The 72,089-nt window shown below is 43.3% G+C and overlaps 1 protein-coding gene across 4 annotated transcripts; it reads left to right on the forward strand.

Moving 5' to 3' along the window:
• The first annotated feature begins 4,097 nt into the window (after positions 1-4,097).
• TRM10 (tRNA (guanine(9)-N1)-methyltransferase-like protein) lies at positions 4,098-44,910 on the forward strand. 4 transcript variants are annotated; one of them, XM_087372524.1, is made up of 4 exons: positions 4,099-5,014; positions 5,101-5,460; positions 37,517-37,685; positions 44,697-44,910. In XM_087372524.1, the coding sequence occupies exons 1-3, from the start codon at positions 4,322-4,324 to the stop codon at positions 37,667-37,669; spliced, it is 1,206 nt and encodes a 401-aa protein (XP_087228650.1). In that variant the 5' UTR covers positions 4,099-4,321; the 3' UTR covers positions 37,670-37,685; positions 44,697-44,910. The 4 variants fall into 4 exon arrangements, with proteins under 4 accessions (XP_087228652.1, XP_087228650.1, XP_087228651.1 ...); XM_087372525.1 differs by lacking the exon at positions 44,697-44,910 and adding an exon at positions 37,954-37,972; XM_087372526.1 differs by lacking the exon at positions 37,517-37,685 and having other exon boundaries at positions 4,098-5,014.
• Positions 44,911-72,089: the final 27,179 nt, after the last annotated feature.

The following is a 72,089-nucleotide window of genomic DNA, read 5'->3' on the forward strand; positions in this document are numbered from 1 at the left end:
CTTTGGCTTTGCTTTAGATATAGACACAATGGCTTGTTTATTGAGATATACAATGAGAGTTCCAACACGAATGCATAAACTTCCTCTTACGTCTGCCTCCCCGATTTTCACAAAGCCAATCAATTGTGGTTTTATATGCTAGCTATCATTGAAGTATGATAGCTTATGATTGGTTATTTGATGGAGATATCCACTTCACACCATTCCAATGATGCACACATTTGCTTTGCTACAAGTTGTCTGATAAGATGTGTTGATGTCATAAAGTAGATTAGCTTACCAATTTTTGTCATGGAGTGTGCAACTTGAGAAAGAGATCTTCCATTTTTTGCATATTGTAACCAGTCCAATTAGGTGTACTTATTGGTAGGGCATCCAAGATCCTAAATTTCTCCAACATAAAGTCTATGGACCTTATCTAATTCAAGGATATGCCGTCCTTGGTGTACTCAGTCTCAATACCCAAGAAGTATGCAAGAATCTAAGATTTTAAATTATCTTCAAAGATTGGATTTAACCGTCTTAAACATGTTATTTTTAGCAACTTGCTCTGATGAACTCATCCAAATAGAGTGACATGATAACGATAACATTTTCATCCATCTTAGCATACACCCCATGATCACCGTTCACTCCTTGCAAACCCTCACTATTTCAATCTTGATGTAGCATGCCCATAGGGCTAGCTTATGACCATGCGATTTCTTATTCAATCAACATACCAAATATACACATCCCTTCTCAAGAAAGCCTCATGAATATATATATATCCCTCTTCTTGTAGTTCTCCATTCAAGAATATGGTCTCAAGATCCATTCAATGGAATTTTAATACCATATTTCATGAAAGAGAGAGAATAATGTGGATGGTATCTTTCCTTGTGATTAGTATTAAGGTCTCCTTAAAGTCATCGCCTTCATGTTGTCACCATGTTTTTGTGCATAGCCTTTTGCAATCAAATTTGCCTTGTACTTGTCTATATTCTTGTCGGGCACAAATAATTTTAAAGTTTATTAACCTAACAACATCAAAGAGTGAATAGGATAAATAAAAATCTTGCCCAACAAGTAAAGAGATTTGGAGAAGTGTGGAATGTGGCATTAGAGCACATGGACAAAACCACCAAATACCACTTATGCATCATCTTGTATTCTCATCTCTTATGTACATTGCTTTGTTGTCCCTTCCTAAATTAGGCCGGTTCAATTTTTGGGCATTATCTACCTCCTCCCTTCCCTATGGAATCACCCAGTTGTTGGTTGTTATTTTGGTTCTCATCAAGGTTTTGACTAGGGATTGGCATTGTATGTGCATGCACAGGATGTGTGTGGAGATTAGGAGCATGTGTGGAAATTAGAACCAACAAGGGCTTGTTTTGTGGTCTTACTCCCATCAAATGCAAGTATTTAACTTCGGAGGACATAGCATCATACTCCTTTCCACTACTAGGCTATGCCTAGTTCTAGGTTTGTTTGCATGTTCACTTTATTCCAAATTGTCTTTTACCTTGTGATAGTTTCACATATAAGAGATCCAATGAGTTGTCAACAATACTTGTCATTGACTATAAACTTTTTAGGATATTTTGAAAATTTTGATTCTACTCCACGGGAGTGGCTACGATCTTGCAATTTGCCATACCAAACTTCTTTAGGAGACTATCCACATATTTTTGTTGCCTCATAAAGGTGTTGTTTGAGTTTCTCAAGAACTAATTGCCAAGACAACAATGCATAAGTCCAAGATCTTTCATGTCAAACTCTGTAAGCTTGATGATGTAGCTATTCCTCTCATAAAATCAGATAATCTACATACAAAGGTGCAATGGTAAGGTCTTCCCCTTGAACTTTGTAGTAGAGAGTGTGATTTGCATTTGACTTGTTGTATCCTAGATAATAAAATACTTGCCAATTCTAACGTACCAACTTTTTGGTGTGTTTTCAATTGGCAAACTTGATTCTCTTTGCCTTGTTCAACATACCCTAGTAGTTGTTGCATGTATACTTCTTCTAAGTATCAGTTGAGGAAAGCATTTTGGCTAGAGATATCAAAATCTTATGGAGTCCAATCTTGGCCACTGATAAATAAGTCTCATCATAATATTGTTCATATTGTTGCACAAAACCTTTTGGTACTAGTCATCTAGTGATGGGAGAATACTTGTAAGCTTTTCTCTCATCACTATAGCCAACCATGATGTGTTTGCATTACTTTATGTCTAACTTTTTATGTGATGATCATCATGTATGTGACCATATGCTATGCATCTAAGTATATAGAGATGCCTAGTGTGTGGCTTGTATCTTGTGAACAACTCATAAGGTGTCACACCTTGAACGGGTTCATTCAAAATCCTATTAAGAAAGTAGCTGGCAATGTAGATTGCTTCTATGCAATACTGATTTGGAAGATGTTTCTCACTAAGCATTGCTCTAGCACTGTCTTCTAAACTCTTATTCTTCCTTTTAACTACTATATTATATTGACAATTTAGTGTGCTATCTACACTGTACATAGGATTCTTGGATCATTATAATGGTTTGCTTCTATGCAATACTGATTTGGAAGATGTTTCTCAGTAAGCATTGCTCTAGCACTGTCTTCTAAAGTCCTATTCTCCCTTTTAACTACTACATTTTATTGAGGTTTTAGTGTGTTATCTACACTGTAGATAGGATTCTTGAATCAGTATAATGGTTTGATATCTTTAGACCATTTAAAATAACCTATCATATGAGACAATCAATGTACCATGGATTCTGATCTGCATGGTCACTATAATAATTGCATCTAGATTTGGAAGAAGAATAGATTAGTCTCTCTCTCTCTCTCTCTCTCTCTCTCTCTCTCTCTCTCTCTCTCTAAACACACAAAGGATAGGACAACTTAGAGGGAAATTGGGTGAAACTCGAATGGTAATCTCTCTCTCTCTCTAAAAATAGAAAAGATAATAAATACTCGACAACTCATGAGCTCTGAATCTCACACAAGGAAGCTTCAAGCTCTCTTACTTTGATAAGAGAAAAAGACGTCAATGGACCACTCAATCTCCCCACAAGAAGAAAGGATCACAATGTCTCAATGAAAGGCAAGGATGGTATGATACACTGAACAATATAAAGAGGGTGAGGAGAAGAGTGGAGCTGAGGAAGAAGGCATAGCTAGAGTGCACACCACAAATTACTAACTAAACAATGTTTTGGTTACAAAATAATGAATATATACGAACCCCTTTAGGTTTAGCATTAGGGCTTCCAATCCTTTTGCCCTTTTAGCACTCTCTTGGCGTTAGTAATATGCAACAATATGAAACATGATGTTGAGATGGATCCTCAAACAAATCTTCTTAATGAATTTTTTTAATGTGTCATGCTAAAGAGTATAGAGGTGGTAGGATGAAGGATGTCCTCTGTGTCATGTATGGGTTGGCTAGATGCATCATGACGTGTGTTTGGATATGCTTTACAAAGACTAGGATTTAGGACATGGTGACGATGTTTCCAAAAGCTTCATCCTGAATTATTTGGAATTACTATTGTACAAGACACTTAAGATCTTCTGTTCATGGTGGACTAGAAATTGTTATTTCGTTCGTTGCACCAAACCTTGATACTTTTTTTTGGTTTGCTCATGGTTCGAGTATCCTCATTTGGTCTCAGAATGCCAATGTTGCCCAATCCCTTTGTGCTCATCATCATACCAATTATTTGCTGGTACAGATCTGTTGGGCAACTTTCCTATGTTTCTAATCATGTAATGGAAGTAGTTTTGTACTATGACGTGGATGGAATTATAGAGGGAGTCCTAATTTTCTAACATTTGCCTAAAAAAAGAACACGGGCACATAGGGTGCCTACTAGGTTTATAATGAAGAGCGAGCTAGAGGAGGTTTAAAAGAAAATTGTGGATGCTAATCCTAGTTCTTCTTCACCCTGGATTTGATGCAAGAGATGTTTAATCATGCTTTGAAAGATGAGCAGGCTTCTCACTTTAGAAAACTAGGCACATGAGAGAGAGAGAGAGAGAGAGAGAGAGAGAGACTTGGAAGAACCAAGAAAAGGACATATGGACATAGAAGCCCAAGGGGGGTGACGAGCAAGGAGAGATGGTGATCATAAGTCCAAGGTTGAGGAGCGTGATGAGAACTTGAGCCTAAGAGTAACCTAGCAAGGAACAAGATCACAAGACTGATCTCAAACTCAAAAGCCCAAAAGGCAAAACAAATGGCCATATGAAGTCACTACCTCGTCATCTCTACCTGATTAGAAAGATTAAAGAGAGAAGAACTCCATCAAGTTTCGGCATTCATTTGAAAATGGAATGGGAACTGTGGCTGCTGGTACAGGGCTGAAATTTTCGTATATCTTCTATACCAGGTCTACACATTCCTTGCAATGCTGCTGTTCCACAGCCCGCCCTTGCACCAACAGTAAACGAAAGAATAGCTCCTGCCTTTGGTACACACCAAACCGTGCTGATTGCTTCTTAAGCTCGAAGGTCCTGGAAGAAGAGATGGATGATAGAAAGCGTCAGTCCCTCAACGTCCTCGAGAGGGACACTAGTCCAAGCGGAGAAAAAGGTGAAAGCTCAGATGATGTCGAAGGAAACAACGATACTATCGATTCAGTCGGTGTAGACAGAAACGGAAACGCGTGTTTGACGGGACTACCAGAGCAGGTGATGCCTCGCTCCAAAAATGCGCAGAAAAAGCTCAAGAAGATGGAAAGATACAAGGCTCAGAAGTTGGAAAGGAAAGCTTATGAGAAGACTAAAAGGCATCAGGAGACAGAGAGAAAGAGAAAAGAGTGGGAAGTTAAACGTGCCTCTTTATCAGCGGAAGAGCAGGAGAAGGCATTGCAAGAAAGGTTGGAGAAGAGGTTGGCTCGAAAGGAGAAATCGTACAGCAAGAAGGATAGGCTACGGCAAGCGATGGAAAATGGTCAAAACTTGGTGCTCGATTTAGAGTTTTGTGATCGCATGAAGTCGAATGAAATAGTTAGCTTGGTGCAACAGGTGCGTCAAACACATCTGAAATCCAGCTTCGATTGACGAGGGTGGTTTATGTCCTATGTTTGATTATAACAGCTGATTTTTTGCAGGTTATGTACTCTTATGCGGCAAACGCAAAAGCGGTTGTACCCGTGCGCTTCTTGCTCACTGGATGTACTGGGGAGATCCTTACTCAATTCGCAAGAATTTCGGGGTTTAAGAATTGGCTTCTTCACAAGGAGGAACACTCCTACCTGGAAGTTTTCGAAGACAGAAAGGGTGATTTGGTCTACCTGACGGCCGACTCAGACTGTCTTATAGAGCAGTTGGAGGTCTCTAAGATATACATCATAGGTGGCCTAGTGGATCGCAATAGATGGAAAGGTCTAACTCTTGAGAAAGCGAGGAGTCAAGGAATCGCAACAGCAAAGCTTCCCATAACCGAGCATCTGAAGATGATTAGCTCGCCGGTAGGCATTTAATCTTCAGGGGACATTAATGAAGGGGGGAATGAAAGGGGAAATAGCCTGAGATGGTGGGTTGGATATGATTCTTTCTTGCTTAATTATAAGGTTTGGTCCCTTTTAGGTACAACATAGTGCTCTATGCAGTAGTGGTAGGGCTTATGTGTGTAGAAGAGAGATTGCTTTAATTGAGGTAACTCCCTTTTGGGAGGATTGATGTGTACCCTCTCCCATCCCCCCTCCTCCTCACGTAATGTAAATATCAAATCAAAAAACAAATGCCTTTTAGATATAGGTCTAAACACTTGGAAGAGGGGACCGTGGTTTCTGCAAGGTACTGTTGTTTATAGTTTCCGCTTGTCTTGTGAAGTATCTAGTTCTTTCTACAGCTATCTATCTCTTGCCATGGCGGGTTGACTACCCATCCCAAGTTGGACAAGTTGGATGGCACCAGCCCCTCTAGGAGATGAAGTTGGAAAGTCACTTCGGGCTTTGAATGATCTAGGAGATAATGGAAGGCGTGGAGCTAAAACCTGAAGACCAAAAGTATAGCAGTTGTGACACCTATGCATCCAATAGCAATAAGGATTGGGTACTATAAGATGGAGCACGGCCATATTTTTTGTAATCTAGTGTCTTCAGCTTGTGGTGATGGCGCATGAGGCTTGAACTATCTTAAGGGACAAAAACCTAGACCTTGAGACGGAACTATTCAACATGAGGATGGAAGGGAATTCAGTTCAAGATCACATCACCAAGGTGAAGGTGGTAAGGGACCAGCTCTTAGCAGTTGAACAAAGATTGGATTGCGCATGCACGGCGTCCAATTTCCAAAGTATAGGGCTTTTTAGCATTTTATTGCAAGCGTGTCTAGAAGTGTCTTAAGGGAGAGTAAACGTGTTTGAACGTTAGACACATGAATCTCAACAACCACATTGGACATCCCAGCTAAACGGGGTGGTGCACCTTGTGAGTGGGAGAATTGTACTATAGTGGAGATTTAGGGATCCAAGGTCATTTTGGGTGGAGAGAGTCAATACGGCTGTCCACATCTTGAATACGATGTTGACTATATTAGTAGCAGGGAAGACACCTTTTCAGACATACTCAGGTGAAATGCTTGTCATTAAGCCTTTTAAGAGTTTTTGGTTCTGACGCCATAGGTGCATGCTCACAAAGACACTAGGAACAAATTGGATCCAAGATGCAAGTAGCAGCTAAAGAGGAAGGTGATTGGGACCAAGTGGATTTACAAAGCAAAGCACAAGTCAGATGGTACCAGGTTCGTGGCCAAGGGATATGCATAGGTAGAGGGTCTTGACTATGATAAAACATTTCTCTCGAATTTGGACAGTGATTGCATTGGCCACCATACATGGCCCATCTATCGGATGGATATGAATTATGCCTTTTTGAATGGAGACTTGGAGGAGGAAGTTTACGTGTAGCAGCCCCAAGCGAATGTGTAGATTGAGGAAGGCTTTCTACAGGCTGAAACAGGCCCCAAGGGCATGGTACCGATGCATCAACGGCTAATTCACTGAGATTGGCCTTTTTCATAATTGCCAACCCCTACCTCCATTCAAGGGGGACATGAGAATGATAATTGTCCTTTATGTGGATGATTTGATCATGATCCACCACTTAATGAGAAGATAAGGAAAGTAAAAGCTTTTTTGAAGGGGGCGTTTTTGTAGGCCATTCTATGGGCTATCCATAGTGCCACTTATTCCTTGGTATGTGCCTTGTAGGCCTAGTTATAGTCAGTTAGGTCAGTTAGGACTATTGGTACTGTTAGTACATGTACCACCTAGGTCAGTTAGGACACTTAGTCCAGTTAGGCAATTAACCCTAGGGTTTTGTTATGTTGGCTCTCTTGAGCCTCCATTCTCAGTTTTGCAGCAATTCATCACAGCATCTCGTTTTTCTCCTTCTTATCTCCGTTTTTGAGCTTCCATTGCTTGCCCTAGCCAATAGTGGTATTAGAGCAGGTTGGGAATCCATTCACTCAGCCATTGACAGCTTTCCGAAGCTGCTTGGCAGCCTCCTGAGCCCTCATTCCTGCTGGTCTTGCTGGTTTCTACACACGTCTGAGCATTTAGGGCTTCTCCAGGTCTTTTCATCGCGGGAAAGCACATTTTGGGAGCACCTGCTGCAAAGGAGGCTGTTTTTTCTGCATTTTCTTCAACATTTGGTGGATTTTCAGCCTGCTGCGGTTCATCTCTCTCACACGTGTGCTGTACGGACAGTCGTACAGCCTGTACGGACTGTACGGACATCAGTCGAAAGCATTTATTGCTTTGTATGGGCGGGTTTTCTCACACGTGCGAGCCATACGACCTGTACGGGAGCATTTATTGCTGGCACCGAATTGTACGGACCTGTCAGGCCTGCGTTATTGTAGTACGGACTGTACGGAACATCTTGTTAGAAGGTCACTGCCCCACCTGTAGGCTGTGAGCCCCCGATTTGAGGGGACAAGGGGGCAGGAGACCATAGGGGGTAGGGAAGAAGAAAAGGAAAGAAGATGGACCTGTCTGGCAGCCCATGCAACAGCAAGAAGATGGTGCGCTGTTCAAGGCACCCCTGGACCTGCGCATGGGCAGACTAGGCAGCTGCAACAGCAGCCCATAAGCCCTGGTTATGGGCCCTTTATAGGGCAGACCTGAGCCGGCCTGACCAGCCAGCAAAGGCTGACCAGTCAGGTCGGTTGGTGGGCTGGCAGGTCGGTTTCTAGGACAAGGAGCGGACTCCCTGGTTGGCCAAATCAAGGGGCCTAGCCCCTCCTATAAATAGCTCCCCCTTCCCCCCTCATTCCTCATCACCTGCACTTGCAAGCCTTGCAACACAGGCAAGCGCATAGGGAGAGGAAGAGACTCAGCATCTTTTGGACAGCACTCGGGCTGTTTGTACATGCTCTCTCTTGAGCTTTTGTTGCCCACCATTGTGGGGGAATATATCTGAGTTTTGGCCTATCTCTCTTTCAGTTTTCTGAGTGTTGTATGAGCTAGAGAGGAAGTGAGGTGTGAGTGATTCTATCCTCTATTTCAAGCAATACAAATATTCCTTGTTCTCTGCTATTTCAGTCTCCTTTCTGTTCCTTAGCACATTTCTAAATATAGTAAATCTAGGATTTCTTACAGTGGTATCAGAGCAAATTTCGCTCCTGCCTGTAGGAAATGCCCTCCACCTTCTAGCGCCTATCTGATACATCTCTTTCCGCTAGAAGGATATCCGTGCACATTGTGCATGGAAGAGATGGAGAGAATGAGCGTAAAAATTTTTAGGGCCAACCCTGCCTAAAGTCATCAATGGCCTCTCCATCTCCCAAATATCACGAGTTGATGTGAATGGACACGACAAAAATCGTGTCTTTTCATGTGCTTGGGCTGTCCCAAAACCAAGGGACGCACCTTTTCCACCATCGGACACACCTTTTGACGAAGAGTCTTGACTCCTCACTCAAGGGACACACCCCATCGTGGCAAAAAGGACACACCTATTCATGTGGGGACACCCCTTTTACAAATAGGGACACACCCCTTCATGAAAAGGTGCACCTATTCCAAGGGTCACACCCCTTCGAATAGGCACACCTTTTGGAACCAAGCACCTTATATAAAAGGGTACCTAGAGGGGTTAAAAAGGAAAACCCAGCCCCAAACCTTAGGTCTACCCTAGATTACCCAAGGGTCAAATAAACCCACCCTTTACATTTTTTGGGCAACCACCCAACGTAGGCAGCACAAACGAAAAGACAAAAGGGACGATCCATTTCAACGCCCGTACAAATTTTCGTCAAACAGGTTGGCCTACCTACGCAGCCCCTGCCCTCGCCATTCGCTGCCCTGCGCCCCTTCCATATGCAGCCCCTAGCCTCGCCAGTTTTCGGCCCTGGTTCCCTGTCAGCCTGCAGCGCTAGATCAGCGTCAGCCTGCCATATCTGCCGCAAATCAGCCTTGGAAGCTGCAGCCTGGTTTTGCCAGCCTCCATTCCCCCCCCCCCCCCCCTTGTTTCGCCACCTTACCTGCCAGTTCAGCAGCGGTTCAGCCCCTCAATCGCGATGAAGACAGCCTGTTAAATGCGCCCTGTTCCTGTTTTCCAATCCGGACCAGCCAGGCCCAGATTTGTTGCAACCCACTGCAACAAGGACCTCCGGACAGAAATCTGCAGGCCTTTTCTACGCAACAAATTGGCAGATTACATCAATGCCAGGTGGATTCTTTCCATTCTACTTCTAAGGATTCTCTTGTCATTATCAAATTTCAGCAAATGAAAGACGCTTCCTTAAAGCATGGAAACCCTTGGTAATTCACCCGACATTTCAAGGACACCTCAGGCATCATCTACCACACAATATCGTGTTCAGATTGCACAACCAGCCCATTTCGGAGCTTTGGCATCGTGGGTCTTTTGTGTCACGTGCCCTCCTAGTGATTTGGACCACATACTATACCTTCTGCGTGAGGCACCTCAGTTACATTACTTCCTCAGCACCGTCCAGGTTGTGTTCCACGAGACATGAAGATACCCAGAACCCGATATTCCTCACGAGTTTGCTGTCCATCTTTGGAGAGATTTTTACCCCTCAGCTTCAGCATCTCCAGGGTACTCTCCACCTCCTTCAGCTCCCAGATATCCTCCTTTACATATTGTACCTTCCCCACGACAGTATTTACACTCTGAAGGCACTCCTTCTCCTGGATATCCTCCACTCCCGACAACAGCTCGTTATCCCTTCTTAGATCCGTGGACTTTGCAACCTACTGTACTCTCACGAGCAGTAACACCCATTTCGGCATCACCAGTGTTACCTCATACAGGACCTCCTTTACCAAATTTCCACGGCTGGTTCCATCCTGCTTCTCCTGCCCCCTCCAACATGAGCATTCTCAGGGAGCAGCCCGAATCTTCTTCCAGGAATGGTACAAACTAGAGCGTAGGTTCGTGCTTTTCTCACGAGGACCTCAGTTATGTCGCAACGCTCGCGTGCAACCTCTCTAGAGATCAGCGACTCAAGTCCAAAAAAGACCCTTGAAGTCAACATAAAAGCGAAACATTACTGCAACTTCAAATTTCCCAGCTTCAAGACAGCATCTCCGACTTGGTCCAGAAAGTCCAACAACTCCAAGATTCTCGCAGTACCACACTTACAGAGGATGACGTGACGCAACCAGACGACTATGCGGATTCATTCCCACCAGAGGTAGAAAACACTGAACTCCGTGCCCTCTACCGTTTACTCCAAGCTTCCAAAACTAAAAGACTTGACATTAAACTTCCGGAAGCCTACACTGGTCAACGCAATCGCTGAACAGTTGACCAATGGCTCGCAAAAATGCACATGTATTTTGATACTGTTGACCTCATTGAAGGCAAAAAGATCGCCTTGGCAGCCTCCCTCCTCAAGGATACAGCTTTTCTATGGTGGCAAAGACGCTTAAAGGACGGCAAAAGTGTGTTAACATGGGAATGTTTTGAACACGTGCTCCGTAAGCAGTTCATACCTGCCAATGCGGACTTCCAAGCACGATAAAAACTCCGACAGTTGAAGCAAACAGGCTCCCTGTCTTCCTACATCTCTCAGTTCACCACATTGGTGCTGGAGATTGATGGTTTAATTGAGGATGATCGCCTTTATGCTTTCATCTCATGCCTAAATCCCTCATTACACATTGATGTCCTTAAAGCTAACATCACTACCACAGCTGGCGCTATTGCTTACGCAAAGCTTGGCCAGACCAGCTGGTCGGCCTGATTCTAGCCGACAGCATGGCCCTGCTGGCTGCTGGTTTGTTTGCCCCTGAATTGGGGATTGTAGTTGCTTGGGGATTGTAGTTGCTTAACAAAGACAAGATGATCATTTCTCAAGAAAAATATTGGGGCTAGACCGAGCAGGGAAGATAGGACTCACCTGGTGGATATACAAAAATATTGCCAGTTCTTTTGGAACAGCCTTGTTCCTAAGCTATCGGTCCCTCATGGGACAATAAGTGGTTAAGTCCTCGAGTGGTACAAGTTCGTTCTTAGGGACTAAATTATCTCCGGCACCCAATTTCTCTTTTAGTCTACGGACATGAAAGAATGGGTGTACTTGAACACAATTTGTAGGCCACTTCATTGATTTTTTTAAGAATCAAGAAAGGACCACAAAAGCATGAAGGTAGCTTATAGACTTGACCAGTACACATATACTTGAGAATATTTAGGGTCATAAAATAAACCCATTGGCACCCTAAGAGAACTTGAGGTGACCACTTCTGATTAGCGTAAAACTGCGCTCTATCCTGACGATTCCTGTTCACTTTTTATGCTTTCCCTTTATCTTTTGCTGTTGTCAACCTTGACATTCTGCAAGCCAACTACCCATGTGGCTCTATTGGAAATTCAGGGTTAATGCCCCACCTGTGAGGCCCCAAATGAGAAGAGCAATGAGACTTGACACCTATGGGATGTTTAGTGTAGATTGTGCCACGTGCAGAATTAGGGGGGAGGAGAGAGTGAGAGAATGCCACATGGGCAGGGAACAGGCTGCCATGTGGCCAGCAATCAATGTCTTTCTGGGCAGCCACATGGGGCAATCAAACCCACTAGAGCTGGTTGTCCTACTGTCCGCTTGGAGGGCTGTGCATTTGCCTATCTTTAGTGTTTGCTATGGCACTGAAAGATGCCCAGCCATGGGCCCATTTGAAGGCGGAACAGGTGGTACAGGGCTAGCAAGACACCTAGCCTTTTACGCAGACGTGAATTTCTAAGCTTTAGGAATTTATGGTGATTGCCCTATCCTCCAACCAATTAAAATAGTTCAAAGGACACTTCAGTTCAGTTAATTCCATGGGCCAACGTAAGGGATTGAAGGGGGTAAAAAGACCTTTAGCTAAAAATAGCTCCAGGAGCCACGTTTGGCACACTAGCTTTCGGGACAAGGCAAAAAGTTGAAATTGGCTTTGAGGCATGTTTTTGGACTAGAGGAAGGCAGGGAGAGGCATTGGTTGCCTGAAAGCTGCCAAAAGAGAAGTCGCCTGGTTGTCTGAAGTTGTTTCAGGGTTTTTAGAGCCTCTTGAGAAGTCACCTTCTTCCTAGAAGCCCAACAGAGGCGTAGAACATTCGGAAACTTTTGCCTTGTTGCAGATAACCTTTCAGTATGCCAGGAACAGCCAGGGTTGGTCGTTTCCTGGTGCCACAGGTTAGATTTGAATAGCGAGATACTTGATAAGGGTTGCCATGGAATTTTGCATCGGACTGGGATGCCTATCTACTGATTGCAGAGCAGGAATGTATATCTTGTTTATCTTGTAATCTTGAATATACGGGTACATGTAAGAAAATGGCAGAGCTTGCCAAATCCGTCGAGATGGTTTTGTGTTTGGATATGGTTTGCTATCTCATATAAATATGCAACAGTAATTGTGTAGTGCAAGTTGAAGCAGTGTTATTTGTATTTCTGAGAAAGGATAACATATTGCGGTCATTGCTATCGGCGAGAAGCAGGATGACCTACCTGCCAGAACAAAAACAGAGTGGTAAACTGCGGTCATTGCCACATGATTCTGATGGCACTTGGGTTCACTTTCGGTGAATCCCTGTGTTTTCGATTGTGTACTTTTCTGTGTTTTGTTCCTTGTGTACCGGATTATGGACCTTCGGGACATGCCATAAGAGGATCTGAGTAAATCATCATTCGAGAGGAACATGTCTGGAAAGAATGGATGGGATGTATGTCTGCATGCATGGATTGATCTTGTATACTCATGATGTACCAAAAGTTGTGGGTCTAGATGGATGGCCATAACGTGGGTAAATGATCTTGAGAAGTGCTTCTTTACATGCATTGAGTGCTTGCATATGCTCTTGATGTACCTCGTGCTCTGGGTCCTACAGGATGTCCATGAGAGGATAAATTATCTGTGGGTCCTGCGGGATGGCCATACAGAGCATCTTGTCTATTTGAGCATGTATGTCTGCTGCAGTGTCACAAGAAACGTTTCTAGATTTTGCCAGGCGTTTCGTCTAGAAACGGGTAAAAAAATTATATTTTATATAAATTATATATCAAACAGAAATAACTCTCTCTCTCTCTCTCTCTCTCTCTCTCTCTCAAAAGAGCTCTTAGATACACATATGCACACTGAGCACTCTCAAAAGAGTAAAAAACAATAACAGTCTGGCACCAGGCATTTCACCCAATGCACTGGCGTTTTGCCCGTTTCGGCGAAATGTTTCTACACGTTTCGCCTGGGCGAAATGTGTTTTTTGGTTACACTGGTCTGCTGTTTTTGGAAGGATGATTGGTTGTGTTTTTTAACTAATTGAGGCTTTGAGCTTCTACGTGCTTTGAGACTTATGCTAAGGTTCTGATGGAACAAGGCAAAAAGCTCGATGCAAACGGGGACATTTGCAATGTTTCAAGAGGGGGGTCTGTCACGGGGATGTGAATTTCTAAGTTTGAGGAATTTACAGTGATTGCCCTAGCCTCCAACTGATTAAAACAGTTCAATGGACAACTTATAGTGCAATTAATTCCACGGGCCAAGGCAAGGGACTGAAGGTTAGAGAGGGGTGGAAATCTATCAGAGTCATGCTCACGGTCGATTTACTTAATAAATTTAGAATTTTAGAACTTTTATTAATTCTACATAAAAATACCACAACTTTAAATGCATTCACACCACATAACAATAGGAAAATAAAAGAGATAGAGACAAGTACACCGGCACCCGACTGGGTGAGAATGAGGCCGCTCCCCCCAACTTGATAAACCAAGTTGTATTTTTTTAAATATTCAATGTCACTACAATGGTAGTACAGATCTTTGGACAAAACCCCCTCTGGGATATCCAGAGTTCTAGACCAAGACTCAAATATAGGACTATTACAATGATCTTCCTTTTCAAACTGGGACTTAGATGTACATATGACTGAGAATCATCCAAGAAAGTAAGCACTGGAAGTCCTTGGCCCGGTACTAGGTTGAGAAAGCCGCATAAAGGGTTTGGTCCCACTTATCCTTGAAACACAGGAAACTCAGATTCGGCCGGTTAGGGTCAATATAGAAACCTTAGACTCTGTAACACAAAGGCCACAAAAGAAGCGGTTAGCGTTTTCAACTTTGGAACATGTTCAGTTTTAGAAAGCCTTATGAGTGAAAAACGAAATCTAAAAATCACTTTCTAGTAGCCTGAAAGACAAAAAACGAAACTGAATGCAAGAAAAAAGCGCATAAAAGAAAGTGTAGTGATTGATATAAGTGAAATACGCAAAGAATACTTGCCCCATAACTCGTCTTGGGGCTGGAAAGGAAGAAAGATAGGCTGAATCAGTCATCACGTTGGACAACAGGAGGATGGCTAGGAACATGGCGAATTTGCAAAGAGAGCAGCAGGGTGAGGGTGCAAATTTGCAAAGAGAGCAATTGTACTGAGCCCAAACTTTATATAGACCTTTGGAGAAAGCAGAAAGCTAATAAAGGCTGAGAAAGCACTAAAAGCAGGCTGAAAAAGATGTGAAAAGATGAAAAAACGATATCTAAGACTTTATATTCTGACTATAGTATTTGATTTGTTATTCTATGTTAGCATAGCTTTTAGGAGTTATTTGAATACTATAATTAGGTCTCTTAAAAGTTTTGCCCTTTGACGCCTCTACCCATGCACACAATTAATTAATTTGGGGCCTAGGACTCAATTAACCCAAGAACTTAAACAGCTTGTATCTAGTTCTAAACAACTCAGAATTTTACTAAACTGGAACCATCTTTAGCTCTCGAAAAGCCCTAGAAACCTGATACTCATGGACTGGGTTTTGAGATCACTTCCAACTCACAATCTAGACCTATCCTCATTGACTAAACATCATAGCCTAACACACCAAGGCTCATTCCCATAGCCATTGAAGGTGTTAGGGGTAGAACAATCGGGTATGGAGAACCCTTGTGGATGTGCGAAGCGTCATGAGTCTCGTACGGCATGTTGGTAATTTAATACTAGGTGGAGGGTGATCCGGTAATATAGTCATTCGACTCGTAACTTCACTCGCGTGAAGTCCACCCGATGCACTAACTTCCGACATCCTGCACTGGATGTGACTATGATGGATATTGAAGATCCATGGCCATGCTGAAGATGGTGAAGAGAGAGACCGTGCTGAAGACGGTAACAAAAGACCATACTGAAGATGGCAAACATAGGCCATGCTGGAGATGGCAAACCAAGACCGTACTGAAGACGGTGGATCACACTGAAGGTGATAGAGCCACGTTGAAGGTGACTGGTTGCGTTGAAAGCGACCTATCACACTAAAGGCAATGGATCGCACTGAAGGCGATAAGAGCTTTGATGTCCTAAAAGGGTCACAATAAAGGTGACAAGTACTATATTGGAAATAGCAATGCACGGTGATCAGCCATGAAAAGAGAGTACTCTGAACTGCTGATGAAGATGTGCACATGGTAGCAGAAGATGCCCGGCCAGGATATGAAGCCTTGTCACAAGAACTCACATAGGAGAATACACATGTGTGGTCAATAAAAATGAGATCTCAAGAAATTAAAAATAATAATAAGTAAATATGGCAATGTGAAAGAGCCATTGTTACAAAATCCCTTTAGCTAGAAATAGCTCCAAGAGCCACGTTTGGCAAGCTGGCTTTTGGGACAAGGCAAAAAGTCGAAATTGGCTTTGAGGCATGTTTCTGGACTAGAGGAAGGCAGAGAGAGGTACATCATAGGCTGGGAAAGTGCCCCAGGGCTGCTCTAATAAATCGCCTTGCTGATTTTTTACTGCTAGAGTAGCCGTGTGTTGTTTGAGAGCTGCTAAGGTTGCTAGAAGCTCCAAAACGAATTCGTTTTTGTGACAGGGAGCCTCCAAAAGAATTCTTTTTTGTCCAAGAGCCTCCAGAGAAATTCGTTTTTGTGACAGGGAGCCTCCAGAAGAAGTTGTTTTTGTGCGAGGGAGCCTCTAGAAGAAATCGTTTCTCAGCCTTGGGGCCTCCAAATTGCATCGTCTACTGCCTGGGAGCCCCCAGATTGAATCGTCTACTGCTAGGGGCCTCTAGAATTGCATCACCTACTGCTAGGGAGATAGAGGATTGCCAGAAGAAAGTCGATTTACTACTTTTCATCATCCTTGGGATGCTTTTGTTTGTCGAGTGCCTGAAAGCTGACAAAAGAGAAGTCGCCTGCTTGTGTGAAGTTGTTTCAGGGTTTCCAAAGCCTCCTGAAAAGTCGCCTTCTTCCCAGAAGCCCAACAGAGGCCTCAGAACCTTTAGAAGCTTTTGCCTTGTTGCAGATAACCTTTTAGTGCACCAAGAACAGCCAGGGTTTGTTTGGCTGGTCTCTGCCTTGCCAGGACTCTTTTAGAGCTGCGAGGACAGACCTGGTTCATATCTATCCTGTCAGGACTTCTCTAGAGCTGCCAGGTTAGAATCGAACAGCTAGATACTTGATAAGGGTTGCCATGGAATTTTGCTCCGGCCTGGGATGCCCATTTGAGTCATGAACTGATTGCATAGCAGGACGGAAGTGCCTGTGAACTGAATATTCAGTTGGCTGGTTTTGGACAGTTGCAAAAGAGCGCTTTTGCTGTCTTCTAAATAAAGATAAAGAAGTACCGAGAGGGGAACTAATTTTTAGGGCCAATTTGGTGTCCGGCAGGGGCAATCTAGCTCCTTGTGTTTATTCTGTGATTATTTGTTTGGTTTTTATTATTTGCTTGGTTGGCTGTAATAATTCTCTAAGTGGCTGAAATTATGGTATTTCTTGGCTATATTAATTGTTCACTGCCTCCTGGCTCTAGAAAAGGTTCCCTAGAGGGGGCAGTTCAGGGCTTCTTGGTTCTATAAAAGGTCCCCTTGAGGGGGCAGTTCAGGGCACGAGCAGGCCTCAGCCAGAATTTGGCTTCACAGGTACACACCTACAAGATGTAGGAGAGTACCTGTGTGTGGTATCTCCAAAGGATGCAAGCGGCCACCACATCTTAAGCGTTCAACTTAGCATTGTTGCCAATTTTGAACATACAATTTGACATCGGCATCAAGCTTAGGTTAAAAGAGTTCTTTTGACAAGTTCCAAAGTTCTTTGTAACCTTGGGTGACTAGCATTGGGACTACTACCATGACAATCAAACAAGTGATGTCTCGTATCTCTCCCCCTCGGTACACAGACCATACCCTTCGGGAAATACAGACGGTTCCTAATGTAATACTGTTACTAAGACGAGCATTCCTAGCTTGTACTTCATTCCACACATGTTTGAAGAAATCATCTTCGGGAAAAAGGCCCTAAGAGAGTCATATAGGTCATAGTGGGTCTCTATGAAGCAAAGTTGAATCATGCTACCAATTCTAATCAAAGGCATCAGCTACCTTGTTGGTAGATCCTTGTTGATGATGGATCTCGAAGTCAAATTCTTGGATCACTGGGTCCTCTACCCCTGATGTTAGAGGTATTGAAAAAATACTCTTAAGAAGAGTTACCCACGTAGACCTCAAAAGTAGATCCAATTAGATAATGTCTCCACTTTTTCAACACGTAATATAGATCTCTTTTTCATGCACTGGCCACTTAGACTTGTTGGAAATGGTTAGGTCACCTCCTTGTTTGTAAGACCCCATATGAGGAGAGCATGGGGGGGGGGGGGAACCTAGGGTTTGAGAGAATACCTGAAGTTTTCCAGGAGCATGGATCAGCACTGTGGAGAAGGCGACTAGCAAAGGCATGTCCAGGAGTCGGGCAGTGGCTGGATGGAGCTCCAGAGAAAGGCGATGAGGCTGCAACAGATGGCACCTATGTAGAAGTAGATGGTAGGGCATACCAGGCGTGGATCTGGCCTAGAAGAGGCGGATCTGGAGCAGCACACATGGTGCAGCATGGCGGGGGTCTATTGGCAGGTGTACGGCCTGCAACAAGACCTAGAAGATGGCGCAACAGGACTGGGCAGACCAGTAGCAGGAGTTGGCCATATGGAGGGGCTGGTTTGCTGGTTGGAGCCAGCCAACCAGGCCATATATAGGGCAGACCTAGGGGCGGGGCCCTTGCCTTGAAGTGAGGGCTATGGCCCTAGTTTTGAGGGCCCAATGGGCTGGTTTTATGGAGCAGACCAGGTCTGGAAAGGCAGAGGGAAAGTGGGCCTGTTTGGTCGGCCATTTCCAGCCTGCCTGGTTGGTTGTTTTGGCAGGCATTGGGGCCTATATAAGGAGAGGCTTTGGGCCTCACAACTCATCACCTGGAGCAACCGACACACAACAGACAGGAGCAGCAGTTAGGGCTTCCTTGGGCCTATTCCTAGAGGGTGAAGGAGACCTAGAGGAGCTGAAGACTGAGCTAGTAGGTGCTGCCCACCTAAACTAGTATTGCAGTGCCTATATCAGAGGTACATTTTGGGTGTTTTCCTCATCTGCTCCAGCATTTCAAAACCCTAATATCACCTTGGAGCTGGATTTCCAGCCACCTCCAAGCTGTTTCTAGCTTCTGGCTCATCTAGGACTGGTGACCTACTGCAACATTTCGGAATACTCTAGAGAGACGCCTGGTCAGTTTCGGACCTGCAGGTGCATTTTGGTACATCTACACATCTACTACAGCATCTTGGTGAAGCTTGGAGCTGTTTTGCTAAGCTGCCTCACAAATTTCGAGATATATTTTTGCATTTGGTGCCTCTACAACTACCTCCTTGAGGATTTTGGATCAATGGCAGCACCTTGAGCAGTCATCACACCCACAAGTGCTCTTCCCTTGGGCTCATTCTTGCATTTCGAGGCATCTACTTGCTGCTCTTTGATTCGGGCTCACTCAGTTCTGCATTTTGAGGTGTATTCTTGCTGCTTTTTCATTAGGGTTTGCATTTTGCAGCCTCTGAGGTCGTCCACCAACAGCTGGACATTTTTATTCACGCCTTTCTCAAGCTGCTGATTCATTTCCATGCCCTAGACAAGCTTCTTTATGGCTGGTTATCTATTCAGCTTGCTGCCTTTGCTACCTCAGTTTGACACTATGGAGCCTCGTCCTCGTGGTGAAGACTCATCAGCACCACTTTCAGCTAGGGATGAGCAGCATGACAAAGCACTGGCGCTTATTGGTGTGAGGTTGGTAAACAAATTGCTTCATCAACTTGACTTCACTACTTGAGCCAAGGAGAACTTCGACAAGGTCAAGAATATTTATGCTACATCTACTAGACTGTGAGTGCCACGTGTCACTATGGGACTTATCCCATATGCACTTGGTGCAAGTGCGTGAGTGTGTAGCCTATAAGGCTTGTACTTCACTTGTCTCATTTAGTGATGATGAATGAATGAAAGCCTTCATATATTTTACATTTGTCTACCATTTCTTCACTCCCTAGCTCTTTATCTCTCTCTCACACACCATGTTCCCAACAACTTTGAGGTTTACCAATGAGCATATATCGTTTAGAAAATTATTAAAGTAGTAGATGTGCAATTTGTCCCTCATACAATAAATATTTGGATCTAAATGCAGATCAGTCCTTCCCCCCCCCCCCTTCCCCCGAGAAAAGAGCTTTTATTAGCGCTTGGAAAAACAACCGTACAAATCAGCAATCCAAAAAGTGGTGATGAAACCTGACTTGGCCAATTGTTCTCACGATCAAATTAACAAATGACGACGTAATGAAACCCTTCAGCGCTCTTCTTAAAAATCCAACGCTCTCTGTGCTCTTCTCTCTCAATCTCTCTCTCTCTCTCTCACCTCGCTGGGCTTGGATATGGATAGGCTGCCACCATTTCGATACAGCATAGATGCCCCTCGCCTCCCTCTCACTCGACATGAGCTCAGTCAGGTTATCAGGGCAGATTTGTTGCAGCTATACACGTTTCGCACTTGGGTTCATCCCACGGAGCTTCCTACGAAGATGGCCACATATCGTGACCATTTTCTCAGGATTTCAGAGGATGGCTTCATCATATCCCCAGGATATATCGGCGTTCATATGTCGCACTCACTCAGGATTGCCTTGGGCCAGCTCAGGGTATCTTCCCACAGATTAGACGTTGAGGCCGGTAGGATGCGTCGTACAGCTACCGGACATAGACCCAGGCGAGAGACTAGGATATGCCCTTGTTGCACTATGGGGGAGGTGGAGACTGAGGAGCACTTTGTTTGCAGATGCCCTTTATATTATGAGATCCGTGGCAGATTTCACTGTTTATTTGGGCACGGATTTGGACCTCTCTCTCGGATTATGGAGTATGAGGATCAGTATTGCTTAGCGTTGTTCATCAGGGAGATCACCAGATACAGAGAGAGATTCCTCAGAGAGCACCGTCGCATCCCTGCCAGAGACCTGGTTATTCATGAGGAGCAGGACGAGGCGCAGGACCATGAGCACAGAGATAGCCCATCTTGCTAGAGAGCACCGATGGTTCCACCCCGAGGATGTACATATGACATGATCCGGCAGCACCGCAGGATGATCTTACACAGAGGCCGTACCCGTGGCTTTATTTCTAGACGACGGAGGATGATGGCAGATTTTCGGAGGAGATTGCTCCATGGAGACTTGGCACCGCCAGCAGCCCATTTGACACTTGCCCAGATCTTCACACTCATGGCAGGAGGCATGGTCGATGGCCATGACTTCCATCATTTCTTTGGATCACAGACCCCTTAGGGAAGACGATGTTCCTCATATTCCATATTTTACATTTTGTATCTAGGCAATTTTGGTACTCTATTTCATTTCATTTTGTATCTAGGATTTTTGTAGCCATTTTTGGCATCTTAGCGGTATTACGATGAGGCCACCTAGTTGGCGCATCGTTGATGATGTATTTTCCTTTCGGATGATTTTGTGTCCCATAGGCCATGTATGGCCTTCCGTGGACCTTTAATAAAATTTCTTTCTTTCTTTCTTTCTTCTCACTCTGCAAGCACTAGGGCCAAGGACCAATTGTCGTGCAAGACCCGTGATTGTACTTTTTAGTGCCAAAATGTCTAAAATATGTCCCACATATAGATGGCATGTTCAAATGATGCCTAACATGTAGAATTTCTAGTAATACTACCTTGAAACGTGTTGGACCCCTTCGAAGGATTTCTTTATCAAATGAAATTTTTGAGTACAACAGTTCAGCGTGCTAGCTGCTTACAAAATCCATACGTGAGTCAATTTTTACAAATGGCTCACAAGCTCATTTCTTTGGCAACATGCCACATGTCATATTCTAATCTACTTGCTAGTTTTCATGCCACTTAAGGGCAACTCTGGAGCCTTTGAAGCACTTGGTCATGCGGTTGATCTCTGGAATGCTTGCTGCGCTCCATAGCGCTTGGGTTTTCGACCCCTCTTGATACCTGCAACAATTGATTGAAGCACATAGCCATGGCACCCATTAGTTGTTAGCACTCTGCATGGAAATAATAATATGTGGACTAATCCTAGTCACTGTGGGTGTCCCCACCAAACAAACATGTGCATGTAAAACAACTAATTCCGCGGTTGACCGTAGCCAACCCCAGCCGTAATTAAGGACTTTGACCGAGGGTCAAGGTGCCTTAATTATTGCGAGAACTCTCTGACTGGAGCATAGTCACCAGAAACGTTTTGAAACGTAGAAACGTAGAACGTTTCAAAAAAAAAGCAGAAGTTTTGAAACGCCTGATTGTACTTTTTAGTGCCAAAAATGTCTAAAATATGTCCCACATATACATGGCATGTTCAAATGATGCCTAACATGTAGAATTTCTAGTGCCGAATAGTTCTTGAATTTTACAAGCTACCTTAAAATTCCTTGCCCTGGGGGCCTTTTTGCGTACAGTATGTACACAACTTGCTTTGGCTGAAGAACCTCCTCCAGCTCATCCAATTCCGGTGGATCCTCCTCTATTAGTGGCTTTGTAGGCTCCGTACCATGATAGTTCTTTATAAGACTCACATGGAAAGCATTGTGAATCCTCCAATGCTCTGGAAGTGCCAATGATCCTCTGTTATTGGCTTTGTAGGCTCCGGACCTTGATATTTCTTTAGAAGACTCACATGGAAAGCATTGTGAATCCTTCAATGTTCAGGAAGTGCCAATCTGTATGCAACCTTCTTAATGTCATCCGTAACCTTGAAAAGGCCATAATATCTGGGAGGTAACTTTGCATACACTTTTTCTTTGCCCTTAAGCTTGCGGAGCCTAGCTTTTTCGAACTTCAAAAGTACCGAATCCCCTCGCTTGAGATCTAGCTGTCTCCTGTGTTTATTTGCAGCCTTCTTATGCTTTTCTTGAGGCCTTTCTATGGCTGTCCAAACCTGGCTGAAAGCTGTCTGGAGGTCTCTGATATACTGATCAGCTGCAAAAAGCTCATCTTTGGTCCTCATAAATGACCTCAAAGGGGGCTTTCTTTGTGCAGCTGTGAACTGCAACACTATAGAATTTGCTACTTCGCTTTGACCATCTGTCTTGGGATGAAAGAAGAAGAAAAATTCAGATTCGTCCCCTTATTATCATAAAGGGCTCTCCAGAAAAAACTGGTCGTCCTGGGATCTTAGTCACTGACAATGGACTTAGGCATATCATGGTGCTTAAAGATCTGTGCCATGAAAACCTTAGCCATATGATTTGCCTTTATAGTTTTGCGTACTGGAATGAAATGAGCCTGCTTGCTAAATCTATCATTGATAGTCCAAATATCATCATTCCCTGATTTTGATGTTGGCAAATAAAAAATGAAGTCCATCGCGATACTTTCCCATGATGCTTGAGGCACAGGAAGAGGCATAAGTAGGCCAAGTGCCTTTCGCCTGTCATATTTGACCTTCTGACAAGTGAGGCATGTTAGATATCAATGCTCCACTCTCGTGTAACTACACGGGAACCAGCTAACTCTACTTGTAAGCCCCCCATATGAGGAGAAGGCATTTGAGTAGCTCGGTTATCCGGTAGGTCTTGGTTTGGACACCAGATGGGGGCCATGTGTGGCCTGATGGCTGGACGGCTTCAGATAGAGTTGGCACACCGCCAACTAGGCTACATGCAAGTGCGGGAAGGCATCCCATGACTGACCGCACTGAGGGTAGATGGAGCGTTTCCTCGGGCAGTCCACTCTCGGGTTGTGGGGCCCGTTTGGAGCCCCAGATGATCTTGGATGGCTATAGGCCGAATGGAGACCGTAGGTTAGTTGCTCTAATCTGCGCCACGGTTCTATTGTGTGGTCGGTGGCCTATTTCGGAACCGACCTCCAGTCGGCCGGTTTAGGCGGACTGGGTCGGTCTCCCGATTGAGCCTAACCGACTACGATTGGTGGCTATATAAGAGCAAGCCCGTACAGCCCATTTCATCACTAGCTATAGCAACCCTGATTCCTTAGCATCCAGCCTCTGTCATCTACTGTTTCCAGCACGCCATCGAAGCTCCTCTGACAGGAGCGCACGGTTGGGAGGTAGCGCCATCTATTGTATCAGTTCTAGAGTAATGAAATTTTTGATTCTCCATACTATCTGTTTTCTCTCTTGCGTACGAGATCATGTTACCTGTTGAGCACAGACGTTGTATTATTTTCTTACATGGTATCAGAGCTTGGGCTCTAGCAAGAAGATTTGGTAGTGTGTTTCTGTTTGCGAGCAGATTATGAGAGATGGTCCAGCCCGCAAGACTGCGAATCCCACCATTCGGTGAAAGCGGAAAGTTGGACGGCACTAACTATCCACTCTGGAAGTTTAAGATGAAGACCATCCTAAGTGTATACGAGCTTTGGGATACTGCTATTGGGGTGGATGTGAAGCCGGTTGCGAGACCGGATCCAGCCAATGCAGGACAACAGATAGTATTAATTGCGAATGAGATTCTCGCGTGGACAAGAAGAAATGCAGATGCGCTGTGTTCTATTGTTTGCAGTGCAAGTGATTCCGTCATGGCGTTAATTCAACATGTCACCACAATGGAGGAGGCATGGACGGTCTTGAAAAATCAGTACGAGACCACGAATGAGACACGGATTCAGAATCTGGAGACTCAACTTGCGAACGAGAAATTGTCTGAGTCTGAAGCGGCAGAGAAGTTCATCACTAGGGTGAAAAATTTGCGCGATCAGATGACTGCGATTGGCATCACCATCACTAGCGATAATCTAGCACGAAGGTACATACGGATTCTCCCACCAAAGTACGACGGTCTTGTTACGGCGCTGAATACGCAGAACAGAAATCGGTCTCTCAACTTTTGAGGATTTCAGCACGATGCTTCTGGAGGAGGAGATGCGTCAAAACACGAGGACTGGAAAAGATTCGGCTTTCTATGTTGGATCAAAGAAAGGTAAGGATAAGGACTCTGGTAAACCATCTTCTTCTTCTGATAAAAAAAGAAAGAAGAAGATCAAGTGCTTCTATTGCAACAAGGCAGGGCACAAGCAAAATGAGTGCCGGAAGAAGATTCCAGATGAGAAGAACGGAGTAAAGAAAGAGTCCAACAACAGCGCGCAGGCAGTACCAGTAGAGCTGTTTGTAGCAATTGAGGAGATTTGCACAGAGGCAGTTCATGTACCTGCGGATGAACCTTGGATTATTGACAGTGGTGCATCGCGCCACATGACCAGTCGGAAGGATTGGTATACCTCTCTACAGCCGGTAGGGAATGACATCTTGGTAGCAGTCGGCAATGATGCGAAATATCCAGCAAAAGGAAAAGGTACAATTGCTCTCAAGTCAGATGGAGTTGTAAAACAGTTGTTCGATGTTCTTTATGTGCCAGATATCAAGAGGATTTGTCCGTTTCTGCGATCACGGATCGGGACCTCAAAGTTCAATTCGATAAGAATGGTGCACAGATCTTTGATCTTCAAGGAAAGGTCGTTGGTAAAGGTACACGGCGCAACATCTATGAACTCTCAGCTTTCAGTGCTTGAGCCGATGTGAAGAACACTAAGCTGTGGCATGAGAGGTTTGGTCATCTAAACCTTAGTTCTTTAAAGGAGATGCATAAAAGTGGAATAATTGCAGTCCTATCAAAAATTACAGATCTGTCCGATGTACGTGAAGCTTGCATGATGGGCAAGCAGCATCGGCAGCCCTTTCCTAAAGAGGCCAGTAGGGCAAAGGCTTCTTTAGAGCTCGTTCACACGGACCTCTGCGAAAAATGGAGATGGAAGCTTTGGGTGGTTCCTACTACTTCATGACGCTGATTGACGACTACAGTAGAAGGATATGGATATACTTCGTGAAGACTAAAGACGAGGCTTTTAGTAAGCTCAAAGTAATGGTCGAGAAAGAAACGGGGAAGAAGGTGAAGAAGTTGAGATCAGACAGAGATGGAGAGTTCACATCAACTAAATTCGAAAGTTACTGCAAAAGTCACGGGATCAAGAGGCAGAAACCCCCGTCACATACATCACAGCAAAATGGAGTAGCAGAGCGCAAGATGCGCGTCATCTGCGAAATGGGCAGGAGTATGATGAAAGGGAAAGACTTGCCAAAGACTTTCTTGGCTGAAGCATGTAACACGGCAGTTTACATTCTGAATCGTAGCTACACGAAGGCTGTGAATGAGATGACTCCACTACAGGCCTTTTCTGGTAAGAAACCTTCAGCTGCACATTTCAGAGTTTTTAGATGTGACTATTTTGTGCATGTACCTAATGCTAACAGGACCAAATGGGAACCGAAGAGCCGGAAGTGTATTTTCTTGGGCTACAGTGAAGAGGCGAAGGGTTACTGTCTATATAACCCTGCTACCAAGAAGGTAATAGTAAGTCGTGATGTGGTCTTTTCAGAACAGCCGCATCAATTGGAGGAGGATGCTTCCTTCCCAGACAACTAGGACCAAGATATCCATCCAATACAACTACCAACAGCAGACCGAACTCCTCCAACGGTGCTTGGGAGGATTCAAGATAAAGAAGAGAAAGAAGAGCCTGCAAACCACAACGGCAATGGCCATTCCCAAAGTGGGTAAAGCAGCTTTTTGACGGTAGAGAACCTCCAGCCATTGAGGAGGAACCATCCGAACACCGCCGGTCCAAGAGATTAGAGGAGCAAAGAAGGGCGCATGAACACTTGGTTAACTACGCTTTGATGACAGATGTGATCCGTACTGACGAATCCAAGTGTCTTAAAGAGGCACAGGGTGATGATAGGTGGATGGAGACTATGCAGTCGGAGTATGGCTCCATAATGAAGAACAACACTTGGGACCTTGTGGATCGTCCATCAAAACGCAAGGTAATTGATACCAAGTGGGTGTATAAGACCAAGTACAAGTCCGACGGCACGTTGGATAAGTACAAGGCTCGGCTCGTGGCAAAAGGATTTGCACAGGTACATGGTTTTGATTATGAGGATACTTTTGCTCCCACAACTCGACTAACCACAATTCACAGTGTTTTGGCTTTAGCAGCCCAAGGAAGTTGATCCGTGTTTCAGATGGATGTAAAATGCATCTTTCTGAATGGAGATCTCAAGGAGGAGGTATACGTGGAACAACCACTAGGTTTTGTTTCCCAATTCAGAAGGTAAAGTCTGTAAACTAAAGAAGGTACTTTACGGACTGAAATAGGTCCCACGAGCATGGTATCAGCGGATTGATGCCTACTTTCTGCAAAACGGATTCAGGAGGAGTCCATTTGATGCAAATTTGTATATCTTCAGAGAAGGAGACGTGTGTATGATCGTGGTCCTTTATGTGGACGACCTTGTCATAACAGGGAACCATGAAGAGAAGATCTCGCAGACAAAGCATTTGCTAGGAAGAGAGTTTGAAATGACAGACCTGGGACTGATGCATTTCTGTTTGGGGATTGAAGTTTGGCAAGAGCCAAAATAGATCTTCATTTCACAGCTGAAGTATGCTGGAGAGATACTGAAGGCATTTGGCATGGCTGAGTGCAAGACAGTTGGCACCCCTATGGAGGTTGACATGAAGCTCTCAAACTCATCACCACTGGTGGACGAAAGAAGTACAGAAGGCTTGTGGGCAGTTTGACTTACTTGTGCAACACATGGTCGGACATCAGTTTTGCAACTGGTGTACTAAGCAGGTTTTCCAATAAGCCCCAGGAGACCAATTGGAGGGCAGGGATGTGGGTGCTGAAATACATCAAAGGCACACTTGATTATGGCATCACCTATACCAAGGGCAACATCTTGATCGGATTCTATGACTCGGATTGGGCAGGAGACGTGGACAGCAGGAGATCAGTGACAAGTTACTGTTTCTCACTTGGATCTGGAGCTGTGTCATGGGTCAGCAAGAAGCAACCCATAGTTGCTCTTTCTTCTACCGAGGTTAAGTACAAATCAGCATGCTTTGCTTCTTACGAGACAGTGTGGTTGAGGAGGATTTTAGGGGACATGGGTGCAGTGCAGAACAAGCCTATGCAGTTATCATGTGACAATCAGAGTTGCATGGCGATTGCAAAGAACCCTGTGTTCCACGCTCGCACAAAACACATTGAGATTCAATATCACTTTGTACGCGAGCTCATCATGGATGGAGAGGTCGACTTGGTGTACTGTCTGACTACAGAAAATGCTACGGACATCTTCATGAAGGCTCTTGGAAGAGACTTGTTGGAGAGGCATCTTCATCGACTTGGCATTGGCCCGAAAAAGTAAGTTCACTTGCGGGTGGACATTGAGGGGGTAGATATCAATGCTCCACTCTCGTGTAACTACGCGGGAACCAACTAACTTGTAAGCCCCCCATATGAGGAGAAGGCATTTGAGTAGCTCGGTTATCTGATAGGTCCTGGTTTGGACACCAGATGGGGGCGATGTGTGGCTTGATGGTTGGACGGCTTCAGATAGAGTTGGCACACTGCCAACTAGGCTACATGCAAGTGCAGGAAGGCATCCCATGACTGACCGCACTGAGGGTAGACGGAGCATTTTTCGGGGTAGTCCACTCTCGGGTTGCGGGGCCCGTTTGGAGCCCCAGATGATCTCGGATGGCTGTGGGCCAAACGCAGACCGTAGGATAGTTGCTCTAATCTGCGCCATGGTTCTATTGTGTGTGGTCGGTGGCCTATTTCGGAACCGACCTTCAGTCGGTCGGTTTGGGCGGACTGGGTCGGTCTCCCAATTGAGCCTAACTGACTACGACTGGTGGCTATATAAGAGCAAGCCCGTGAAGCCCATTTCATCACTGGCTACAGTAACCCTAATTCCTTAGCATCCAGCCTCTGTCATCTACTGTATCCAGCATGCCATCGAAGCTCCTCTCACAGGAGCGCACGGTTGGGAGGCAGTGCCATCTATTGTATCAGTTCTACAGTAATCAAATTTTTTATTCTCCATACTATCTGTTTTCTCTCTTGTGTACGAGATCCTGTTATCTGTTGAGCACAGACGTTGTATTGTTTTCTTACAAGGCATTCGGTAACAAAATGATGTATGTCTTTTCGCATAGCTGGCCAATAGAAATACCTCTCTAAAGCCTGAGTGGTAGCGACAATTCCTCTATACCCAGCATATGGAGGTGCATGTCATTCCTCCAGAATCTTTTGCCTCATCTCTCGGGTGATGCATAGGTAGTCATCTTTCATTAGATACCATCTTTCAGGGAATAGTGACTGGTGGACTGCCCCTCTTGCATTTGCTGCCAAATCTCACCAAAATATCCGTCATTGGCATATTGCTCTCTCATGTCTTCCAAGTCCCTATGATAGCTAATAGTCACATTATTCACTTGGGGTCTTCGAGACAAAGCATCTGCCACTCTGTTCTGTGCTCCCGGAGTATGGACAATCTGAAAACGATACATTGACAGCATATTTGCCCATTTCATGTGCTTCTTGGAGAGCTTAGTCTGAGTTAAGAAATATCTCAGACTTTGGTGATTAGTCTTTACTGTATAGTCTGCACCCAAAAGATAATGCTTCCATGTATGGAGGGCATGAATCACAGCCAACAACTCTTTCTTGTAGATTCCCAAGTATCTCTCGGCATCTCGTAGTCTCCGGCTTTCATAAGCCACTAATGACCAGAAAAAGAAATCCCTCCTTAATTCCAATTTTTGAAGTGGATGTGCAGGCCATAGTGGACCAATACAAGAACAATGAAGTGAGCAGTTCTTCATTAATAAAGGTTACTGCAGTTTCGAATTTAGAGGAAAACGGTCCGAAAGCGAAATAGAGTAGATACAAAGAACAGAAGTCTCTAGTCAGCAAACTCTCTAGAGGCATCACAATCCACATCAAAAGGCTGATACAAATCAGGAACTTTAGAATTAGTTTTGTGGTTAGCTTCTCTTTGAGTGTAGTGAATTCTTTCATTTGTGCAGTACCTCATCTGAAAGCTGCATTTTTCTTTGTCAAGTCATGAAGTGGAGCGGCGATATTTGCAAAATGCCTGATAAATCTTGTGTAATATGAATACATGCCTAGGAAACTACGGACGTCATGCACAATTTTCAGCTCTGGCCATTCCTAGATGGTTTGGTCGGATCCATCCGTATCCCAACCTCAGATATTATATGCCCCAGATAGTGGATCTCTTCAAAAAAGAATTCACTTTTCTTGCTGTTTGCATAGAGCTGATGATTACGTAGCTCTTGGAAAACAGTAGCAAGATGCTCCTTATGCTCTTCTTCGGACTTAGAAAAGATGATTATGCCATCGAAGAAGGTACATGTGAACTATCTATAGGGTTGGAAGATACGATCCATCATTCTATTAAAGGTGGCTAGGCATTCATTAACCCAAAAGGCATCACCAAATATTCATATAGCCCAAAAGTAGTGTCGAAAGGCTTTCTTGTGCACATCCTGTGGCTGTATCCTACTTGGTGATAACCACTCTTCAAGTCTATCCTGTTGAAACTGAGGTGCCATTGAGTTGGTCCAGCACATCATTGATGCGCGGAATTAGGAATCTATTCTTGATGGTCATCTCATTTAGTGCGTGATAGTCAATGCACATACGAAATCAACCATTCTTCTTCTATACAAGAAGTACAGGGGAACAAAAGGGAGAGGAATTGGGCTGAATCAGCCCTTTGGACAACAAGTCTTGCACTTGGGCCATGATTTCATCTCGTTGAGTTGCACTAAATCTGTACGGGGGCCTGTTATGTGGCTCATTGCCAAGAATAAGCTCTATGCCATCGTCTTCAGGTCTCTCAAGGGGTAACTGCCTGGCAAAGCATCAGAAAAACAAATCTTAAAAGTGTACAAGAAACTGAAATTTATCTTTATCTGCCTCATTCATTTCAGCATGCATTTCAATCTCTCTTTCTTTTATAAAAACCATATACGCTGCAATTGCAGACTTTATTGCTTTTCCAATTGAAACATTAGATACAATGGGGATGGTCTCCCCTATATTCTTGGCCACCATAGGCCCTATGTACAAACTCAAGCACTCTTTCAAGAAGGGTTAACTTCATTGCCTTGTGATGAAACCAATGCATTCTGAAAACTACATCATGATGTTTAAGTGGGGAAATGAAGAAATCCTCCTAATCAACATAACTCTGTACATGAAGACAGAGCTTCCCAATCAAGGCCGTAACAGGCACAGGGTTCTCACAAAACATCTGGTGAACATCAAGGGACCTGCCCAACTCTTCCGTCTTTATTATGTAAACTACTCTGTGCTTTTATCACTTTAGACAATGGAGTCTTACAGCTTTATTTTAATAGAAACTGCTGCAAATTTCCCACACACATAAATGCTGTAATTTAGAGATTGCAGAGGAGGCTGAATTCATATTTACACAGCTTAACAATTGCGAACAACAAATTGAGATTGAGGGGCCAAGACGGCGCGCCCCCCCCCCCCCCCCCCCCCGCTTATCTAGGCTCACTTTATTTCTTGAAATAGGAGATACAAGATCAAGACTAGGACTCAGACATATGATTTGGGTACAACTGTATAGAGATATAGATAATAGAGAGAGAAAGACTCCAAGGCTATAGTAAGAAAAACTCGAAAAAATGCCCTGTAGGCTAGAGAGAGAAATCTTGAAAGGAGTTATACTTTTAGAGAAGAGTGTGTTATGGCTGCCCCCAAGCTGAGAGTTGAAAAGCAAATGTTGCTGCAGTTCGAGAGGTGCAGAGAGGTTGTTTTTTGCAAGAGGCTGGAACAGTAGAGAGAGAGTATGCTGTTCTAGAGAGAGAGAGCCTAGAGAGGAGAGAAGTTCTGCAGCTAGAAAGAGAAGGATGCTGTGGCTGCTCACAGGCCAGGAGAAGGAGAGGGGAGGCTGTCGTCGCTGTTCCAGAAGCGCTGAGAAGAGAATGATGCCTGTAGGAGAGGGGCTGGAACAGTAGAGAGAGAATGTGCTGCAGTAGAGAGAGAAGGTGCTGGAGAGGAGGTGGCTGAACCCCAAAGGGTGGAGGAGGGATGCTGCATCAAGGGAGAGAACGAGGGACTGAAATGGACGTTGGATTTTTGTGCTGGGAAAGGCCTTCTTTTATAGGCTCAGCCCACCCTTTGCCCAATTAAGAAAGGGGGCCTGGCCTCCCTGATTTTGGTGGGCTGCATAAGGGCTGTAGTTTCTATAGTGACAAGTGGTGCCATGGTCCATGCATGGCCTTCCACATGTCCCCACAAGCTGCCATGTGTCTCATGCGCTGCCATGTGGCTATACCACATGTCAAGGCTGCCATGATGGCAAGATTGACTCAATGAAGGAAGGACTCAACAAGAGAAAGCACGGACCACTCCTAAGCTCTGATACCAACGTAAACTACTATGTGCCTTTATCACTTTAGACAATGGAGTCTTCAGCTTTATTTTAATAGAAACTGTTGCAAATTGCCCATACAAATAAATGCAGTAATTTAGAGATTGCAGAGGAGGTTGAATTCAGATTTACACAGCTTAACAATTGCTGACAACAAATTGAGATTGCAATATTGTTGAGGGGCCAAGAGGGGCCCCTCCCCTTATGGAGGCTCACTTTATTTCTTGAAATAGGAGATACAAGACCAAGATGCAAGCACCTTCCAAACTGAGAACTCAGTTATTGACTGGACTTAGACAGATGATTTGGGGACAACTGTAGAGAGATAGAGACAATAGAGAGAGAAAGGCTCCAAGGCTGGGGCTGACAGAGAATCGGCTTTTGGCCATCCCATTGGACAAGGAAGAAACCAACAATCACTACTTCCAAAGATAGCAATATCAACATGAAATTGTGCTGCAAATGAGATAAACTTGAAATTACAGACTCCCCTCATGACTTGACTCTTGTGGAGATGGAGTCCTTGATTCATCTGCAGCCCCCTTGGGTGGGAAGACTGAGATCATGTGGCTGCAGTAAGAAAAACTCAGAAAAATGCCCTGTAGGCTAGAGAGAGAAAGCTTGAAAGGGGTTATACTTTTAGAGAGAGAGAGTGTTATGGCTGCCCCCAAGCTGAGAGATGAAAAGAGGATGCTGCTGCAGCTTCAGAGGTGCAGAGAGAGGCTGTTTTCTGCCTGGAGAAGAGGCTGGAACACTAGAGAGAGAGTATGCTGTTCTAGAGAGAGAGAGCCTACAGAAGAGAGAGAAAGCCTGCAGCAAGAAAGAGAAGGATGCTGTGGCTGCTCACAAGCTAGGACAAGGAGAGGGGAGGCTGTTGCTGTTCCAGAAGTGCTGAGAAGAGGCTGATGCCTATAGGAGAGGGGTTGGAACAGTAGAGAGAAGATGTGCTGCAGTAGAGAGAGAATGTGCTGCAGTAAACTACTTGTGCTTTTATCACTTTAGACAGTGGAGTCTTATAGCTTTATTTTGATAGAAACTGTTGGAAAGTGCCCACACACATAAATGCTGTAATTTAGAGATTGCAGAGGAAGGTGAATCTAGATTTACAGAGCTTAACAATTTCTGACAACAAATTGAGATTGCAATATGGTTGAGGGGCCAAGAGGTTAGAACATTCTTCACATAATCGATCCGTGGGTTGACTTGCTTATGCCAGGGCATGCCGAGAATTACATCTGACCCTTGGAGTGGTGCCACCATGAAGGGTAGATGATCCAAACACCACGGAAATAGTCTAGTCAATGAAACATATTGAGGACACTTACATTCGAGACTTTGGTTTGGTGATGCTTGCCATTGGAGCAAAGTCAGGTATCTTCCAGAAGTACCCGCTTCTTATGCCTTTGTGTAAGCCTTTGTGTAAGTACCTGCTCCCCTTGGTGTCTTCAAGATTCATCTTTGAGTAGGCCCCTTATCTCTGCTTGGTTAGCCTTTTTTTTTGCAAATTCTTTGAATTTTCATCCAAGTGGTGATCAGCTGTTCAACTACATCGTTTTATCTTCTGCGGGTGCAGAAGCCCCAACAGCTAAACTTATTCTCATCTTTAGAACAATAAAAAAATCTAAATTTGTATGATTGGACTTATTCTAGTCTTACAAAGGTATATTTTTCTATCACCTTAGCGGACATGCAAATTCTTTGAATTTTCGTCCAAGTGGTGATCAGCTGTTCAACTACATCGTTTTAGCTTACGTGGGTGCAGAAGCCCCAAGAGCTAAACTTATTCTCATCTTTAGAACAACAAAAAAATCTAAATTTGTATGATTGGACTTATTCTAGTCTTACAAAGGTATATTTTTCTATCACCTTAGCGGACATGCAAATTCTTTGAATTTTCGTCCAAGTGGTGATTTGCTGTTCAACTACATTGTTTTATCTTATGCGGGTGCAGAAGCCCCAACAGCTAAACTTATTCTCATTTTTAGAACAACAAAAAAATCTAAATTTGTATGATTGGACTTTTTCTAGTCTTACAAAGGTATATTTTTCTATCACCTTAGCGGACATGCAAATTCTTTGAATTTTCATCCAAGTGGTGATCAGCTGTTCAACTACATCATTCTATCTTACGCGGGTGCAGAAGCCCCAACAACTAAACTCATTCTCATCTTTAGAACATTAAAAAAATCTAAATTTGTATGATTGGACTTATTCTAGTCGTACAAAGGTATATTTTTCTATCACCTTGGCGGACATGCAAATTCTTTGAATTTTCGTCCAAGTGGTGATCAACTGTTCAACAACATCGTTTTATCTTACGTGAGTGCAGAAGCCCCAACAGCTAAACTTATTCTCATCTTTAGAACAACAAAAAAATCTAAATTTGTATGATTGGACTTATTCTAGTCTTACAAAGGTATATTTTTCTATCACCTTAGCGGACATGCAAATTCTTTGAATTTTCGTCCAAGTGGTGATCAGCTGTTCAACTACATCGTTTTATCTTACGCGGGTGCATAAGCCCCAATAGCTAACTTATTCTCATCTTTAGAACAACAAAAAAATCTAAATTTGTATGATTGGACTTATTCTAGTCTTACAAAGGTTTTTTTTTTTTTTGCAATCTTTAGCAAAGTGTCCAATTGTGTCACAATAGAAGCATTTCTTCTAGCTATTTCACTTCTTGTTGTCATTGTTAGTAGTGTCCTTGTCGTCATTCTTGGCATCCTTCTTTTTTTTAAGCTTCCATTTGCCAAACTTGATCTTGGATATAAGAACTTTTCTGTCGACGTCATTGTTTCTATCGTACATCTTCTTGTGGGCTTCTTCTTGAAGCAATAGCGGACCCAAGTCATTGAACATGATTGGCCTCGTCTGCCCTTTAGCAGTGAGAGTCGCCACCAACCCTCGGTGGCCTCTTGGAAGCTTCCTGACTAGAAGCATGGCCATGTGATTGCTATCTGCTGAGAGTTGATCCCTTAGCATCTTTATTTTCACAAGTAATGGGATGACTCTCCTTCATCTATGTTCAGGTTGAACAATTGATTTTGAAGCATGAAGATTCTCCCTGTGTTCTTAAGATCGTTCATGCTTCTTGTGCCATATCTACCAACTGGATATGAGTAGATGTACAGCAAAAAAGAATGTATATCATGGTAGATATCAAGCACAAAAACTGCCAACAAACTGTACCAACACCTTCAGGAAACTGTTGCCAAGGTAAGGTACCAAAAGTTGCCTGTGTTTGCTGCACCCCTCAGGTAAACTCTTCCTGTTAACTCCCTCCAATGCACCACCCTCCTACAGTGTGTAGGTCAGCACGAAGATGTGTTGTTGTAAATGTCTGGAACTTGCTGCCCTGCATGAAGTGTTGGTGTAGATCCCTTGTTGTCGCTCTGCTCCTCACCCCCAATTATGACCTGCAGGTGGGATTACTGGAATGGTTGGACCCCTGCAATGGTCTTATTTATAGAGGAAACCCACTTCCAAACTGGCCGACTGGGCCTACAGAATAGTCGACCTGGTTGGGCAGACTACCTGGGTCTGTCAGCAGTTTGCCCCTGCTGTTGGGGCCTATAAAACCAGTCCCTAGCAGCCCTTTCTGGCTGCTTCTGGTGCTGCACCTGCTGCCCACCTCTGGCAGCCCTTGCACCCCCTGCAATATGTCCTGCACTTGCTGTACCAGATCTTGCTGCTGCTGACCAGGTATTCTCTCTCCTTTAGCCCTTTTCTTGCTGCGCAATATTGCAGCTTTTGTGTCCAACCATGGCGATATGCCAGCTACTGCTGCTGGTGTGGGTGGCCCATATGGCTGCCCCATATCAACACTAAGCAGGATCTCTGTCTGCCGTCCTTGTGGCAGCCTCGGCCCATCGCTTACTGATGCATCTACCCCTATCCTGAGGTATCCAGCCCGTGAGCTCTCCTCATTTGGGGGCTTACAGTGTTGGAAATATAGAGGTCACCTCCCCGTCTGTAAGCCCCCATGTGAGGAAAGCATTGTGGGGGTGAACCTATGGTTTGAGGGAGTGCCAAATGGGCAGCATCCTGGCTGCCATGGGGGCATCATTCAAACATCAAGAAAAGGAAAGAAGGGGCTGCCACATGGACAGCATGATGGCTGTCATGTGGTAAGCACACTGTCACCACCTACTATACCTGGCTGTGTAGAGCAGCAGGACAGCATGGAACAGAGGCGCAATGCCACATGGCAGATCTGTGATGATGTGGTGCTGACATCAGCAGGTGTACGGCAGCAGTATGGGCTGACACGTGGACTGTACGGAACTGGAAGAGGTTCAGAACAGGGCGGATCTGCAGGACAGGAATATACCATGGCTGGGCAGGGATATGGCCTGAAAAGGCGCCTACATGGAGCTGGTAGAGGGGCTCTGGTGCAGCACAAAAGGAGGCAGAAAGGAGCAAGGCGGGCTGGCCCCCTGCCTTATATAGGCTGGTTGGGCTGAGCCAACCAAGTCGGTTGGGCCAGCCAACCAGGTCGGCCAGCAGGAGGCAGAAGAGTCGTCCCTAGTTGCCTAGGGGGTTGGTCATTTTGGGGGCAGGGCTGCCCTATAAAAGGAGGGCCTATTGGCCCATAAACACATCATCTACAGCAGCCCTCTGAGAGCAGATAGGAGCAGCAAGAAGGGGAGCCTTGGGGCCTATCCACAGGAGGTGAAGGTGAACCTGAAGGAGCTGCAGACTTGGCTTGAGTGGCAGCCCACCTAGGCTGAGGTTCGGGACAGCAAGGTGGAGAGATACTTTGGACGGAGAGTCTACATATGTACAGTCTAGCACGCTGGCTCAGAGATCTAGAGGTGCTAGGCATTTAGTAGGAGAACATTTTGGTATTGTATCTTGTCCAGTTTGTGGATGGACGGAAAAAGAAAGTGTTGCTTCTATATATGTCTCTGAGCACAGTCTATTTGCTAGTCTGCACATACACATGAATGTTGTGAAGTACACACTTGATGAAGCTTGATTCCATATTGAAACATTTCCGTGTGTGATTCCTGGGCTGAACTATCAGTCTTCCGCTGTGGGATACCATCTGGTGGGATTTCACTTTTCCAACATACAGATGGGGCATTGACCCTATACTTCAGCATATGCAGGCCCAAACCCAGTGAAAATAACAGGCTTCTAAATTCTCCTTCAAAATTCTACTTTTTTTGGCTATTTGTATTTCTGAACTTCTGATAAACTTGTAATGACAATAGGTAGGGAAACCCTCGTGTGGTTTGGCTAATACAATGCAGAATTTCTCAACTATGTGAACAACAGCATTGTGAAAAGGAAGAGGAGTTGTTTGAAGCGAGGCAGGGCGGGGATGGGGGTTTTCAAATTGTCTCATGCTCACTTCTGGGTATCTAAACCTACTTTTAGGACCATGACCAAATATTGAGATTATGTTGTATCACTTGTCTATGTTTTCTAATGTCTGGCAGGTTCTGACTGTCAATCAAGTGGTTGAAATAATCCTCTTCTTTCTTGAATCAAAAGACTGGGAAGCATCTCTTCGTCGAGTAATTCCCATGAGGAAACGATCTGCTGAAGATGATGATGATGAAACAGAACAAACAGAAGTCAAAGATTCATGACATCGATCTGCTAAGAGTGAGATGGATTTTTTCTTCGTGATACCTGAGGTCTGAAATGATGAAGCATTGTTTTTTCAGTTGTGCTTAGGTGCTTAGGAATAGAGCAGAATTTAGAAACTCCAATACACAATCAAAATAATCTAAATTTATTAAGCTACAGCGCCAATGATATTTGTTGTTCTTCTTCACAATAACCTCTAGTATTTCCTCTCAAATTATTAGTTTGCACGTAAAGTTATGATGTTGTATCAGATCCTACCGGCACATGTTGATCCCTGGTGCAGGTGTCTGGGGGAGTTTATTGTAGATAAAAGCTGAAATACTGTGGCCTTAGTACACTAGAGGATGCTTTGGACAGTTTGGCCTCATCATTTGGAGCAAAGGCATATCTCTGATGTATTACAATTAAAATTAAAATTAGTATTAATAATTTGAATCAGTCGCTTTGCATTTGCTAAAAATGTTAAAGAGCTTTCTTGTGCATTCATCTTATAGAGTTTCAGCTCCATAGTGATCCTTCCTGGGGGATAGTGATAGAATGTCGGGTAAAGAGCACTATCAGCCTGTATATTGCCCCCCAAATGACTCTTGATTGAGTGCAAACCTGGAGGCAATGCTTTGCTTGCTCATCCTCAAGAAAGCATGCATGGAAGTTGAAGGATTGACCAATTTTGAAACTACCCTAACACGCGTGTGTTGGGTGAGCTAGACAAAGATAAATATTCCATCTCCCATGGTTGTCTAGAGTGGCATTTTGTCGGCCAAGAATATGGCCTGTTTACAATGGCCTAGTGTACTCATGATCAATTTAATGCTGATTTATGTTAAATTGCAAGGGAACTTATAGAGAAGTGTATGTTGACTTCCAATGATGTAATTAAGAACATGTAACAGTTATAGAATTCGTCATGGCTGAGTTTGCCCTTCACCTCCGGAGTGCCAACAGAAACTTAGTACGAAGACTTTGTATAAAAGGATGCTCTAAGTATGTGTGGGTGTGTGGATTTGTATGTGAGAGCCTACTTTTATACTATGGTCTACACCCACTGTTGGGCGCTGATGACGTCAGTGGGGATGTCATAGTAGCTAGTCCTTGCTATGCGTGATGGAGTTTATGGTTTTCAATCTTATGATTGACTATCGTGAGATTGAAATTGCACTATGTTGTGTTTTTAGAGGATGAGTTTGGGAATGTTCCTGGATTCATCTAGGTATATTTAATAGTTATAGACAACCAACATTGTTGGGAATTTCTACACTGCTAGCTCCAATGAAGTGGGGACAGGTTAACCTTAAATCAACAAAGACCTCTAACTGTCATCTGTATTTGTTGTCTTTGGGATTGTAGGATCCACCAAGCTCGAGGTCCAACAAAGTACGACCTTATAATGACAAGAAAAACAAATGGTGACCATTCCAAAATATGTAATTCAGATGTTAGATTGCTTTGGAAAAAAGGACCAAAGGAGTCTATAATCTCCAAGGATGCGGGATTTCCCTTGAAAAATCAAACCTAGAGATAACAACCATGGAGTGTGATGATAAGATCATTAGAGGAGATTTGGGGTCTCAAAAGGGCCTCATAAGGAATGGATTAAGTTAATTAGAAATGAACCTACTATGGTAACCTATGGGCCAAGGGACCCATAGCATTGAATCAACTAACATGGGTACCTTTTGACAAAATATGAAGAGTGGAGAGGAGAAGAGTGGAGATGAGGAGAGAGGGCACAGCTAGAGAGCACACCACAAATGACTAATTGTACACTAGATTTAGTTGAAAAAATAGAATATATACAAACCCTTTTGAGGGTTAGGGTTAGGGGATCTAACCCTTTTCTTTATAGCACTCTATAGGTTAGTGCTATGCATATATGATCAGTGATGGTGCTATGCACACATGATCACATGATGTTGAGCGTGAACTCTCAACACCTTCCCTTAAGATCAACATCATGAAGTAGGCCTTTCCTTAAGAGGATGATTCTGGGGAATCGAAGAAGGACTGAGCATTACATTCCATCACACCCCTTTAATGGAAATGTCCTTCCTCTGTGTCAAATCAAGAGCTAGTCAGTGTTTCTCGAATAGCACTTTACGGAGTGGTTTGGTAAAAATGTCTGCAACATTCTCTTTGCCATCACAATGCTGCAGTGTGATGTCACCAAGTAACACTCTTTCTCTGATGAAGTGCTCTCTGACATCAATGTGCTTTGTCTTAGAGTGATATATTGGATTCTTGGCCAATGCTTAAGCCGATTGATTATCACAGTATAATGTTGTTGACTTTAACTCATCAAAGTAATCTGTTTCTGACAATGGTCTTCTGAGCCATATAGCCTCACATGCACCTGTAGTGAGTGCTCTATATTTTGCTTCAGTCGAAGACAAAGAAACAGTTGGCTGTTTATTTGACAATCATGATATAACACCTTGAACAAGGAAAAATGCATATCCCTGTGTCGATCTCCTGGTCTCATGATCTCCGGCATAGTCACTGTCACAGTATCCATGCAACCGTGGATGACTTCCTCTGTATTCTATCCCAAACTGTCTTGTACCTCTTATGTATCTTAAGACTCTTTTGGCTACATTCCAGTGAGACTGTTTTGGATTTGCCATAAACTGTGCTAGTGAGCTTACTGCATAACAAATATCTGGCCGTGTGATTGCCAGATATATAAGAGATCCGATGAGCTGCCTGTAGTATCTGTCATTGACTGTAGGCTTTTCTGAATCTTTAGTAAGTTTCAAACTCTGTTCCATGGGAGTGGCTGCAATCTTACAATCTGCCATGTGAAACTTCTTCAGGAGACTGTCAACATACTTGAGCTGACTCATGAATGTGCTATTCGAATCTCTCCAAAACTCAATTCCAAGACAATAGTGCATAAGTCCAAGATCTTTCATGTCGAACTCTGCAGATAAGTCTTGTTTTAATTTTCTGATGAAGCTATCCTTGCTTCCTGTCACAATCAAATCATCTACGTACAAAAGTGCAATAGTAATGTCTTCCCCTTGAACTTTGTAGTAGAGAGTATGATCTGCATTGGACTTCATGTATCTCAGATCAGCAAAATACTTGTCAATTCTGCTGTACCAACTTCTGGGTGCTTGTTTTAAGCCGTAGAGACTTTTCTTGAGATGGCAAACCTTATTCTCCTTTCCTAGTTCAACATAACCTGCTGGTTGTTGCATGTAGACTTCTATGACACCATGACAAAATATGAAGAGGGGAGAGGAGAAGAGTGGAGATGAGGAGAGAGGGCACAGCTAGAGAGCACACCACAAATGACTAATTATACACTAGATTTAGTTGAAAAAATAGAATATACAAACTCTTTTAGGGTTAGGGTTAGGGTTAGGGGATCTAACCCTTTCCTTTATAGCACTCTATAAGGTTAGTGCTATGCACATATGATCACGTGATGGTGCTATGCACACATGATCACATGATCACATGATGTTGAGCGTGAACTCTCAACACCTTTATTTTGAGATTAGGCAACCTTGGCCTTTGGATGGAGGTGATGGTGGGTAGATCAAAGGTCTAGGATGCCTTTAGTGGATGTGGTGGATGCACTTTGGTGGGCTCCAAAATGCGAAATTTGACTTTGGGGAGGCCTCATTAAGAGGGGAAAGGTGGGTTTTAATATGGGCCCTTGATTCAAGTCCAAGATCAATGGATGAGATGGAGGTGCCTAATGGAGGGTGGAGATTGAAGTGCACTTTAGAGAGCCAGGATTGAAGTGCATTTTGGATGGCTTGGATTGAAGCGCCACTCATCTTCTCCCTTGGATCTACTAGCAAATCTATGCCCAATATTGAAGCGCATTTTCCTCTCATCTTGTCTATTAGATCTTTGTGTTGATTAAGGGTGGAGATTTGATCCTTCTATCCTTTGATGGTATCCCGTAGATCTACCCCTTGATCTAATGGCTGGGAGTGCTTTACCTCAAATTTAAATGTATCCCTTGGATTGAAGATTAGATTAAGGACTAGGAGTGAAGATTATGGGTTCAAACTTTGGGTTAGAGGTCTCCACATAATTAAATGCTTTTGTCAACTTCACAACATGGCATTGCTCCACACCACAGAGCACTCTCATTGGTACACCTTAAATTGCTCTCTAATCCCTTGAAATTAGGAAACACTAATTGGAGTTTCTTTTAAGACTCCAAATCTCTCCTAATGTATCATGTTTGCATTGAAGCACTTCAAAGTAGGATAAGATTGATGATAAGAGAGAGAGAGAGATTTTATTCCTATCTTTTTGAAAGATTTTGTTTCTTGATTTGCTGGTTTATTTTTGCTTAGTCACCTTCGTCCTTTTTTCTTTATTTCTTGTTTTCTTCCTCGTTTGTTTATTTGACGTATTTTAGTAAGCACAGGGTTTGCCCAAGAGAGGGTCTTTAGAAACCCAGTATAGCTGCTTATGCTTGGGTATTGATGACGACATAAGTATTTCTTTGCTTGCTAAGTATGTCTTCCTTTTATTTTTCATAAAAGTTTTTGTTTACCTCTTTTTTCTTCTCTTTCATTCTGTCTTTTAGTTTTTGTGTAGATTTTTGGTCTTTAGAACAACAAAACTCTAGGACATATTCTAGTCTTACAAAGGTATAAGCTTGATGATGTCATTAGTTGTGACCTAGTTTTGATATTGAGTCAGCCAATCTTTGTGAAACATTTTTGAGGTGAAGTGATTAGGATCTCATCCTTGTCAATTGGAGGGGGTAAATAATGGCTATGATCATTTCCTTGAGTGTGATAAGTAATATACTAGACAAAAGTTGAGGATGCAATTGATGCACATCCTAGAAGAATCGACCCAACATGATGTTGGGATTGATTATTTTACACTGGGAAGAATGTGTCTTTTTTTGGGTAACTCACCACATGGCTTGCTTCGAATCCTACCCAATCATATTCCGTGAGTGTAGGCTCCCCAAGAGGGGGCAAACATACCTCTTTTGAGAGAGAGAGGGTATTCCTCCCCTCACCGTCGTACACGAACTCAAGGGCAGCCATAGGCACTTCGAGTTCAGAATATATGGCGAAGAGGACTACTCGGATCTTGCCATGACTCAATTGGACATAGATACTCTTGTTGAGAAACATCAAGATGTAGATATGGATCACTATATTGATCTGCGAGGGGACTCTCCTTTTGCCTTCACCCAGGAAGCCTTGGGAAGAAGAAATATGATGATCATCGATGGGCTACAGGATCATTACCAGTATACGCTTGTACTACTAGAAGACTCAAAAAATAGCATCAGAACATTCGGTTGGCTTGCTCTTAAGGAGCTTGGGGTCCAACTTAACCCTTCATTGCATTGATTGCATATACTCTTGTGAGGGAATATATAGTGTAGAAGGGACCTAAGATGTAGCATGGTAATCATTTATAACATCTTGTCGACTATGAGAGATCCATAGCACTGCGAAAGCATTGTAAAAGCTTACAAGCAAGCTTCTCACTAAGGTGATTATGATGAGTATATGTTAGAATGGCTATTTCAAATAGCCACATAACGGTCATGATCTTGAAAAGTTGGGGTTATCTTGTGCCCTCTCATCCTTTTCTAAAATACATCTTATGGCCTTTATAACCTTTAAATTATGGTTATGAGAGCTCTTAGAATAGTGGAAAAATATATATGGCCCCCTTTATAACATTATATATATGGAAGTATGTGAGCTCTTAGAATAATGGAAGTATATATATAACCAAGGCGAGCATGCATGGACTTGATGCATATTGAACTATAGGATCTTATTTTCTGCAATTAGGCAAAGATTTAAATGGTTTAGTTTTTCTACATTTTCTATGAAGAAGCAGAATGGGCTTTATAGATCAAATATTTGACTCTAATAGAGCTTTATTCATGTCTTGAGAGGGATGTGAACCTTAGCTTAGCATTGATAAATGGAAAAGGCCATCATTTCTCATTTATTTATCATGAGTCGGTAACTTAAAATACGAAGTGAAGTTCCATGGGTAATATTTTACCCTTAGGATGGTCTTGGTTTACACTTTACACTTTATGCTTTGATATTTTACACTTTACACTTTATACTTTGATAAATGGAAAAGGCCATCATTTCTCATTTATTTGTCATGAGTCGGTAACTTGAAATGCGAAGTAAAGTGCCATGGGTAATATTTTACCCTTAGGAAGATCTTGGGTTATGTTCCATTTGGTTTTTTCAGTACAATTTCTTTATTTAATATTTAGAAAATTTTCCTTCTAGAGAATGGTGGACTAAGTTCCCTTCTACCATTAAAAACTTGGGTTATCCTTACATAAGACTAGAAGAACTTACCTTGAAAATCACTTGGAAAGTGAATTTAACTATTTTACAATATTGATTTTTTCACACTCTTGAGTGTTATATAGAAAAACTACATGATCATTAGTATTGATATATTTGATGGCTCTTACCTATAAAGTTATTCCCTATGATGAGATTGGTTACGCCCTCTTATCTTGTTAATAAATGGATAGAGATGGAATTGTTTGACAATAGAATTGCATAAGCACTTATTGAAACAATGTGTTATGCTTAGGAGGATCTTGGGCCATCGGCTTTTTGGAAATTTAGTCTAGATGGAAATTTGATTTCAACCATTTTCCTATAGAATCGCATGTTTGTTACTACTATATGGGATAAGGCTATAAGGGGCTCATTCTTACTTCTTGACTTTCATAGACATTAGATTAGCTTGGGTAATGGTGATAGATGGCAGCTCTCACTTCAGGAGTATTTCTTCAACTTCGGACTTCGGGAGTATTTCTTCACCCTCACTTTACTAAACACTTCACTTGTTATATTCTACCTTTCTACTTACAACTTACTAGAATTTTGACATTTTTGGCCCAACCTAAGTTTTATAAGAATGCTAAGATTTGATGCTAATCTAGATAAGAGTGACATGGATAACAATTGTGTGCCGACATTGAAGCCTGGGTTCCACAGCAAAAATGTATTGTTCTAACCTTCATTTTTGTTGTAATGGCGCTAGGTGAGTCGGCATACCTCTCCATCAGATTTGCACTGAAAAATCTAAGGCATGAAGATATGGTGTTGGTAACTTCAAGGCGTACTCTACAACGGATTATCTCCAAGTACTGATAAATAAGTTTAGACATTCTATTGGAGACTAGCCATCAATATTGTTGAAATGTTTGCAATGTACTGACATAAATGTGAATACAAAAATCGACTCCCACTTTGATATTTTGTGAGAAGGAATGGTATGATATAGATTATTCTCACTTATATAGTATTAAGAGGTTGGTTACTAATGGACTACTCTCACTAGGTGTTTGAAAAGGGCAATAGTGGATGTTTGCAATTGGTTTATTTTGACATTGGAAACTGGTCCAGTAGTCTAGTAGGATAGATTGTTTGATAGGACGAACACACACTAGTAGGTCTATTGTAAGATAAGAAGATCTTACGACTAATGGCTATACTTGGGTCGACTGATTTAAGTTTCAGGCCTGATTGTGGCACAGGGACCATGGAACCAACCCCTTCCCTTGGTTGCTAGGCCGTGATGCTTGGACCAACATCAAGTTATTGGACGCATCCATTGCCCATGATATAGAAAGTCTACGAGAAGATGTAGTTCCTCTTTACATATTTGATATTCACAATAAGTCTCCATATAGTAGAGATAATCTAGCTAAAAGATCGAAGTGTTAATTCTCATAAGAAGATTGTTTTTTCGATACTTGAGATTGATACCCTCGATCAACTGGTCGAGCGTCTTGCACTTGATACACTCTACAAATGTCCCCGACCTACTGGTCTAAGCACTCTTCCATGACTTGGAAATTTGGCCACCCTCCACCAACTAGTTAGAGAGGATTGATACTTTTACTTACTTTTCACTTGGACCAACATCAAATTCTACGACGCATCCATTGCCCTTGATATGGAAGGTCTACCAGAAATGCAATTCCTCTTCACATATTTGATATTCACAAATAGTCTCCATATAGTAGAGATAATCCATCTAAAATCTCAAAGTATTAATTCTCATAAGAAGCATGTTCTTTTGATACTTGGGATTGATACCCTCGACCAACTGGTCGAGCATCTCACTTATGAATGCCCCCGACCTACTGGTCTAAGGACTATTCCATGACTATGAAAACTTGGTCACCCTCCACCGACTAGTCGGAGAGGATTGATACTTTTACGTACTTTTTGTTTACAGATCTAAATCCCCTACATAGGGTAATCGATAGTAAATTGCATACACACACACACACACATGCACACACACATCCCTTTGGGGACCCTTGTGTGCTTCAGGCTTGTCAACAAACTGTTGGCCCATGAAGATAGGAAATCATATTGAAATCTTTCATAAAGAATATGATGTTCCACTTATGCATAGGCTCAGTCCCGTGGAGGTTATTGCATCCTCTAGAACTTGACAATGCTTTTTATTATTGAACATGGATATATTATAATGGAAATATTGGAGGAACATAGCCAAGTTATTGTTTATTTATTATTATGAACTTTACCCATTAGCAGAGGGAAGTTATAGGGCTGATTAAGCTTTAAAACACCAATTAAGATAGAGAGTTATTGCCAATGGGGAGTACTCCTACCCCTACTAATGGCATTGAAATTAGAGATTTAGAGAATCTCCATGACACCACCAAGAAATTATAGAAGTACGAGAAGAGTATTAAATAATTGGTACTTCGGGGTGGAGAAGGTCCCTTTCTTTTGCCTCGGGAACCTATTCATTATCCATACTACACAAATTGAAGTAGAACAAGAGCTCAAACCGTAAGGAGCTGGATTGAACCTGGCGCTATAGCCCGTGAAGATAAGGGGATTGGCATCGTTGAGCAACTCGATTACCCTTCAAGTGATTGTTATGCTACGCTATCTGACTATGTGTTATGCTACGCTATCTGACTATGTGAAGGCAGTATCACAAGTGAGAGGTAAGTGTACTCCTCCCACATAGTTACGACTTTCCAATTCACAACAAAGGGATTTTACTACGTAGCTTCAGGCAGTGTTAGATTGCTACATTGGAACTTTACGCTACGCTCATTGGATGACCTTGACGAGTCATCTCTATGTATGACTCTCGGCTCAGGACTACCCACTTACTCGCCTATTGGAATGAAAGTCTGTGGAGAGGGCCATAGTCCTAGGTTTCCAAAAGGAATCAGTAGGAGCTCCTGAGGAGCAAGGCACTGTCAGATCTCCATATAGCAAGAGCGCAATTGCCCATCTATAGTGACGAAGTGATCGTGAAGACTTACAAGCGTTTCTAGAGATAACTGGAGTATAATGTTGCACTACCGAGCTAGATTGCCTTTGTGGAGGGTCCTTTACGTGTGCAGAGCAACAGCAACTCGTTTGCAGAGCAGCCGCATTAAGTTACGAGACAGATTTCTAAATTGAGTGCTATTCTCCATTTTTTTAATGCATGAGGGTACTGTCGCCGCCGCTAAAGCTATGGCCTTCAAAAACTAGATGAAGCTATGAATATACTAGGTGATCAGAGATCATGAAGCTATGAATATATTAGGCGAAATCTATTTTATTGTCGACGCTTTTCTGCCGTGGTCATGTTGTGATCAGAGCTATGAATAAAAACGACTATCATACGAATATGAATAGATCTGCATATGAATGATCTCTGTTTATTCACAGCAGAGCGTAGTTTCAAAAACGCTAAGAATGCTTTGCAATAATCTCTGAATAGGAACAACTATCAGCGTTCGTGGCTCTGGGATGAGAAAAAATGTCATAGCCATATATATGAGACTTGCTAGAGATAGTCGTATTCTCTGTCCCTGGAGCCCAAATGGTTCTAGAGCATTATATTAGGCTAGAGAGAGTTGCCCATCTCTAGTGTATTCACCCACTGATGTACGCTCTCGCAGTTGCTGTGCACTTACAGCCCAGCTCTAGAGCTTAGAACAGCTGAGATGCCATGCTAGGCACGCAATTGATTTGGAGAGAGACCTCGAACACTATGCTAATAGGCATGCATACAAGCTTTGGGTGCCCATGATTAGAGAACCTTCAAGTGAGTAATGCTTGCTCTTAAAATTTTGCTACAAAGCTTGGACTCCCGAGGCTGATTGAAATTCATCGTGTTAGTGAGTACAACAGACTTGGCCCTTGTACACTGTCTCTACACCTCATGAGACTTGGCCCTTGTACACTGTCTCTGTACCTCATGGGGCTTTATATTTACTTTCAGTTGTTTACATTTCTATAATTTGGCTCACTATACTACTTTTGTCTTATGTACGAAGGCATAGAGATCTTTACAGATTGTAGTCTAACATAGATTGAGTGGATTAATTGCTCATGGGGTTTTCTATGTGAGGTGGCAAGAGCATACATACCTGCAAGCATAAAAAATTGTGGGATCTCCATCTGCGAGTTTAGAATATATGGCGAAGAGGACTACTCGGATCTTACCAGGACTCAATTGGACATAGATGCTCTTGTTGAGAAACATCAAGACGTAGATATGGATTGCTATATTGATCTACGAGGGGACTCTACTTTTGCCTTTATGATGATCATCTATGAGCTACAGGATCATTACCAGTTTACACTTGTACTACTAGAAGATTCAAGAAATGGCATCAGAACATTCGGTTTGTTGCTCTTAAGGAGCTTGGGGTCCAACTTAACCCTTCATTGCATTGATTGTATATATTTTTCATGAAGTTTTTGTTTACCTCTTTTTTTTCCTCTTTTATTTTTTGTGTAGATTTTTAGTCTTTAGAACAACAAAAATCTACATTTGTATGATTGGACATATTCTAGTCTTACAAAGGTATATATAAGCTTGATGATGTCATTAGTTGTGACCTAATTTTGATATTGAGTTAGCCAATCTTTGTTGAAACATTTTTTAGGTGAAGTGATTAGGATCTAATGCTTGTCAATTGGAGGAGGTAAATAATGGCTATGATCATTTTTTTGAATGTGATAAATAATATACTAGACAAAAGTTGAGGATGCAATTGATGCACATCCTAGAGGAATCGACCCAACATGATGTTGGGATTGATTATTTGACAATGGGAAAAATGTGTCTTTTTTGGGGGTAACGCACTTGCTAGATCTCAACTTAAACACACTGACTTTGTTTCTCAAAATGTTTCTGTTAAGGTTAGTGTGTTGAAGTTGGATCCCTAGCCAAAATCTTGTCAATGGAAAGAAACTTTGTAACTATATGTCATTTTTGTAGTCCTCTTGGAGCCGCGGTAAAATTCTTCTTCCTCTACTGTCTTAGCCACCATCCCTTTAATGGAATAAACAGTGTAGAAATAGTTGGTTGGCTCCCTTCGAAGAAGCCTCTTTTTAGTTGGAAGCCTCTACTGGCTCTTGGCATGATCGGGATCCTGAGCCAGTGACACGACAGCTCAGGTAGAGGAGAGATGCTCAGATCACATGTGGTGACATCCCATCCATGTTCAGGGGGGTACACGACCGACCGGAGTGATTGTTTCCCTTGTTAGATGGAGGATTAGGGCTCGTAGGCATCATAGAGCCACAGCCACTGGGGGACAGTAGCATTCTATATCAGATTTCATGACATCGCTCCCTCACCCTTGACGGGGGAGTTGAGAGACCACAATGATATTGAGGATGTACATATTGCTTTTCTTTGTATCTGGTCATGTAGTAATATGCATTTCTTGCTTTATATGGGAGTGGATGCTCGGTTAGTAGCGCCAGTCTACCAGCAACTGACAGTTGTATCGAGTTTTACATAGTCTTATAGACCCATTGGTCTTATATGGGAGTGGATGCTCGGTTAGTAGCGCCAGTCTACCAGCAACTGACAGTTGTATCGAGTTTTACATAGTCTTATAGACCCATTGGTCTTCTGAAGACTTTACTAAACTTTCTTTCTTTCCTTGTGCTATAAGTTAAATGATGCCCTTCTTTCTAGTATTTTAGAGAAGAAAGAATTCCATTAGTTTTATCAAGTTCTTTTGTATGATGGGATAGTTTTAGATTTTGATTATAATAGAATGTGTGAATTGTAATGAGCATGTAAGGATTTCTTCCTAGAAATAGTGCAAAATATATTACCTTTGTTAAGTGGCAACAATATTCTTACAAACTTGCTACCCTTTATGAGGGCTCTATTGACTTAAAAATGAAATCTCTAGTTTATAAAGGTCTAAATTTTGAAGCTCAAAGTTCAAATCTCCTTGAACTAATACCCTTGCAAACTTGTCAAAAAGTCACTGTTAAATTACACGGCGCAGCGGAACAGAAACTGAACAAAGAATAGAGAGTACACAGCAAATTGGAGAGGAACTAAATTTTCCTTCAATACTGATGTAGTACAAATGATGGCTCCGTCCATCCGTGCGCTTCCACAGTGGAGCTTAGATGGTGATCTAGACAGATACTAGGTGAAGAGCTACTAGCTGGAAGATCTGATCTGATCTAAACTGATCTTATACAATGGACTGGGGAGGTCGCCTCTTTATAGCTATGAGAGCGGTAGTTGGATCAACATAGTCGATGGAACCAACCAGTCAACCTAGTCGGTGGAGCCGACTAGTCAACCTAGTCGGTGGAACTGACTAGTCATCCACGGAATATTCAAGGAATATTCGAAGATGACCCTGAAGCTGATCCTTCCCGAGATATTACCTTCCAAACCCACTTGGTGTCAATAACCTTTCTGTTAGGTTGTCAATCTACCAACTCCCAAGTTTCATTCTTCATGATGCTGTCATATTCTACTTGCATAGCGTTTTTCCAATCTCAGTCTGCAAGTGCTTCCTCCAAACTCGCAGGCTCCTTTACTTCTGCAATAATCTCAACCATCAAGGCCATATTGACTATGTGAGCAGAAGCTCTCCTTTGCTCCTCGATTCTCTGAGACCGCCTTGGTCCATCTGCATGCTGCTCAACAAACATAGGCATCTGGTTATCATGGTCATAGAGCTTCCTTACCCATTACGGAAATGGCTTTTTCGGTGGTGTAGCAACAGGTTGGTGACTTATACCTTCATTATCTGATATTTCCTCCTCCTTTATAGCTCCTGGGACAGGTCCATAGTGAATTACCTCTTCGCTTTATGATAAAGTGGAAGAGCTCTTCTCTGCCTGCACTGCATGTGGCTGCTCCCTGAACACCACATCGCGGCTCGCTATGATCTTCTTTGCCTCTCGGTCATACAACTTATAGGCTTTCTTCTCATCACAATAGCCTAAGAAGATAGATTTGGTGCTTTTTGGTTGTAGCTTGTTTCTCTCTTTGTCTGGTACATGCACATAGCATTCACACCCAAATGTTCTGAAGTAGGAGATAGATGGCTTCTTACCGCTGTAAGCCTTATGTGGTGTTTTACTTTAAGTGCCTTTGTATAGCTACAATTAAGGATGTAAACTGCAGTATTGACAGCCTCAGCCCAAAAGTGGTTTGGCAGTCTAACACCTTTCAACATACACCTCCCCATCTTCACGGTGGTCTGCATTCGGCATTCAAAAACTGAATTTTGCTGAGGCGTATGTGGTGTCGTTTGTCGCTTGATCCCTTTGCTCTTGCAAAAATCTCCAAACTCTGCAGAAACAAACTCACCATCACCATCCGATCTGATTTTCTTCACTTTTCTCCTTGTTTCATTTTCAACAAGATGTAGCAATTCTTTCAATTTACCAAAAGCTTGAGCTTTTTTGCGAAGAAAGTACACCCACATCTTCCTACTATAGTCGTCGACAATCAATAAAAAATAGGAAGATCCCCCCAAGGCCTGTGTAGGCATCTTACCGCACAAGTCAACATGCACCAACTCTAGAGGAGCGTTTGCTCTATTCTTGCTTTCTTGTGGGAATGTCTTTCTCTGTTGCTTGTCCATTATTCAAGCTTCACACGGTTCTTTGATTTCTGCTACTGCAGGTAAGTGAGTAACCATACCTTGCTTTTGCATCTCCTTCAGCACTGCAAATCCGATGTGGTTGAATCTTTTGTGCCAAAGTCTGCTTGTGCCCACTCCAGCGGTGGCTGTAAGAGCACTTAGCTCATACAGGTTGTTCCTCCTTACTCCTATGCCAACAAGATTGCTAGCACTATCTAGAAATTTTGCTCCTGTCTTGTTGAACCTCACCTCATGGTCAAGGTCAGTTATGAAAGTAACTGATAGCAAATTTCTCTTGATTTGTGGAACATACAGCACATTAGATAGTTTCTTAACATCTCCATTTATGGAAACAAATGAAACTGTACGTGTGCCCTCAACAGGGCATTTTGCATTATTACCAACCGTCATGGTGATGGGTTCTTGTAGAGGCTGCATGGAACAATATAGACCCTTCTTGCAGGTCATGTGACTGGAGGCACCACTATCCAACACCCATGAATCAGCGGTTGAAGCTTCTTGAACTGAAGAACACTCTTCCTCAATGGCTAGAAATAGATCCAACTCTGCTTTCACTGTGTTAGCTGTCTCTTTCCCCTTATTTGTCTTCTTCAGGTGCAATTCTTTTCATCTGCTTTCTTGATCCGGCAATCTACAATCACATGGCCCTTCTTCTTGCAGTAGAAGCATTCTCCTTGAAACTTCTTCTTTTTGTCACCACTAGTAGAGGACTCACCTTTGGTGGAGGAACCACCTTTGCCTTTCGTAGTCGCAGAGAACGCAGCATCCCCATTGCCGCCTCCATCTCAAGCTTTAAACCTCAAGTACTCCTCCATAAGTAAAGCACAGAACTCCTCAAATGACAATGGTTGGGGTCTCACCTGAGTGTTAAGCACTGTTACCAGGCCATCAAACCTTGGTGGACATATCCGGAGACACCGCCAAGCTAGCTCTTCGCTAGTCTTTTGTATCCCAGCACCAGCCATCTAGTCACGTAAATTTTTGATTCGGGTTATGAATGCCTCCTCTGTCTCTCCTTCATTAAACTTCTTAGCTGCGAGCTGATTCTCCAGGTTCTGGATCCTTGTCTGATTCCGCGTCTCATACTGACTCTTCAATATGTTCCACGCCACAATTGCCTTAGATGTATGCTGAATCAAGGTCAAAACACTATCAGTAGTACTTGTAACCAGGGCACACAGAGCATCTGCGTTCCTCCGTTTCAAAGCTCGTAGAAGGTCGGCATTAGGAGGTATCGTACTCCCCGGATTTGCTGGGTCGGGGGTTCCTTGTGGTTTTGTGTCAGTCCCAGTATTGTCTCCAGAAGCTCATATGAATCTAGAATAGTAGTAATTTAAAACTTCCACAGAGTGTAGTTCGTACCATCTAGCTTGCCGTCAGTGAAGGCTGGTGGGTGAATCCTCAATGCTTGGATTGTTGGTGCAGCAGCAGCTGTTGAACTCGAGCTGCTTCCTGTTGAGCCGCTTCCTGTTGCCATCACTCCATATGCTGTTGAAGCCCTCGCCTCTCTTCTATTCTTCGATCCTTAGAGCCGTTGGGGCTCTGATACCATGTTAAATTACACGTTAAATTACACGGCGCAGCAGAACAGAAACTGAACAAAGAATAGAGAGTACATAGCAAACTGGAGAGGAACAAAATTTTTCTTCACTATTGATATAGTACAAATGATGGCTCCGTCCACCTGTGCGCTCCCACAGTGGAGCTTAGATGGTGATCTAGATAGATACTAGGTGAAGAGCTACTAGCTGGAAGATCTGATCTAATATGAACTGATCTGATACAATGGACTGGGGAGGTCGCCTCTTTATAGCTATGAGGGTGGTAGTCGGATTAATGTAATCGATGGAACCAACCAGTCAACCTAGTCGGTGGAGCCGACTAGCTAGGTTGGTGGAGCCGACTAGTCAACCTAGTCGGTGGAACCGACTAGTCATCCATGGAATATTCAGGGAATATTTCCTATACTATCGCCTCGGGGGCTCAGGGTCAGTGGCTGTTCCCGCCCCTTGGGACCCCCTCACCCTTGCTGGGGCCTGTGGGGTCCCTGGCACTAGAGGCTCACTAATGATAGAACTTAATTCTCTTTTGAACGCATTGGCGATATGCAAGAAGTTAGTGATGATGGCGCCCTGCGCGTCTTGGACTGCTTTCTCTCATTTTCTTGGACTCAGTCATTGCTTTCTCTCATTTTCTTTCTTTTTACCGCCAAGAAGAAGGCTTTCGATGGGCAATCGCCCATGGCCAGCCACATTTGCTTGCTTCATAACTTGGCTATCTCTGCCTTCTCCCGCTCGTAATCCTACATGGCCACCTCCCAGTCAACTAGGGTCGTGACCAAGAAGTGATCATTTGGTGCTTGCGTCAGGGCCAGCCAAAGAGCTTTAATGGTGGATGTGGGCAGGGTCTCCCTTCTATCCTTCCCTAGTCTCCTTCTTGCACAAATGTCATCCCTCGCTTGTATGACTACCCAACGAATTGTTGAGTCCCAGCTTTGGATTGGGTCCCCCAGATCCTCTAGTCACGCAGTCCATGCTTCCCTAATTCTTCTACAAAAGGATTTGGATTGCATAAATTTTTATTTGGCCTGCCTGTGGTAGCCTTAGCAACGTTTGAAATTGGGCAAAGGAGAAATTAGGCATTTTTAGAATTTTTGGAAGTGCATTTTTCCTATTTGACATACTTGGCTTCTCTTCATTAGCTCCATATGGACTTGAATGCGGACTTTAAAGTCTCTTTCTCTCTCTCTCTCTCTCTCTCTCTCTCTCTCTCTCTCTCTCTCTCCCCCCCCCCCTTTCTTTATCTCAAGTCTTCCTACACACCATCTCCACCTTTTCTCGCCCCTCATCAGAAGCCACTGATTCATGATTTTCCACATGAGAAATCACGCTTTGCCCACCCTGCTTTCCACGTGGCTACTCTTCGCATAGCCCATTTCTTGTTGATGTCCAAAAATGTCTCTGGTTGTACCATCTGGTGGTACACATCACGGGTTGAGTTGGCATCTGTGGCAACGAACTCTGCCTATAGATGTTCACCAACACACTTGAAGTCAACATCTATGAAGCTCCTCCAACTATGCCTACTAAAGGGTATAAGGATTATGAAAGTGATTTCAAGGCTCATCAAGGTGAGACTTTCAAAGGGTTCTTCAAGCAAAGCTTTCAAGGCTTCTTTAGACAAGACTTTTAGGGCTTATATTGCAATCAATGCCCCATAAAGTAAGAAGTCCAAGATTTCCTAAGGTATTAATTTCTGATTTAAAGACTTTCCAAGATATGAATAAGGCTAAGATTTACAAGACTAGTAAAGATAAATTTTCAAGAAATTTCAAGCTACAAAGACTTGAAAGTCTCATTTTAAGTCTTTCAACCCAAGCCATATGCATACAAAGATAAGTCTCCTATTGTACAAAGTGACATCCTATCCCTTGCACAAGAAGACTGAGCCAATGTGACCTTGGGACCCCGCAGGCCCCAGCAAGAATAAGGGGCTCCCACACAATCACCTTTCTACCATCAACGGTCTCATTGATAGACCTCATCTAACATGCAAGTTAGGATCCATCCAGTGTCCCAAGCTCACACATGGTTGTGGGAGAGGAGAGCACACACAAAGGGATAAGGAGACACCAAAAGTGGTGGAGCAAGAGCTACTCCAACTTATTCCTCTATCATATATATATGAGTATACACGGGCACTGTACAAGTGGGTGGGCATACTGCCCTTTACCCCAACAACCTCCCACTTAAAGACAGTGTGCCTTTAAGGGAGTATAGTACACATATAATACAATCAGCCATAGGCTGAAAAACAAGATGACCAAACCGTCATCCTATGCCCATCGGCACTTTACAATGTGCAAAGTGCATAGAGGATAAGCTGCTAGCAGACATCAGGTTTGTAGGATAGAAAATGACAAGCTATAGATGCCTGTCAACCAAGATCTCATGCCAGATCTCAGTGGGAGAGTGAACTCTCACCACCACGTGCTCCTGTGCTAAGTCCATAGCACCCGAACTGTCACTGTGCAAAGAAAATGTCTCTGTACCACCTGTGACCATAAGCACATGCCCTACAATAGACCTCTGCTGGTCTACCCAACCTGCATCACCTGCGTGCTGCTCCTGGAAGCATAAGGACCTGATGTCCACAACCGCTTCCCTACTGCCAAAATCTGCTATAATCATGCTACCAACTCCCACTGCAACGGAAGCAAGAACCGGAAGTGTAGCCCCAATGGCAAACATGTGAGAACCAAGTCTCAACACAGTCATGGATGCATGAAGTACTATGGCTGCCATATCAACCATAACTTGCTGCTCAACTGATCTGTGATCGTCAAACCTGTTGTGTTTCAAGTATGGAGCCAATACAGGCAATGGAGTACTTAGTAACTTCCCCCTCTCCATACTGAAACAACCAAGTATTTGACAAACATCATCAAGACCATGCAGCTCCCATTGCAAAGCATCTCTGTCCATAAGGAACCATATGGCTAGTAACCTCAGAAGGATGGCAACCTCCTGAATACTGAGAACATAACCTGTTTCACTGTGCATCACATCGTGAGCTCTCATAACGATATCAAACCTATGAAGCCAAGCTCGACGGGATTGCTTCTGGCCATGGAGGCACTTAAGAAGCAAACATATCAATGATTCCTGCCCATGCGCAATATGACCTGAGTTAATAACTGCAGAAACCACATCTATCCTGGCATAACCAGCCAATTGATCATACCGGGCATCATTAGCCAAGGTATCCTCCTCACCATGCATAGCCTCATCCTCATCTACAAGAGGCACTCCGCATCCTGGGAGTAAACTGTAACTGTTCATAGAAGATGCATCAACAATCTCCATAGGAGTATAAACGTGTGGAATACTAGAGACATCTGACCGTCTCTGACCAAAATCAGGAAATAATCGTGGCTGTCCCAACTTTGTAATCTGCTCACCGTGGGAAAAACCTCCCACTCCAAGGGATATGGGCTGCCCCTGCAAAGAATTCGGAGGTATCACTGCACTTACATCCTCCTGGAACACCACTCTCTTGCTATCCATAGTCCTGGGCTGTCTAAACATAGCATCCTCTTTAAAATAGACATTATGGCTACATATCAACTCTCTAGTTGAAGAATCCCATAACCTGTAGTCCCTACTGGACTCACTGTATCCAAGGAAGATACACCTCCTTGATCGGGAACCATGAGCATAAGCCTCGCAGCCAAACACACGTAAATGCTCATAACATGGTGCCCTGCCTATCAAGAAGTCAAATGGCACTCTACCATTCAGAGATCTCCTGGGTGACCTGTTAGGCAAGTATGCAGCTGTCTTACATGCCTCAGTCCAATAGCATTCGGTAAGACCTGCATATCGTAGCATGCTACCAATCCTGTCCAAGAGAAGCCTTCTGCCAAGGCATCATGAGCAGAAAGATGAGGAGTGGTCAACACCCTCCTGATACCAAGTGTATCACATAGATGCTGAAATCTAGAAGAGGTAAACTCTGCATCACCATCAGTCATCAAGCTCAATAGCTTCTTTCTTGACTGATTTTCAGCATTACCCAAGAAGCGCTGAAATGTATCATATACATCATGCTTCTGCCGAATCAGATATACCCATTTGTACTTTGTAGCAGCATCAATAAATGTCACAAAGTAAGAGGCACCACCCAGTGAAACGGTAGGCATAGGCCCACAAACTGCACTATGAACCAACTGCAATGGCTCAACATACCTCTCATTGACTGTCTTCCTCACAAAAGAGGATCCTTACTGCTGACCATCATCACAATCATGACATAAAATTTGAGAGACATCCATAACAAGAATGTATCTCAATGTTGTAAGGGCTTCCATACCTGCAATAGACATATGTCCAAGTCTGGCATACCATAAACTAACTGATGGTTGCTTACTAATCATAAGCATCTTATCCTGGACACCTGATACATGCAATGCATAAGAGAATCCAACCCATGATCCCCTAGCCATAACCAGATTGCCTCTAGCAATCTTCCATGCATGATTACCCAAAGAGACATGATAACCTGCCTCAACCAACTGTCCAGTACTGATCTTGCTCGTAGCAAGTTCTGGTATATGTCTAACCCTCTGTAGAACAAGAATAGAGCCACTAGGCATAACAAGGTGGATATCCTCATAACCATAGACAATGCCCATCAAACCACTCTCCACAATGCATTCCTGATATGCACTGAACCATGACCTATGAGCAGTCATTCTTCCGCAGGCTGAGGGTGGCCTGGGGGTCATCGATCTTGAGCTTCAGAGTCAGGCCCTACTGGGCAAGTTAGTTATCTGCGGTTTGACCCCCGGGGGGCAAACATGGAAGATGTTACTTCAGCAGGGGGTCAGTTCTTGTGTCCCGCGCCGAGGTGGAGAGTGGCTACCGTCTCTCAGGTGGATCTTCACTTCTACCCCGCTCACTCAGCCCCGCTCCTCACTCGTTCGTAGCCTTCTCATGGTTTGGAGGCGGCTCCGCCTCAGTCTCATTCAGTCCCCTCCTAGCTGTCAGGAAGAGATCGATCGCCAGCCGCTCATCTGGAATGACCAGGTCAGAGATGCCGAGGGCCTTCAGCTGGGGGAGAGATCACACATCAGGTGGGACGGCTGGATGCAGGGGCCAGCTCGGTCCCTTCGAGTTTGGAGGGACACGTACATACACTTGGATACCGCTGCTCTAGCAGTCGTAGCTGGAGGTGCCCGTGGAGCTCAGGTGAGACGCACGGAGATAGACGGAGCGATTCCAGCCGGTTGGTTGGTCCGACCCGAGATTCAGATCCTCATGCCTGGTGATGACCGTTGGCTGGGACAGTTCACCCCCCGTGGCATCCCACTGGTGGTTGCAGGTCAGCTGGACGACACTTCGGTTTCCTTTTTCGCGGTTACGGGGGACGGCCGACTCAGGAGAGAGGATGTGCTCATCGATCCATTACTCCCATGGCAAAGGGTTCGGGTCGTAGGCCTCGTGGGGAAGGTTTGGCGGACCGATCCCAGTATAGTGCAGGATCAGCTGCAGTTATGGCGACTTTGGCTCTGGGAGGGGCGGGCCTTGTCAGAGCTTGATTGGGACCCAGGAGAGTGGAGATGGCCAGAGATTGTGACAGGTCAGGGGCCGACCTCTTTCTTCGCCTACAGCACGACATTGGGCAGGAGAGTTCTCGGGAGGATGCAGAGCCGCCCGCCCACCCAGCGGCCCAGTTGGTATGCTCAGGGTATCTCCAGGTTATTTTTGCAGGCCTTCTGGAAGGCCTTGTGGGAGAGCTGGCGACCGCGGAAGATCTCCTACTTCCTTTGGCTTCTCGCCCACAAAGGTCTTCCAGTGGGGAGCTGGTTGCGGCAGGTGGGTCACGATGGACGCTGCCAGATTTGTCATGAGGACGAGGAGTCACCAAAACACTGCCTGTGGAGCTGTACTCGTGCCCAGGAAGTGTGGAGGTGGACCTTCGGGATCCTTACTCACGCAGCACCGGAGTTAGGTATGATCACTTGGGGCACGTTCTGCTGGTGCAGCACCGCACGTGGCTTCCATCACTTGTTCGAGGCATATCCGCAGGACCCCACGTTCCTTATCACACAGGGGACGTGGGGGCCGCTCGAGAGCATTCCGCCGCACCTGGCAGAGGCTGACACAGGTTCTCAGGAGAGGCAGCCAGTCTGGGAGATTATTAGCAGCATCACAGGATGGCACATCTAGACCTCGCGCTGCGCGTAGATCCTCGGTGGCACCTCCCTTTCGACTGCCCAGGTCATGACTGACATTTGGAGTGAGATTATACACACCCTCAGAGGCCAATGGGACCAAATACAGGGTGACTCTCGGGCTGGCCGGGAGAAGCGGAGACGTTTCCTCCATGATTGGGACACACAGGGCCTCTTCTTCGAGCATACTTCGCAGGGCCTTCAGTGGCGCTATTCACCACCTCTCTGGCTGTTCACTCACACTCGCCTGATCCCTCCGTGAGAGAGAGCTTTACTTTTTTGTTTCCTTTTTGGGCTGCATCCGATTTGTGAACGCAGTCCCGTCAGTTGCAAAGCTGACCTCATGTATCTTGTTTTCGAAGTAATATAATCAGCACTGTTTTTTCGGCCAAAAAAAAAAAAGACCTATGAGGGGTCATATGACATGAAGCACATGGATCTAACATCCAATCACTGAGAATGGGTACATCAGTGGCCAAGAAGGAGGTGTCAGACATAGACAAAAGAATGCCTTCATCACTACTACTGTCAATGGAAACCCTGGCATCCACGCCTTGAAGCTCAACATGCTTCTTCTCCTTCTTCCTGTCATTCTTAACCTTGCTCTTCTTCTTGCATTTTCTTAGCCATTTCCAGCAGTACTTTTTCATGTGGCCATACTTTCCACAATAGAAACATTTAACACAAGTCCGAGAGCTAGACTTGCTCTTGGAATTCCCCCTTGAACATGACTTGTTTCTACCAATTGATCTACCTCTGGAGTGCATATCAAGGCTGTATTTCAGCACATCAGGACATTTCAGCCCATCATGCTATAACATAACACTATCATGGTCATACATCCGGCATATACGAGTATAGAACTCATATGCATGGCAGTCTACACCCTGTACACCATCATGTACCTACAAGTAGACTGACTTCGAGAGTGATGACTGAATGATAGAGCATGCTTGCTCATCCATGTCATCCCAATCACTCTGTTTAATGCTATTAGGCTTGATACCTTTGCATTGAATGGGCTTATGCTGCCTCTTTTGCACTAACACATCATAAATCTGCTCTTTCCAATACTGAAAGTTTGATCCATCCAACCTCTCAATATCAAAGAGGATACTACCAGCTGTAGATGCCATATCTGTGGCACAATAGCTCACAACCAAAGAGCAGTATAGTGCAATAGGCAACCCAAATGACCAAAAATATAGTCTTGTCCAGACCAATCAGGTCTCCAAATAAACTAGCTGATCCAATGCTCAAAAGCACTCAGCCATAAAGAGGCATAAACAAGAATATATGTAGCCGAGTAACCTGCCAATGCCTGGCAATCCAAGTAAGAAATGCACTGAACCAAATGAGCAATGCCTGCTCAACCAATGGCAATAGGAGCCCAGCTCAACTATCCAAAAACATCAGTGCGGCATCCACCAATACAAATCCATAATGCATCGAAATGGCATTTACTGCATCACCAATGCATCACCTCAAGTGCGCAATCCTTTGGCAACAAAATCAAGCATTCACCACTTGCCAAATGTGCCAAAGTGACTTGCCAAAATGCCAATAATGCCCTTGGACTGAAGTGAGATCCCAATCACTTTCTATAATTTACTGTGAGTTCCCAATTCACTGTTGTGCAAGAGAAATTCCTACAACAATACCTCACAGCCACTTTGGGCAAAATAACACGCTGTCCTTGTTTTTGAACAGCGATACCTTTTCACTGAAAGACCGGATGCCAAAGCTGTAAACAGCAAAGTTGTAGCTTGTAAAAAGATCTACAACTTATCAGTTGACCTCAAGAGCCAAATCCTTGTGGATTCTCAGATATTCTCACCTGAAAAACAGCTTCCTACACATTGGTCACAAATAGACAATAGACTGCAACTTTTTGTGGTTTTGCAGAGGCTGTAACTCCTGCAGCTTATACCGGATCAACTTGCTTCCAAAAGCAAAGTTGTAGTATGTTCTGTGAACTACAACTTTCCAGTTCGGCACAAAGTGCAATTCCGTACCAGGAAAGAGATATTCAGTCCTGAAAATGACTGTTGTCATAAAAACAGCAACAGCAGCTTCCTTGAATGCTTGCTGCCCTTTACAGCACTCATCTGCTCCGGCAAAAAACAGCCCCAAAAATGGTAAAAATACATCCAGCAGATCACCCTGTATGTCAACTGCAACACCAACAAAATGGCAAGTACAATGCCCAACCAAATCAGCCCCGAGAATGCTCACAGATCAGCAATAAAATAGCCCAAAAGCACTGGCAAAACAGCCCCGAAATGTGCTCCAAACAACGGCAAATCATTGATAATACATCCTCCTCAGCTGTTCAATGAACTTACATAAACACCACCATACATGTAGGTGTAAAACCATCAAAATGTCCATTGAATCACTGTCAAAATGACCTCAAAGCATGTGTCACTGCCATTGCCAAAGTGATGTACCTACAGATCGAAAGCTCCTTGTGCAAGACTACAAAATGGCATATGACCAGTCCTACAAAGAGACCAAAATCAGCCAATGCTCAGCTCCAAGACCTCAAATGCAACACCGGCTATCTCCCATGCATACAACTGCATCAAACATGCAATCCAGAAGCTCCCCAACAGCTCATCTTCTCCAAAGTGGATGTTGTTGCTATCACTGGGCTGCTCTTACAAATGCACATAATTCTGGAGTGAAAAGGTGCTCGAGAAATTGTATTCACTGATAAGCTTCTGTCTTGATATCCTCTGAAAAAACAGCCGCAAAACGGGTGGGGACTCTCGGAAGATGTCGTTATGCGATAGCGGAGGCTGGGATGGGAACTACCAGCAAAGGTAACACTAGTGAACGAGCCAATCGCTACCATTGCGGGATAATTTTCGCTGTCGAATACAGTGGGCAACGATCAGCACCGCATTTGCGAACTCTAGATCCTTAGAAGGAAATGATCCAGTCCTTAGAGACAGCGATTGATGGGGAACAAGGGTAGGAAGATATGCAAGAATGGCGTAAGCGCTTGCAATCGACCAAATGTGGATTTTCGAATCCCATCAAACCTTGTCCTGTGCTGCCAAAATGCTGCAAAATTCTAGAAGTGGCGGGTCTTTGGAGGATGAATGTGCAGCAATCAAGAACTGAATTTGCAATGAACTCCACAGTTCGCGGAGGAAGAGAAAGATGAAGAATGCCTCAGTCGTCATCGCTTGCCTCTGCTCCTTCGATGGCTCCATTGAACTCTCTCCTCAGGCTCTTCTTCTCGAGCTCCCGGAGCTCAGATCAGCAGATCAGCATAGCTATGGCTGTCCCGTCTTCTCCACGAGAGACATCGATCCAAAGCTCCTTCAATGCTCGATCCGCACACACCACAAGCCTTCGCGAAGCTCCCCGCAGATCGAACACCACGATCTGCTCTGATACCAGTTGTGGGAAAGGAGAGCACACACAAAGGGATAAGGAGACACCAAAAGTGGTGGAGCAAAAGCTACTCTAGCTTATTCCTCTATCATATATATATGAGTATACATGGGCATTGTACAAGTGGGTGGGCACACTGCCCTTCTCCTCATATGAGGCCTTACAACTTGAGCACCTTGGACCACTGCTAGTTACCAGGAGGGTCAGGCATTGAGCATATCTAACAGTCACCTGTTGTAATATTGAAGTCTGATAATATGTGACACAAGAGACTAAGATAGATCAAGCCCAGCGACATGTCACATATTTTTACACATTTGAGTTTGGCCCTAAACATAGCGGAGTAGAGGAGGAGGAGATAGATGATATGAGGGTTGAGTAGGTCAGTGGGATGAGACAATGGGCAGAGAAGCAACGGAAGATGCAGGTGCTACACATGATGTAGAGACAAACTAGGGGACGCACGATGGAAGTTCAGCCCATCACAACTTTATTTTGAGAGGATCGCCCGAGCAGAGGTGTCACTATCAACATGGCTCGTTGGATACAAAGATCATGGAGACCAATCCCCTTGATACAGCAGGGAGAGATGACCCAACAGACACAGATAGGAGACATTTTTGCAGCTCATAGGAGAGCCACCTTGGCACCAAGTTATGTATTTTTACTTTGAGATTGAGTACCAATTTTTTATACTTGTATTTTGAGTTTAGTTTAGAATAGTACTTAGCAAAGGGCCTTAGCGAGCCCTTTGCTTTAGCCCTATGTTTGTATTTTGTCTCATAGGCTCGCGAATTACGGCTAAAGATTTCTTAAAAGAAATTCTTAGTAGTTTAGGTAATGTAATGGATGAGCGTGATTACTCAACCTACTTATAGCAATGAAAAGCTGATCATCATAAGCTTTGCTATTTGGTGTTGTTGACACAAATTCCATGGTGATGTGTTCCCATCCCTTTGGACAATTATGATAGGCTTGAGTAATCCTTACCCAAATCAATTGTTGCATCTTTCCATCACCAGAGCCACCCTAGAGGTCTTTGGAGAATCTTGCAGAGAAGAAGATGGTGACTTAAGATGATGGTGGCAACGATAGAGGCTTCAAGGGTGCTGCTAGATCCCTCCATCTGTATGCCTCCACTCCCATCAACCCAGTGGATATCTCCTTCGACTTACCTTACCGCCTTTCTGAGCCAGACTTCCTGTCGGACTTCTCAAGTGATGTCGACGCTCACTTGCCTCAACTCCCATACCACCTCAATATAGGTGACGAACGCTGCTTTCCTACTCTTGTCTCCAACCAGTTTGAGGAATGTGAAGCACCACCCTTGCGTTATGGAGCTCGCTCAGTTTCTTGCGGTGGAAGAGGAGGACGAGGAGGAGTTGTGCACCCCTCTTATGCGCATGCAGCTCAAAAGCCATGGGGTGGCTTCTTCAGCCTCCCCTCGTGAATGCGTTGTATTGCTGTCTATCCGATGGGACCTTGGTGGCCAGAGACCTACACAAAGCCCACATCATGCACTCTCTTCAGCGAAGAGAAGCAGCTAGCAACAGTGAAGGAAGAGCCTCAGGCACCAGTGCTAGCTTTGCCTCCAAGCGTCCACTCAATCAAAGCAGTGAAGGTGGAACCTTGCAAAATGATCAAACAAGAGACAATGGAGGTCGACCAAGTGCAACCGGCGATAGAGTTCCCTCAACTATTGGAGGCTCCTCCAGCAAAGACTCAAGAGGAGATAGAGTCGATTCTAGGAAGCCAATGCTGCCAAACAGCCCTCTCCCACTGAAAAGTGGGTACCTAAAACACAGAACCCTCCTACTAAAACCTACTCCACTGGTCAGAATATCAATAAAAGGAGTGAAAAAGACAACAGACAATCAGAAACAGTCAATAAAAATTTCTTTGATCCTCTCAAGGAACAAGAGGAGAGTTTGGAGAAGAGGGGCATTATCAACCAAGATGATAACACGGTCATAGAGGCTGGTTTGGTCCAAAGAATTTGAGGAGGATGTTAATATGGAAGATGCAATGGAAGAAGCAAAATCTAGTGAGGAAGACTCAGAGGATGATCCAAAAAAGGCCACTCAAAATACTATATCCTCTCAAGAAGACACTAGTCAAGGCAAGGCATTCACAGTAGTTCAGCATAAGAGAAGACAATCCAAAGCAGCCATAGTGCCAGTGAACAGCCCTAACCCTAGGGCTAAAAAGGGGCAAAAGAAGAATGTTAGATAGATCAATGACTTTCTTGACTCTTAATGTTAGAGAATTGATGGATCCTGGTAGGAGCGAAGAATTAGCTTTCTGGCTAAGAGCTAACTCACTCTCACCTCTCTTCTTAGCATTGCAAGAAGTCAAGGCAAGTAGGTCTAATCTTGAAGATAGACTAAAAGTAATAGATAGAAGAAGGATTTGGTATTTCACTGCTCATGAGGATGGCAAAGGGGGCACAGCTCTAGGTATTTTGTCTCACTACAAGGATTGTATTTCTCAAGCTATTACAGATGTTTGTAATAGATGGTTAATGCTGTAGTGTTGTGTGAAAGGAATTGATGTCTTTGTCATTTCTATTTATGCTCCTAATTCAACTTTAGAAAGGAGGGGTTTATGGGAATCTCTACAATACCCAGATGGCAATTGCATAATAATGGGTGACTTTAATATGGTAGAGAGCAAAGCAGACAAATGGAAGGGGATGGGCACATGCATCAGAGGATCTGAATTACTTGCTTGGGAAGATTGTAAAGAATACTGGCAGATGGCTGATGCCAATAACAATAGAGAGTTTACTTGGTGCAACAGTCAGGTAGGGGAAATCAGAAGGGAGGCTAGACTAGATAGATTCTATATTTCCAAAACCTCTCGAACAGACATCTTTCTTTAAGTGTGGTAACATACTCTTCTTTAAGCTTGTCAGATCACAAGCGTATCTTGTTGAGATGTGATTTTGGCCCTAGGAGAGGAGTCCCTCCTGGTTTAAAGTTGACCCCAAACTTTTCTAGTTTAAGAGTGTGCAGAATCTAATAAAGGTGGCCTGGCATAGTGCTTTCTCAAAGCATACCTCACCTGCTTGGGAAATGGCTATCAAAGATACTCAAAATATTTTAAGAACAACCAAAAAGAAAAGGGCTCAGATTAGGGCTCAAAGGATGGATCGCATTCAAGTTAATATCAACACTTTAGAGCAAAAAGCTAGAGAGGGTGATGAAGAGGCTCGTGAAGACTTAAACAAGGCAAAAATAGAGCTCATAAAACAAGAACAAATCAGACTAAATGATTCCAAAGTGTACTATAGAGACTGGTGGGCTGGAAAGATTGACAGGCCACTAAGGAAACCTTCAGAATTATCAAAAGAAAAAGATGTCAAGAGGAGATTCCTCTTCTTAAAAGAGCAAATGGCCCTCAATTAAACAACCCTGAGGAGAATATTGAATATATTCAGAACCACTTCAAGGATCTACTCTCCAGCACTTGCCCTCCTAATGAGGACACCCAGAGAGCAAGACAGCTCTACCAAATAATAAGGGATAAGGTTGTTAAATCTTTTGACCTCCCCTATCTAGAAAGACCCTTCAATCTAGAAGAGTTGAAAGAAGCTATGAATATTATGGCAGATGGGAGGGGAAGATGGTCTGCCTATTGAATTGTACAAATCTTTTTGGAAACTAATTGGACCATACCTTTTACTGCTACGACAGGAAAGTGTCATGGAAGGTTGTCTTCCCCTTCACATAAATGGAGGAATTATAAAATTGATTCCTAGGGAGGGCCCTAAGGATGAGTTAAAAAATTGGAGACCTCTTACAATGTTAAACTATAGCTACAAGATATTTGCCAAAGCTTTGGCTCTAAGGATTCAAGGCAAAATGAAGGATTGGGTTCTACCAAAGCAAAAAGGGTTCATCAAAGGACTTCACCTTCTTGAAGCTATCATCAACATTTGGGAAGGGTGTGAGTATGCTAAGGAAACCAAACATGATATCTGTTTTCTTAAGGTGGACTTTGATAAAGCTTATGATAGGCTGGAGTGGGACTTTATAATCCAATCTTTGCAGGATATGGGAATGGGCCCCTTCTTTGTCTCTAGTGTTAAGCTTTTGCTCACTAATGCTACAGCTAGGGTCAATGTCAATGGTATTATGAGTGACCCTTTCTTTCTCAAGACAAGGCTGCCCTCCAGCTCCTCTTTTATTTGCAATTGCTGCAGACTCTCTAGGACGGCTTCTTAGAAGTCAAATACAAGAAGGATCTCTAAAAGGGATAGAACTCAGTAATGGTAAAAAATTATTATGCCAACAATTTGCACCCTGACTCCTAGAAACATTGATCAAGATGTCAGGTGTGTAATGGACTACCTTGAAGTTATCTATCAAGCCTTAGGTTCATGTATTAATCACTCCAAAATAGGATGTGCTACTCTCAGTGGGAAAGATCAAGGGGTCCTTCAATAGTTAGGATGCATGAAGATATAAAAAGGTACAATTTTTAGACTCTTGGGGATACCAATGGGGTTTGATGTCACAATGAAGCAGAGGTGGGACTGGGTATTAGACAAATTCCAAAAAAATTTGGACAAATGGAGAAGCTTCCAAGCCAATCTACAAAATCTCTAAGGTTAGATGGGAATTTTGTATCAAACCCAAAGAAGAAGGGGGATTAGGGGTGATTGACATCTCCTCTACTGCCAAAAAACTTTCTGCCACCTGGATCATCAAAGCTGCTCTCCATCCAGAGGAGGATTGGGCCTAGCTGCTGCTATTGAGAAACATGAATTATATCAGACCATGCAAGGTACCTAGCTAGAAAAAGATCCCTTTATTTCTGCTCTTTTAAACCCTGAACCTTGTAAATCCAAGGGGAATCCCCTATGGAACTCTATTTGGGGAGCTTTTAAAGAGATAAAAGCTTATATTCTCTTCTCTGGCAAAGGTAACTTTATGTTAATTAATTCTATTTGGGTGTCTTCTATATTTAGATCTGCCACTCTATCAAATGATTAGTTCACAATTGTAGCTAGGTTGTTCAAGAAAGGGCTTCAAACTTGGGGGCAGCTTTGGAATAGAGAACATATCATATGGAAATCCTAGCTTGAAATTAGAAGGAGAGTTCTTTTTAGCCAATCAACATGAGAGACTGATTATGGAAAGATTGGAATTATGGCAAGGGGATGTGACTTGGAAGGGAGGGTCAGTACTGTGCATGCACAAGGAGTTTAGCTAGGTGGGCTACTCCTCTTTATTACCCATCCCAACTCCTACTGCTAATATGAAGGATCTATTTAGAACTCTTAACAGAAGGTGGAAATTGAATGATGACACAGCCAAATGGTACTACAAATTCCACAGAATTTGGACTAGAAGTGTGTCTGAGAAAATGTCTTGTCTTGCCTGGCTAACACTTCATAAATCTGTTTGGTCTAATTCAAGAGGACTCAGCATTGGCCAAGGGGATGGCTAGTGTATGAGATGTTTAAACTATATTGAGGATGTCTTCTGTCTTTTTGTTGCTTTCCCTCATGCTAGAAAAGTATGGAAATTTATTCAAATGGAATGTGGTGAGCCTGTTAACTGGAAAGCTATTATTCTAGGAGATGCTTGTAGGATAAGGCATGAGCCTTCGTTTCTCATCAGGGCCCATGCACTCTGGTTCATTTGGATATCTAGAAATAATGTCCAATTTAATTATAAAGATCTTTCTATTGATGCTATGTTTGCTGCATGGTGGAACAGGAAAAAAGGAGACTTGTCTTCTTTATTAGTGCATACAACCTTGAACATCAGAGGCTAAGTGTAGATATTTCTAGACACAAGCGCACTTGTTTTATTTGAGATGATCATGCAAAGCTACCCCCTTTTCTTCAAAGAAGATCTACCAGAACTAGGAACCCCCTACCCTCTTCCCCAGGTTCAACTTCTCATCCTCATGCCTCTTCAAGAAAAGATCCCTCTACTTTTGCTACTGCTAGTCCCATCCACTCTACCTCTACTGTTGGGTGCCTCTCCATCAATTCCCCCTCTATGGCTATGGACCCATCCAAACAGCCTCAAGATCCCTCTCTTGGAGCCAACACTCAGATCCATGGTTCTAGCCCTTCTGCTCAGCTCTCACTCCTATCCTTGCTGATCTCACACAGTTGTCATCTATGTCTATTGACCCTCTCCAGGGCCTTTCTACTACTCAAGGACATTCTATAGACACTACTGTTCCCAGGGACAATCCACAGACACCTTTGCTACTGCTGCCTCAGATTTCAAGGAAGAATCCTCCAGCTTTTCATTTCATCTTTGAAAATTCACTCTTGACTTCTTTAGGAGTTTATAATTTTGTTGTTCTTCAGGATGTAAGGGCTCTTTTAGCCACAACAGACAGCTTTGGTTCTATTTTTTTGATGTATAACATGATATAAAGCAATAAAGACACACTACTTTTCTACCCAAAAAAACAAAAACAAATCACTTGTTGCACTACACATTATCAAACAAAGGTGGTGATGTCCTTCCTTGCATGTGGCCAAGGGAAAATACCTTTTCACATTGTCAAATGCTTTCTCTAATATCCTTGTGGCTTGCATATCGATATAGGGTTACTTTCTCATGATAGAGTCGTGATAGGGTTTGGGTACCCACATATATTCATTTACCAAAAGGTATTCATCTTTTGATGAATATCCTTCAAGTCCCTCATCTACTCCTTGCTACTGTTTTTGTGCATTTCAACACAATCTTCATCATAATCTACTCTTCATGCATCTCATACTCTTTTACCAGATCATGGATATTATATGTAGGCTAGGATTTTGAATTAAGGAATATTCCACAACATTCTATATCATGGAGATTATATTTAGGCTAGGTTTTTTAATTAAGGAATATTCCACAACATTCTTTTTTCCTTGTTGTAACTCCAACATAAACTATGCGAAAGATCAAATACATTTGTCCCATTTTCTTTGTCTAGTGGACATGATAAGTTTAGAGAATAGGTGCTTTGATGATCTAGTTTCATGTTGAACTCTAATCCTTATATACAATATATCCAAAACTTGAGAGCATGCACGAATACTAATATTTCTTTCTCATAATTTAGTTTAGCACCTTGGAATTTACAGCTTCTAAAGGCTATTGGATGACCTTCTTGCATGATGATAGCTCCTATATACTTTTCATTAATGCTAGTTGATGTGCAAGAGGAGACAAACTTCTTCTTCAACTAGGTAGCCAAGATGGGACTTGTTTTCCATCATTATTTTCTTGCTTAGAATATTGAAACTTCAACTTTCTCATATGAGACCCATAGTGGGAAACTACGCCCAAGTGATGCATGGAATGGCACTAGACAAGGTGATCATTATTAACTGTGCATTTTGTGCGATTTTATTGGGGATGCCATATTAAATCTATTCCTTACGTGCCAAATCTTTCACTTCTCCATTTCTAATCATTGCTCGATGTTCCATCAAACCTTTGCATTTTTAACCTATCTAAATCTCCTCCCTCTCCAACTTCTTGTCACATTCAACCTCTAGCCTTTCATAAATTTCAGCTTCTCCATCCAAAACTACTCTCATACTTGCCTGCTATGCTATGCCTCACATATCATCTCACTTGCTACTACTGTACCTCTTAGTCTCATCCAACTACAATATTGTTGGACGTCCTCAATACACTCAGGCTTCTCTTTTCTTGCACAACATTAGTACAATTATTGGCATGTACTCTAAGGTCATTTGGCTTCCTTTCTTCTCCATTCTCCCACTCACCTCTTCCTATGTTAAGGTGCCAATTTTCTGCCTCTAGTCATAGTACAATTACTGGCATGTGCTCTCATGTCATTTGGCTTCCTTTCTTCTCCATTCTCCCACTCACCTCTTTCTATGTTAAGGTGCCAGTTTGCTACCTCTGCTCTTATGTACATTCCTCTTCTCCTATATAATTTCCTTTCTCTCTACTATTATTGCTCCTATGTTAAGATTCTAGCTTGCTACTTCTTTTCTATGCACATTCCTTTCCCTCTACTCCTACTTCTTCTCCTATGTACATTCCTTTCTCTCTAATCCTACGTACCTCTCTTCATCTGGCTCCTACTTCCTTCCTCCTCCTCCTCTCTCCCTCATCTTCCCATTCAAGAGTTGGGGATGATGAACTTGTCATTGTTATTCTATCTCACATATACACAATTTAATATATCAGGGAAAGTCTTGGAGCTTGTCTACTAAAAACCCAACCTTTGTACTTTTCCTTTCCCTCTTCCTCTCTGTCTCTCATTCTCACTCACTCTTTCTTATGGGAAGGCTCATAGGCCTACCTCCATCCTCTCACTGCCCCATACTCATGTCTTATGTTCTCACCACTCTCCCCTTTAATTACTTTGCAAATGCCATATCTTTTTTTCTCAAATATTTACTCACGATTAGGGTGTAAGCATGATTGAGTGGACCAAAAAGCAATGTCCATGGACACTGCTATGAGGGACTAATTTAGGGTGCCCAAAGCATAGGTGGACAAATATATTGTGCTTTTAATCCTTCTTATATTTAAAAAGCACTAGAAGCACTATTCTTTTTGCCAATGGAATTTCTTAAAGCAATATTAGCAGTGCTTTTTGACTACTAGCAAAGCAGTAAAAGCGTACCAACCAATCATGCTTACAGCCATTACTTCTTTAAATATCTTAAAAAAACTTACATAAGTAAAATCTTGCTTACAGTATAGTTCATTTTGTTGGTTCAACCTCTTATGAGAATGCAAATAGTACCCAAGAGCCGTGCCTTTGACTTATGTATTATGAAAATGTTCTCACTTTATACTCTTAAGTTTTTTTTAATATAGAGAAAAAACCTTCAACAATCCAATTCCTCCACCATCCCTAGCTTCTCAAGAGGTAATTGCTTCCACAATCTTGAGTTCTTCTCTTTTATTACATCCCATGATCTTGCAGCCCTAAATTCAAAATTCCCTCTCCTACTTAATACCCTTTACCTTAATTATTGGATAAAACTCCTTAAGCTCTCTTAAAACGAGTATGATGGCACTTTGTGTAGACTCAAAAGAGCTGCCACTAATCTTGCAATGTTACAACTTATGATAGTCAGTTCACTGCTCTCATTCTAGGCCTTTCCAATGACATCCTTATTCTCAATGGTGCCTTACCTTTCCCATTCAACAAGCTAGTCATCCCCCCTCCAATGATAACATCCATAGTTCCATCACCTTACTCTTGATGAAAGAAAATAATTCAACCTCTTAAAGCCTTCAATGGAAGAGACCTCAAAAACTTTTCTTGTGTAACTTTACTTCTCCTAAGACATGTTGAATAGCAAGGATTTCTCCATTAAATATGACAAAGACATAGTAGAAACTAGAATGTG

Source organism: Dipteris shenzhenensis, chromosome 3 (assembly GCF_047967505.1).
Source record: "Dipteris shenzhenensis isolate YYH24624 ecotype China chromosome 3, Dip_SZ_1.0, whole genome shotgun sequence".
Lineage (NCBI taxonomy): Eukaryota > Viridiplantae > Streptophyta > Polypodiopsida > Gleicheniales > Dipteridaceae > Dipteris > Dipteris shenzhenensis.

Bases quoted from the DNA above. Each gene is read 5' to 3' on its own strand.
- TRM10 (XM_087372524.1), top strand. From the start codon at position 4,322: ATGGGAACTGTGGCTGCTGGTACAGGGCTGAAATTTTCGTATATCTTC. The intron at 5,015-5,100 runs GTGCGTCAAACA...GATTTTTTGCAG, and splicing joins TAGTTAGCTTGGTGCAACAG to GTTATGTACTCTTATGCGGC. The intron at 5,461-37,516 runs GTAGGCATTTAA...AATGTCTGGCAG, and splicing joins TGAAGATGATTAGCTCGCCG to GTTCTGACTGTCAATCAAGT.